The following is a 59,171-nucleotide window of genomic DNA, read 5'->3' on the forward strand; positions in this document are numbered from 1 at the left end:
TCCCAGCTGCCTCCTCATCCTTTAGGTGTGAGGTTCAGCTTTTGGGGTTTTTTATTGTGTGTAACTTTCTTCCAGGAGTTGGACTTTGATCAACCTTATGGGTCCCTTCCAACTCAAGATAGGATTCTATGATTCTTTGTTTTGTAAGGGCACTGAAAGGGCATTTCACTGGCACCTTGCAGGATACGTCAACCGCCTTCTTTGGCACTGTAAACCTATTAATTAGTTTATTCATCAACCCTATAACCTGCAACCACTCAAGGGTGTTGCAGTTCCCAGGAGAGAGGCTGCGCAAGCCTTGCCTGGGATGCAGCAGCCTACGAGAGAGGAGGTTATCTCTAGCATTCCCAGTTGATTTGCAATCCATCTTTAGATCCATTTCCCATTAAAACAAACTTCTGAGGAAAGCTGCCGGTACCATCCTCTACAGGCAGCACCAAACAGGTGGCTGTTAATCAATTCCAGGTAGCTGGAATTTCCCTGTACACCTCAGTTTTTAACCAAGACTCTATCAGAAAAGACGCACTGAATTTAAGATGAACGTCACCAGTTTTCCAATTCCAGCTTTTATTTTTTTTTTTTCTCAAGTAAACAATTTTTTAAACTAAACTGAAATCTAGGGAGAGAGAAGAACAGCAGCTTCTGCCTCATCTACAGAGACACAGCTCAATAAAGAAGGTTTCATCTCTATTTCCAAACCTTTCTGCTTGCAGGTTTCCTTGGAGATCCTAAGTTTTATGCAATCTCTGTCACACATACAGTATTTTTAGGGGCTTTTTTTACTGTTACAGTGAGATCTGGATTTGGCAGTTTGCCCCAAAGCTGAAACCTGTGAACAAGATGAGCTCCACCAAGCACTGCTGACGTAGGTTTTATCCCCTTGGAAGGAGGGGAGCTGTTCCTGTTAGATTTGAAAGAGAGAACAGCTCCTCACGTTTAACCACACTCAGCACACAGGTATTCCTCCAAACAGAGGCAGGATTATTTAATTCTGAATTAATCAAGCTTTTTAGGCAGAGGGATATACTCTGTTCTGCTGACTCCACCGGGGTTAAGGGATAGGGTCACTTCAGACCACAGCAAACACCTGCTCAACACTCTACACTTTCCATCCACTGTGGTCTGAACAGAGTGACCAAAATACCTCAGAACTGGTTCAACTCTTTTACACTGTTCATTGTGGGAAAAAAAAAAGACATGTACAACCACTTTACTTTCTGCATCCACTCAGTGCTGCAGCGAGTCCTGTGACCTCCACTGAGCTCTTAACTCTGCCAGCTCCTTGTCACTAAGAACCAAACTCAACAGCTCAAAGAAACCATGAAGACCTTCTCAAGGCAATTAAGAGCATGGTTCAGACATCACCTACCACCCCTCCAGGGAAGGAGGAATGCGAAGCCAGGTCACTCTGTGACTGGGGAAGGATCCCCATCCCCTGGCAGCACCTCAGGCTGGCACTGAGGACACCACCACGTAAGTCTCTTAAAGCCACCCAGTGGTCCAAAAGTTCCCTTCATCACTGGATGGCCGAGGGGACACTGCTCCCTCTGGTAGATCTGGGGGTGCAGCCCTTGGCCACGGAGCTTGTGGTGCAGCCAGTCAGAGCTGAACTGAAGGGCACAGTCCAGCAGACGCTCCAGATCCGAGGGAGCCAAGAGAGAGCCTTGTGTTAGCGGGTGGATCTTGGCCAGGTACAAAATCTCATTCTTAATGATGTTCCCTGGAAAGGGACACAAACAAGGGGACAATAAGGGTCTTTCTAATCAAGATAATGCAGACTTCTGGCTCCAATCTGTGATTTCTCCCTCAAGGATCACAGCCAACAATGTCATTCCCTGTATCAGAGGGGGCATGCCAAGAGTAGGCTTAGAGCTGGGATTGGACTGGACAGGGTTCTCTTCCTGCTACCCTTGAAGCAGAACTCTAAGATGACCATGTACCCTCAGCTGGATGAACCAGGAACCACCAGGCGAAGGAGTAAAACTCTCAGACATGCAGCACTGAATCCACAGACATCCCACCCACCTTCCTCCATTTCTTGCTCTGCCAAGTATTCAATAGAACTCACCCAGCCCTGAAAAGTATCTTTGGTCTAAGAGGGTGTAGCAGATGGGATTGGGTCCACAGAGGGCGTCCAGTGCCCGGCCACGGTGGAACTCCATGGAAAGGATGTCAGAAGCAGGATCAGCCACTGGAGAGGAGCACCAGTGCATTCTGCAGTTGTAGAAAGTGAGGAAGCCTCCACTCTCGAAGTGGAGAATCAGTCTGGGAGAAGCAGAAAAGCAGAAGTCTCCCATCAGAAACATCCCTGAACCATTTGTCCTGTTCTGCACCAGGCCACTGTCTCAAGATAAGGTGGCCTCTTCAATGATTTTAGCCACAAAACCTGGTGGTGAACAACTCTCCACAGGTTGTGTGGATTCATTCTCCTGCCCTGTGCTCCCTGGATAACCAAGGCTCCAGCAGTAGGGTCCACAGATCAGGGAAACCAATGACAAAAGTAGCACAGAAAATTGTGTCTAAAAATACTTGCACAAAAATGAAGTAATCCTTAAAAAAACTCCAGGATGGGGTGCATGGAGTGTGTCCCTAACAAGTACAGTGATTCCAGCCGCCCTAGACGTTTGCCATTCGTCAAAGGCTTTTTTTCAACACTTAACTGGGAGAAACTGGTATTTCCAGGGCATGATTCAGCCTGGCATCCTAAAACTTCTCTAAGATAAAAATGTTAACAGAGCTGGTACTATGATCCCCAAGCTGGCAGGCAACATGCATCCCACAATTCCACTGCAGACTGAACACACCCCACACCCACTCACACCATCTCTCGTGCCTCCTTATCTCAGGAATTATCAGGGGAAAATCAAGGCTAAGAGCATCCCCACAAAAATTTAGTTTGGATAGAAGAATGCCTCTCCAGCATGAGAGGTAGAGAGGGGGAGATCCACAAAATACCTGGGTACAGGGTCCTTCCAGTCCCCCCTTCTATTGGCTCTGTTTGCTCTGGAGAACTCGTTTGCCCGGACGCTGCCGAACAAACCAAAGTGGAAGCGCAGCCATTTGCCTGGACCTTCTGACCTCGAGTGCTGGAGTTCCTGCAGCTCCTCATCCTGGGGATGGGGATGTGGAGCACACACCTGTTCTTGCCCTCCCTGGACAGGAGCAGCCTCTTTCGGCAGCACCGTCTCTTCTGCAGTTGGTCCTGAGGGACCTTCAGCTGCCACAAATGCCAGGTACAAGTTCTTCCCATGAACCTGAGGGAAGAGGTGGGTGCTACCAAGGATCCACATGGGATCACAGAATCACAGGCTGCTTTGGGTTGGAAGGGACCTTAAAGATAATCTCATTCCAACTCCCTGCCATGGGCAGGGACATCTTCCACTAGACCAGGTTGTTCAGGCCTCATCCAACCTGACTTTGAAAACTTCCAGGGATACACTGGGGATATAGAGAGGAACACTTTCTCTGGCTGTTTCCATACAAGTGACTATTTTCTGCAGCCTCTTTTAGATAGAGGGCACATCACCCCACCCTGAACATAGAATTCATCAGCATACAAGCTATTCCCATCAGGGCTGCCAGGCATCCTCTCAGCATTCTTTAGGAAGCCCAAGGTATTCAGATGCCACTCCAATGTAAACCTCTCCCTGAGGCTTCTGTCAGGCCAAAGAGATACACCAGGACAGACACTCAAGGTTCTGTCATCATTGTTTCTGATTCACCTCACCACTTTTTGCTGAGGGCACTTCATGCTTCTCATTTTGCTCCCCACTTTTAATCCGAGCTGGGGCTGCACCAGCATTTGGCCAGTCAGGTCCAAATCATCATCTGGGGGATGTCAGGCAAGTGAAGCCTCCAGCAGGACCAACCCAGTGTGACCATCCCACATGTGTGTCCACAGCACAGACATCTCAGCTTAGCCAGGGGAAACCCTGAGGGAAACACTCCCAGGTTCTGCACCTTCTGTGACCCAGATGCAGGACAAGGGTGGTTTCCCTCAGAATCGTCATGGATCAGTGAGCTCATCCTTTGGCACAGTTCACCTGGGAGTCCTGGAGCCTCAGGGCATTCAGGTCATTCACGCTGATCTTCCGGCTGCTTCCCCCCACCTTGGCCACCACTTGTCCCACAAAAGGGGAGGTCAGCATCTGGAACGTCCTCACTGATGGGCCCTCAGGCATCTCCAGCAGCTGTTGAGGGATTAACAGGTTTTTCTCACACTCTTCCCTAAAATTGAAGAGAAGTTGCCACTCAGAAATACACAAAACCAGGCAGAGACAGAGTTCACCACTGTCTCATCACCCCCATCTTCTTCCTTAAGTTTCTTTCAGGACCTGGGAGGTGAAGGGGTTTTTATCCCTGGGAATATATGTAATTTAATCAAACACAGTTCTGATCAACTTGCTTTAATGGCAGTTTTCACCCCACAAACGGGAATTTGGCTTGGGCATCTCCAGAAGTCCTTTTTCCTGGTCTAGTGGAAGCTGTCCCTGCCCATAGCATGGGGTGGGATCTAGATGATCTTTAGGGTCCCTTCAAGCCAAATCATTCTGTGATTTTATGATTAATGACCCAGAATCAGCACAGGCCAATGACCCATCTTTTTCCTGATATGTCATGTCATTGGAAAGTCCTGCTCTGGAATTAGCACATCTCCACCCCTTGCTTTTCCCACTGACTGCAGTGACACAGAACCAGTTAGGGAGCATTCCTACACTCTACTAACAGCATCTGGGAAAAGAAGACTCTGGATGAGGGGGAGATGAAGCAGCACCATCCTACAGCATCCTGTGGCTCCCTCCAGGAAGTCACATCAGTATATAAGGAGTTATTTCTGGCATGAAATCCCAGTCACTTGTGAGGATTTCTGCCAGGACTGGGTGTACAGGAAAGCAGGCTCCAGGATCAGGAAAGTTCAGTCTGGCTTTCAGCCCATGGTGCCAGTTCTCCCAGAGACCAGCACTGACCAGAGGCTCAGTAGAAGGCTCTGAGGTGCAGTTCTGAAACAGCTCAATGTGAAAAATCAACAGCAATCCTGCACATGGTTCCCCACCAGAAGAGCCATTCCCACCTCATTCCAGGATCTCAGCTTCTTCTGCTGCTTGGGTTAGCTCAGAGACAACAGCCCATGGTTGCAGCAGCTCAGACTGACTAAAACCAAAGCTTCCAGTGCCATGTGCTCCTGCCATAGTGAAGGGACAATATCTAGCACGGCTGTGAGGAGCAGCAAGGTGTGGGAGTACCTTCAACAGGAGCAGGCAAGGCCTGTAAAAGCCTTCCTGTGCTGCAGCACAAACCAAATCCCTCTGGGAAGGGCTTGAAAGGAAAACACGTCAGGGAACATTAATTTAATGTCTTAGATCCAGGTAGATATTAAGTGGTCACACAATCCAGCTTTACCAGGGTAAAAGACTGAGCTTTAGTCCTCTCTCTCCAAGGACATGGGATAATTGTTCACAGGCCTGCTCTGGTTTCACCCCCAAAAATCTGCATATTGTGATGATCAAGAGGCAGATTAAGAGACAGCTGAAGAGACACTTGTGCTGCCAAAGGCACCAGAAGGAGTTTGGATCCCTGGAGCAGCATTTGGCTGTTGGACACAGGTCATCCCTGATTATCCAGCACTGGCTTCATGTCAGGCAGCTGCTGATTCAGTTCTTAACAGGCTCATTGTGAGAGACTGGAAGTGCTGGGCACTCTGTAATGTGTTAATGCCCACACTCCGCCAGTTGTAGCCCTTCTGACAGCAGAGAAATGCTCCTTTTCAAGAGGAGAGACTGCCTGTTCCCCAGGACCTCAGAAGAACCAGCATCTGCTGTCTCTGATCCCCTTCTCTCCACAGATCTCCCTACTTCACCTGCTTCCTCTAGATCTACTTCAGCCTCTTCCAAAATGCTCCCCACTCCAAGGAGGAAGAGGAGGGTGACCACCCCCAGCCCTCTGCGGGGCATGACACCCATCTCCCCAGGATCATGATCACCTGAACTGGTACCTCTACAGGTCTGAGGCAGGGAGCCAGGCTTCCAGGAGAAATCCTCCCACTGTATGTGCTCATTTCCAGTCCTTGTGCTCAGACAGAAGCCAAGAACCCACAGCAGAACAGAGCAAGGTCAAGGCTGCCCAGGTTCCTCCAGGTTCCTCCTCCTCCCCAACCAGCTCTGGCAGCTCACCTGCACCCAGGGATGGCAGGAAATCCCACTGTGACCTTACACCCCTGTACAAAGCTCTTGCAGGGATTTCAAGGCACAGCTCTGACTCTCCACGTGCAATCCGAGGGGTGCAGAACTTCCCGTCTTCTCACGCTCAGCCAAGCACCAATTTGCAGCTCTCCAAAACAACCAAGCCCTGAATTCCATCCCCATTCTCACCCACACCTCCCCAGGGCAGTGGAGGCACCCACTGCACTCCCCAAGAGCCCCACATTACAACGTCCAGCTTTTAAGACGCGGCTCTCCCCAGGGCAACCCTGTGCCTCCATTTGGGGAGGAGGGTGAGCAGCCTCCCCCCGTCCCTCCTGCTCCTCCAGGCTCATAATCCTTCCTCTGCCTCCAGTTCCTCTTCCTCTGCCCCAACCCCTCCCACAGCATTCTCGCTCTCTCCTCTACCTACCCTCAACAAACCCTTCTGCAACCCAACCCCTTCCACCCACCTAGTTTTATGGGGAGGAGGACTCCCCCTAAATATCAGGAGAGCTCCCCAGTTGGCTGGTAGGGGAGGAATAGGTGAGGTTTAGGTGCTGACGTCGCTCACCCCCCAGTTTTATCGGTCTCGAGGATCCGGTGGGACTGGGAGGGAAGCTGGGCAGCCTGGGAAGGAGGGTGGGTGCCTGTGCGGGAGGCTGTGCTCCTGCGGAGGGCGGGGGTGGCTGAGCACAGCGCTTATGAAACGTGATTTTGGCTTGAGGGTGTTGCCTCTGAGATCAGGTGAAAGGATTTAGGCCGAACAACAGCTTACTAATTGAAAAAAAATGTTAGTGAGAAGACCAAAACGATAAATCACAGTGTTATTAAGAGTGCCTTGAGGGGCTTTTCCCCTCTGTGTTGTTAGGGGTGTTCCCAGTTGCATGGAAAACACACTGGGTGCTTTTCCTCATTTGCATTAAAATCACAGTCACAGAATGATTTGGGTTGGAAGGGACCTGAAAGGTCATCTCATTCCAACCCCCTGCCATGGGCAGGGACACCTTCCAACATCCCAGGTTGCTCCAAGCCCAGTCTGACCTGGTCTTGAACACTTCCAGGATGGGGCAGTTGCAGCCCAGGACATTTCTGGTCTATCCTGGATGTGAGTTGCTCTGTTGCTGGGTCTGTCACTTCTGGAGTTTGTCACCCTGCATTGGCCATCCCAACTTCCACAGAAGGGGCTCTGTGTGACTCCAGGGCTTGGAGACAACATTCAGTCTCCTGCAATGACTCATTGCTTGCCTGAGCAATTAATTTACTGAGGATTTTAGCTCTCATTATAATCAAACATTTTTGTGGCTGCACATTTAAAGGGGGAACAGGTATTAGGAATAAATTCTTTACTGAGAGGATGGTGAGGCCCTAGCACAGATTGCCCAGAGAAGCTGTGGCTGCCCCATCCCTGGAATTGTTCAAGGCCAGCCTGGACAGGGCTTGGAACAACCTGGGATAGTGGAAGGTGTCTCTGCCCACGGCAGGGGCTTGGAACTGGATGGTCTTTAAGGTTCCTTCCAATCCCTTAACATTCTATGCTTCTATGATTCTGTGGTTTGGAAAAACATTTCCTCCATGAGAGTTGATCAGACACTGGAACAGGAACCCAGAGAGGTGGTAGGATTTCCATCTTTGGGAATATTCAAAACTTGACTGAACAGGGCTTTGAAAAACCTGATCTTTTCCCCTTCTGACTTAAAATCACTCTGTAATTGCAACATTATGAGCTCCCTCGGACATGACCCACTGCACCATTTCTCCTCCAGGTGCACTTAGTATCTTATCATTTACCCCTACCCCTCTCCAAGAAGCCCATGAGGGCAGACAGAGTCAAGCAGAAACCCTCTGGTTTTATTATCATCGTTTTATTTCCATTAGTTCTAAAGGTGTAGAAGTTACGTGGATTGGTAGCCATACTACTTCATAATAGATATTTTTTTACATCTTTAAATAATTACAGCTTGTTCAGTTGGTTGGTTTCCCTCTCCCCCTTCCAAAGAAGTGTCTGTTTCCATGAGACTTTCCCAGACAACCTGGGAAGCTTCAAACTTTATACATAGGGAGAAAAAAAAAAAGGCAAAACAAAACACCACCCGTGACATAGTCACAGCTTCAATGTTACCTTGAGTTGTTGATTGGTTTCAAAGCTCCCTTGCAATATTCCTGAGCTCCTCCTGATTGCACCCTCTCCATCCAAGCCCATAAGATTGCAAGTGATCCAAGGATCTCTTCTGATCAGTTTACAAAGAACAGCTGAAGTGAATCAAGATATTGCACTTCCACAAGGAGCAAAGGCATTTGGAAATGGTTAAGTGACCTTTCTACCCCCCTGTCTCCCCATCCTGGTTTTCATCTGCTCATCTCACTTTGGTGGCCACTGAGCCACCACACAACCCAACCTTGTGCTGCAAAACCTTTCAGCATCAACATTTTCATGATTAGTGATGACCTCCTAGTCCCACAAATGCATTTAAATACATGCTGATGTGTTTTGCAGGAGTGGGCTCTTTCCTCTCATGCCTCAGGGCGGGGATAGCTCTCAGGCCTGCATTTGTGGAGGACATGGCCTGCAATGGTCCTCATGAGGTTCTCCAGAAATAATAGCAATAATAATAGAAATAATTACCTTGTCTGGGTCTCTAATAATTGTATCTAATTTCATTACCAAAGCAGGCTTGAAATGCTCCTGCCATCATGGGCAGGAAAGCAGAGCTCAGGTGGAACCTGGAATTTTGTGAGTTTCACCCCTCCTGCTAGAAGGAGCTGAGTGTCCTGAAAGTGGTGGCACTTTTATCCTCTTGTCTTTTGAGTATCCCTTCATCTGTCACTTCCAGAGTTTGTCCTCCTGCTTTGGCCATCCCAGCTCCCACCTATGAGAAGGGGCTTTCTGTGATTCCTGGGCTTTGAGACAACGTTTTCAGCCTCCCACAATGACTTGTTGCTTGGGAATCCCCAAGCCTGAGCAATTAATTTACCAACAATTCTGCCTCTTATTATAATCTAACATTTATTTGGAAAAAACATTTCCACCATGAGGGTGGTCAAAAACTGGAACAGGAACCCAGAGAGGTGGCAGGGTTTCCATCCTTGGGAATATTGGGAATAAAAGTTGCCTGAGCAGAGCCCTGAGAAATCTGGTCTCATCCCTTGTGGTTTAAATTACTCTGTAATTTGATCATTACAAGCTCTGAAGAAAAGGACCTTATGTCACTTATGGTGAGTTTGTACACCATCTGAAATGATGGTGCTGCATTTGAAGTCAGTCTCTAAGCGCCTTGATATCAGTGTTGGCCAGAATAAATGTTCCTGGATCAAAAATAGCTTTGCAACAGGTTTTGGGTGATGGAAAAGAACTGCAGAACCAGGTGCAGCCAAACCTGTACTGCTTCTGGTGCAAACAGGGGGACAAAAGAGCTGAATTCTACCTCTAAAGAGTTGTCCTCTAAGCCTAAAGTTGTTCATACAGCCCCCAGAGCTTCACCTTTTGAAAGCAGGCATCTTGTTCTGCCATTGGGGTCTTGTAAATGCTCCTCACTGCGTTTCAAGAATTATTTTTAAGGCTTTGAGAAAGGCTAAAAACCAGCTAATAAATCTCTGCTGTGGTCATTTAAATAACCTGAGGGAGCATAACCACACTTAGCGTTCTGTAGGGATTTTCCCCTCTGGTATTGCAAGCAGAGTCCTTTATGACACCTTGGAGTGTGTTTTAAGGGCAGGAGAAAAATTCCACCCTGGATTTTTGGCTTTGAGGGGAGGAGGAGGAGCACAGCAATAAGGCAGGGTGAGCAGAACCCATGGGAGCATCAGTATGGAAAGAGAAATGGGGGGTGTGGTTGGTCTGGGCTTCAGCTCCTCTCCAGGAGGCCACCTGCTCCCCTTCCTCTCAGGTTATCTGGGGTAGTTCTGGGTATCTCCAATGTGTGCATGAGCCAAGTGGTTCATGCATTTTGTGGTGCAGGCTGTTCTGTTATGGCCAGCAACTCACAGCCAGCTCCCAAGTGAGTTCAAGTGTCATTTACAAAGGAATTTAGTTCAAGGAGGAGGCTGGTTAAAAATCTTCATGCCAATGGAGAAACACCTTTGTGTTTTCACCCCAAATTCATATTTTTAGGTGCTATTTCTCCTCCTCTCTGCAGCCTGCCAGGCCTGAGCAGAATCACAGAATCTCATTTATTTTTATTCACGTTTCACAAATGTCTTTTCCTCGTCTGTAATTAGCACTAATGAGGCTAAACACTGCATTAGCCCAGCAAGGCAGGGTGGAAACTGTGGTGCAAACATCATCCAGCCGTTCCCATGGCACCATTGCCATGGTGTTTTTCTCTAGGGATTGCAGAGGCTCTGTCACCCCTCCAAATCCCTGCTAATCTGAATTACAGAGAGCACAGGGAATGTGGAAGGGTCCAGGTCTCTGCTGTGACTCCAGTCCCAGTCTTTCTCATGACCAGTCCAGTTGAATCCTTCTCCTTAGAGAAGCTAAGGAGGAAAACGGTGAGTTCAGACAAAGACAACACAATGCCCTTCTTTTGCTTCAAACCTGTACGTGGCTTTCCTCTTCACCAAGCCAGCTGTTTGGGTGGAAACACTCCCTGTGGGAACGTTAAACAGTGGGAGACAGAGGATGGCACATTTGGGAGGGATGCACAATCCCTCTTAGAAATTTTCACTTGGTAGTTCCATACTTGAGTTCTGGATGCAGGGAGGAAAAGAGAGGAGCTGGGAAGGCAAGAAGGGGAACAGAGTTTGGGAGTGGACAGAAACAAGGGTGGAGAATCTTGCAGGATAAGGCCTCCCAAAAATTCTCTGCCTAGACAGGCAAAGCTGTCTCTCCTTGGAAATACTGATGAAAACACCATGGCAAGCATCTGGTGAAGCACTTGGACTGCACAGGGGAGCTGTGGCATCTGCAGTGCTGGAGTTTGTTAAGCACGTGCTAAAGACAGAGCAGGCAGGGCTGGGTTAGGCAGAATTGATCCCTTTGGGGAAAGGGAATGAGTCAGTGAGCTCTCAGCATCTCTTCCAGCTCCATTTGCTCTGATTCCCTGGTTCCTGAGAGCCTTATGGGCAAGAAAATAGGCAAGTCTTGTTTAGTACTCATGCAGGAATGGAGTTATGCTTCTCTTGCAGGCAAGCAAGTCTGTGCACATGTTTGGTAAAGAAAATGGCCCCTGCCACCTCCATTTAGAGGCTGGAGCCTTTGCTTGTTGCCAAAGGTGAAATCCTAAAGGATTAGATGTGGGAAATGGTCATGAGCCAGCTGTTAGGGGGGAAAGTGGGCACTCACAGTACAGCCAAAAAGAAGTGACAGTCAGATTTCATCAATGACATCCAAACCAACATAAAAGTAGGCAAAATAATTAAATTATCTGTCTCAAAAGCAATGGCACAGCAGTGTTAGAAGAGCATCTTTCACTTGCTGTGCACTTGAATCATCTCTAAGCCTGGCTTGTTACTATCCATAAGGGAAGAGCCCAGCCATTTCCTCCAGGATTTGATGACCAACGTGGGTCTCCTCTACCTGCTTCCAGCAGGTTTCTTCTTCCAAAATCCCGCTTTGACTTTGGACAGACCTTCTCCAGGCTGAGCCAACAACCTCTTGGAAACACAGTCCCATGATTTCATAAAGATAAATAGGAAAGGAGTTACTATTAAATACAGACATTCATCAGCTTTCCAGACCATCTAGGAAAATAAAGACAATGCTCTACGTGTGAGCTGAGGAGGGGGAGTTGTCTCTTTTTTTCTCTGCCCTAGATCATATCAAATCCACTAAAGCTGCTAAAGAATCTCTAGTGAGGTCTGTTCAGCAAACTGTTCTGGAACTGGCTCCATTTGGTGGAAGATCACAGAATTTGGGTAATGAGAAGACAGTGGCATTTTCTTCTGGTCAGGGAAAGAATGGATGGTGACAGAAGAAAAGAAGTGTCTCTGTTCCACCATTGTCTGAGTCTCAAATGCCAGATCATTTTAAATAAAACTTAAGAACTGGGTCCATCTCTATGTTTCTGTTTCATAGAAGGTGGTGACAATCAAATAGAGAGGCTCATTTAAAGTGGGGAAAAATGCTTCATATCCAGTAGTTGCTTTGAGATTTTAGTCTTCTCTGCTTCATGAGAGCTCTCCTGGACCTCAGATCAGTCCTCTTGACCTCTGTGCTGGAACATCTCACAGAGGAGAGAGAAGGCAGGAGAGCAGGGGAGGTGGGAAACAGCACTGACTTGATGATTACGTGGCATCTTCTTCATCTCTCGAGCGGATCAGCCTGAAGTTGGTGGGTGGGAGCCCAGGTTATGCAGTTATGATGTCCCCGTGGTTCTCAGCTAACACCAGGCTGTTCCAGGAGTCCTGTTTGGAGCTGGTTTGGGGAGACTGGCTGATGGCTGACTGGTAACCCTGCGGGGAAAGCTTCAGAGCTGAGATCACAGGGTGAATGGAGGATCCATGGCCGGACATGGCAGAGACTGAGAATGCCTGTGGGAAAAGGAGAATCCTGTGAACAAAGGTTCTAACCACAGAGGACCATGTGAATCCCCTTAGTGTAGGCTGGTGCTATTGTAATAATGTCTCTGGATTTGCTGCAGATTGCAGCTTATGTGTGATACCTTGGGCAGTCTCTTACCTTCCTTTTCTAGAATCATGGAATCACAGAATGGTTTGGGTTGGAAGGGACTTTAAAGACCATCTTGTTCCAACCCCTCTGCCGTGGGCAGGGACACCTTCCACTAGCCCAGGTTGCTCAAAGCCCTGTCCAACCTGGCTTTGAACACTTTCAAGGAAAGACTCTGTTCTTTCCTACTGCTGCACACAGGCCATGTGGTTCTCTTCTAAATGTCAGAAATTATCATTTTGCTTCCCAAGGCTTGAAATTTCGTTGGCTTTAGGCTCTCCTGGCTCTCAAATGAAAACATCTTGTGTGAATCCACATTGTCTGCTGGTCTGCAGACATCTAGTGGTGGCTGTGGTACAGATCACACCATTTTACCCTGCAGCTCTCTGCCCTCCTGCTCATGTCACCCAACACTCAAACAACCAGTGCAGAGAACGTAGAGAAATATTGCCAGGGTTTCCCTTGCTCAAGACAGATCAAATCATAAAGGTAATGGGCATTTTTCTGCCATGGAACATGTAGACCTGCCCAACTAGAAGGAATTTAATGCTTTTAAAAAAAGCTACTACTTCCCGTTGTCTGTTCAGAACAGGCACACATCATTAAAAAGCCTAATGGACAAAAATCTGGGCTTTTACCCCATCCCAAAGGATAAATCTCTCACTGTGAACTCCTAGACCCCTGAGGTGAAAAGAAGCAGCCTTTTCCCACAGAGATTCATAGACTCATGGAATGGTTTGGGTTGGAAAGGACCTTAAAAATCATCTCATTCCAAACCCCTGCCATGGGCAGAGACACCTTCCACTATCCGAGATTGCTCCAAATCCTGTCCAACACAACCTTGAACACTTCCAGGGATGGAGCAGCCACAGCTTCTCTGGGCAAACTTTGCCAGGGCCTCACCATCCTCACAGGGAAGGATTTCTATCTAATATCCAATCTAAGCCTACTCTCACCTTGAAGCCATTCCCCATTCTTCTGTTGCTCCAAGCCCTTGTAAAAAGTCTCTCTCCATCTTTCTTGTAAGCTCCTTTCAGGTACTTACATCCGAGTACCTAAGTAACATTTTGGGGATGTTCTTCTCCCCAGGTCTACTGCCCTAATTCCCATCTTTTTCCCACTGCCATCTCCTCCCTTCTGTACCTGAGAAACCGGGCTGGGGTGCCCGTAGTGAGATGAGAGCCCGGGCTCGGTTTTTATGGGCCGCATTTCCTCGGTGGTCGTGGCGCTGCTGCTGCTGCTGGTGGAGCTGGTGGTCGGGGTAAGACTCTCGCTGCTGGATGGGCCTGGGAGAAAGCAGGTGGAAAACCAGGCTCTTTCTAGAGACCTTTCAGTGCAGAGCTGTACCCACCCACCCATCAAGAAGTTAGTGTGGTAAAAATAGATCAAGAAGTAGCGGGAAGGGCTTTGTTGCTGCTGAAAGGCATTCAGACATCCCCCTTTTTTTTGGAGAATCATCCTCTTTTGTGGTTGGATCTGTGACTCACAGGACAATGTGGTCAGAAACACAAATGCAAACATGTGTACACATATCATAAACTCCTCCTGTTCAACACTCACCTGCTGGTGTCTTTGTTTTGTTAAGGTTCTTTGGCTTGCGCTTCCTCGTCTGAATGCCCTCTTTTCTCATGGCTAAAGGCCTGGGAACCTGTGGATCCAAATACAAAAGCCCATTGGTTTCTGAACGTCCTTAAGGTCATCTAGGAGGATGTGATTCCAGTCTGCCTCCTGGGCTCCATGAAAACCAGGTGATTTAACTGAAAACAGCAACAAAATGGAGCCCAGATTCCCTGGTCTCTTCTGTGTGAAGAGAGATGTCAAGGCTCCAAGATGTGCATCCAAGTGGGAATAGGTAGGTAGTTCACACCTTGAGTACTGAGTGTTTTAAGGCCAGAAGGAACAACAACTCATCTGATTGAATTTCTTGTTTAACTCAGAACAAAAACATTCTTTCCGGCTAATACCTGCTCTTGGGAAAGGTACCAAGCCTGTGTGGGGTGACTCCCCTTAGGAGCTGATCCCACTGACCTGGGATAGTCAGAAACATGCTGGCATTTCTAGGAATAATTGGGTTAGGTAAGGCTTCCCACTTATCTTCCAGCTTTGACCTGTCTCCCATGAATCCATCTACTCTGAGTCACTGAACATCACTGGGAGCAAATTCAGTCAGGTACTAACTGTTCAAGCAATAAATACAGAAAAATAAAGCAATTATTTATTGCTTTATATGATTTTTATTGTATTTAAAGGTGTATAAAAATGCTGGGAGCAACAGTCGTAGAGTCCTGGAATGATTTGGGTTGGAAGGGATCTTAAAGACCATCTTGTTCCAACCGCTCTGCCATGGGCAGAGATGTCAATACAAGAAGCAGAACTGGGGTTGGCCACTAAACAACCACCAGGGTGTTGAAGGCCTCTTAATCTGCCATGGTTGTGGTCCTACTGTCACTGACTGATGGGAGAAGGGCTGGAGATTTGCATCTTGAAGTCCTGCTATGCCTTGACCTCCGGCAAGACTCTTCTGGATATATCATGACATCAATATGACATCATGACATCAATACATGAAGCCCCCACTGACAGGAAGAGACTGTTGGGACTTTGCTGTAGGAAGTCACCTATCAGTCCCTGAGGAGCCTACAGCCAAGTTGTAGCTGGGATCTGACACCCTAGCTGTCCCACCCAGTGGACGAACTGTGTGGGAAGAATCTGGGAATGAATTTAGGAGGGAAGAATCTGGACCTGGTTTTATTAGGTTTTAAGACTTTGTTGCAAAGGGGACTTAATGAATATGTGAGAAATGCCCTGCATGCATCCCTTCCAGTATAACCAGGATGTTGAGGGCCACCAAAACCCAAAGGGACAGCAGGAAAAACAGCTCCAAGAGAGCACAGAGTTGTGCGAAGAACCCCATCCCCGGCTTGATGCCACGGATACCCTCCCACAGAGAGCAGAGATCACTGTGTTGTTCCACGTGTTACCCCATGGAGCTTCATGTAGAGTCCACAGGCGTTGCAGACGGGCTCTCCCTCGGCGTTCCTGCGCCACAGCGTGGTTGTGGTCGTGTGGCAGTTGGCACAGGAGAGGCCGACACGGCGAGATGCCGACTGCGGGGAGATGCAGAGAGAGAAAACACATCAGCCCTCCCCTGCTGCCACCAGCAGCCTCCCACATCCCAGTGAGCTCACACCAGTATGCCCCAGGTTTTCCTCTCCTCTTGCCTCTCTTATTTCTCTGGTTTTAACTCTTTCTTGCCTTTTGCAGTGGGTGACGCAGCTGCCTTGTGCTCCCCCTCTTGTCTTTCGACTTCTGCTCCACTGCCTTTCCATTGCCTCCTGCCTGCCAGGATGTCTCAGCCATCCTGGCACATCTCAGATGGTGCCAGAGACATAAAATAGAATCATTTAGGTTGGAAAAGACCTTCAAGATCATCGAGTCCAACCTTTGATCCTCACCTTGTCAACCAGACTAGAGCACTGAGTGTCATGTCCAGTAGTTTCTTGAACACCTCCAGGGATGGTGACTCCACCACCTCCCTGGGCAGCCCCTTCCAATGCTTAACCATCCTTTCAGTGAAGAAATTCTTCATGATGTCCAGCCTGAACCTCTCCTGGCACAGCTTGAGGCCTTTTCCTCTTCTCCTGTCCCTTGGGAGCAGAGCCAGACTCCCACCTGGCTCCACCCTCCTGTCAGGGAGTTGCAGAGAACCAGAAGGTCCCCCTGAGCCTCCTTTTTTCCATCACCTGAACAGAGGCCCAGACCTTCAGCAGGTCTAGTAGCAGCTTAGAGACCCTCCACACCTGTACACACCTACACTAAGGTGTCTGGATCTCAGACTGTCCCACCCTTTCAGGCTTCCAGGCATCATGGCTATCTCAAGAAGATGTTTTCAATGCCATGAACGTTAAATTCTCCTTTCTGGCTTTGTGTGATGTGGCTCATGTGGCTTGAAGGGAAGACAAGAAAAAGAGAGCTTCCAGCAGCACTGTCTTCCTGACATTCAGTGGGATAATTGATAGGAATCCCACTAACATGCAGGGAACAGGCCTTCTGAAGTTCCCTTTCTGGGTGAAGTGCTTTACCTCAAACTGCCACAGGAGAAAGCAGTGGGCTTGAAAACATAAAAAAATACAAGTTCTGAGCTTGGAAGCAGAGTGGGAGGTGGAACAAGAAAAAACCACGTGCTCCACATCTGCCTGACTCTTCCCAGCATCCTTCAAAACTCAGGTCTTAGAGGCTGAGGATAAAGTCTTGATGGGCAGGAGTCAAATTCCTTCTTTGCTTGCTGATAAATTTGGGACTGAATAGAAGGATGAGAGCTGTGTGATAATGTCTGTTCTCGTGATAAGGAGCCTACAGGGAGGAAAACTGGTGGTCTTGGACCTCCAACCAGCTCTGCAGCCCTGCACAGCACAGATGGCAGCTGTGTAATGGGGTGAAAGCCTGGGAGGTGAGGAGCTGGCAGCTACCAGGAATTTCCTCTGTGATCTTTGCCACAGCTTTCTCTCCGTGTCTTCTCCCACATTATTAAACAGGATCAGCTAATCTACAGCTGTAGCACAACAAAAAATTGAAATTCAAAGTACTTCTTAAGACTTTGAAAGCTGGAAACCCCTTTGGTGCAAAGAAACCAAACTATAGTTGTAATCTCCTCATGTTTTAGCTTTGATTATAAGTGTAGTGAGTGAGAGCCTAAGAGAAAGCTTGCAGCAAAGGCAAAGATCTCCCCTTGCAGGGCTCTCTGGAAATTTCAGTCTCAAAAAAAGAAATTGGATTACACAGTCACAGATTAAACCAAAACACTTGCACTGAATATATTTATTTAGGCAGATCAGTTGGCATTACTTTCACCACATCCCTATGTTGCATCCTGAGATGTGTCCTCCTTTTGTTCATGGAAATTCTATTCTAGAGGAAAAAGCAGGAATTTGACCACTTTTGCAAGATTTCCAGATTGCCAACTGCCCAGCCAAATGACAAAAGTGCACATAAGGATCTGCACAACTCATGGTTTCATATTTCTTAAGGAGTTTTCCCAGCCTTATCCCGAGGCTGTGCAGAGATCCATCGCTGTAAAGGACCAACCCTGGTACCCAATGTGCCATTCCTGACTGCACAGGTAATCTGTAGGCCAGGAAATGAGAGAGGGAAGGTCCTGCGTGCCAGGGTGAAATCCTGCCTGGATCGGTCGGCGCAGAGTCTGGAAGGGTTTTCACAAGAGGGCGCTGGGTGTCTGTGGTTGGTGGCAGCGCTCGAGGTGCCGGTGGCATTTTTGACGCTTGCAAGGGGACGGCTGGGTTTGAGCACAGACGGGTCTGAGTGACCCAAAGGGCGGGGCAGGTTGGGGATGGAGCCTCGTGGAAGACAAGGATTGGGAAAACGGGCTCTCAGGGGTGCCTTGGTGGCTCCTTTCTGCCTGAGGATTGTGATGGACTCGTGTCCCTGAGGACACAGAGACCTTCCCCAAAGCCCCTCACCAAAACAGGCAGGGGCAGACAAGATATCAATGCCAAGCTCATAAAATCCCAGAATGGCTTGAGTTGGAAAGGCCCTTAAAGATCATCTTGTTCCAACTCCCTGCCATGGGCAGGGGCACCTTTCATTATCCCAGGTTGCTCCAAGCTCCATCCAACCTGTCTTTGAATGTTTCCAGGGATGGGGCAGCCACAGCTTCTCTGGGTAACCTGTGCCAGGGCCTCACCACCCTCACAGCCAAGAACTTCTCCCTAATATCTAATCTAAATCTCCTCTCTGTCAGTGTGAAGCCATTCCCCCTTGTCCTGTCACTCCATGACTTTGTAAAAAGTCTCTCTCCATCTTTCTTGTAGGCTCTCTTCAGGTACTGGAAGGCCACAATTAGGTTATCCCAAAGCCTTTTCTTCTCCAGGATGAAACTTTCTATCCCCTAGGTTCCCTCGTGCATACTCCACCCTGACTCCACAGGTTTTGGGATGCCCTGACCTGCCCCTCAAGCTCTGTTTCAGCTCAACCAATGGAGCCAGGAGCAGGGTATCCAGAAAAGGTGTCCAGTGATCAGGAAGTGAGAGGGGTCATCCAGCAGTGCCCAGGGAAAAAGGATCCTGAGGGTAAGAGGGATACTAAAGCAAAGAGTGGCTGTTGCTAAATCAACACCAAAGTACTGCCCTTTGTCCTACAGCCCCTTCCACTGCCTGGCCTGAGTGCCTGGAGAACTGGTCTGGACAGCACGAGGCCTTGGAGTGTCACAAGCACGAGAAAATTCTGACTTATATTGGAAATCCGGACCGAAACCACCTAAGCTGGGCAGATGGGGACCCAAGGAGTTGAAACATCCCCGTCACCTCCAGCTAGCCCAGGTCTGTGCCTCACCCTCACCCCACACGCGCTGTGTGATCGTGACTTACCAGCCTCCTCTGGGGTTTGAACAGGGGCCGGTTGATGCCGTTCATCTTGTGGTAGAGCCCGCAGGCGTTGCAGAGGTAGTGCCCCGTGCCATCCCTCCTCCAGAGCGGGGTGGACATGGCCCCACAGTTGACACATTCTCGCCCCTCGGAATAATCGTCAAAGAATTCTGCTGCCATGGCAGGAGAGAAGGGAAAACACTCAGTTAATTAGGTGGCCATACATTTAATTGCTGCTCTGGTTCTCAGCTTAGCCCAGAAGGGACATTTCAAGAAATCACAAAACATTCAGATTTTATAGGTTGCAAGAAACAGCTCTTCCTTTCCCAAGGAAGCCCCCAGGGTTGTTGGGAAGAGGGACTCCTTTCCCTGCCATACAGTGTTGGCTGCAGGACTTCAGTGGCAGCAGGGATGTGCTGGGACACGGATACCGGGAGACAGAAATAGAAACCTTCCCTTCTGCTCTGACGTTATCCAATTTTCAGGACTGGACATAGCCAGGGCAAACAGATTGGGACAGGCAAACAGCCGTGTTTACAATCCAGACAAATTCCTGTGACCATGGATAAACACAGGCCCGGACCCAGAGAGCAGAACTGCTCTGACATCAAAGAGCTGCCAGAGCATCTCAGTGGGGCAGGAAAGCTGTGCCGTGTGCTCTGCTCCCCCATGGAAATGCTCCTCACCCAGCCCATCCCAACTCCCTCCCCACCCTTCTGCCAAGGGGAAGGGCTGCAGAGAGACAAGGGAGGAGATGTTCATGTGCCTCCTCCCTGTTCCTTGCAAGAGAAGCATCTCCCGAGCTACAAGAATCCACATGTGCAACATGAAGGTTCCCTGCTCGTGGCAGGGGTTTGAAACAAGATGATCTTTAAGGTCCCTTCCAACCAAAAATATTCCATGGTTCTGTGATTCTAATCCCAGCTCAGGCTGACAGATAACAGGCATCATTTGGCACTAATATGTGTCAGAGGCTCAGCTTTTGATGGAAATCTCCATCATGCTTGATGTCACTATCCAGGGCTTGGTGCACTCACCCACCACCTTCCTGGTTTGTCCTGCACCAGGTTCAGCTGCAGATGTGACCTGAGAGCGAGGACAGCTGTGCCTGGAGTGACAGGACAAGGGGTAATGCCTTCACACTGACAGAAAGCAGGGCTGGATTGGATGTTAAGAAAAAATTCTTCCCTGTGAGGGTGGTGAGGCCCTGGCACAGGTTGCCCAGAGAAGCTGTGGCTGCCCCTGGATCCCTGGAAGTGTTCAAGGCCAGGTTGGATGGGGCTTGGAACAACCTGGGATAGTGGAAAGTGTCCCTGCCCATGGCAGAGGGTTTGGAACTGAGATGATCTTTAAGTTCCCTTCCATCCCAAACCACTCTGGGATTCTATGAACTGCCCTGGGCTGGGCCAGTCCAATCCCGCTGGCTGTGGCAGGTCCAGATCATCTGCAAGGCAGTGCAGAGGTCAACACAACACACCTCGACTGCACCATCATTTGGGAAGACACAAATCAGCTCACCCTTCCCCACAAAGCCTTCAAGAAGCCAAGAACTTCACTGTATTTTGTGCTTGTCCACCTGCTTGTTACATGAGTATCTCAGCTTCCGCTGGAAGACAATAGTTCCCTAAGGAGCAAACCAACAGAATTTGGCTTCTTGCCAAGCTGCGTCTCAATCCCAAGTGGATTCTCTGATATTCTAACAGGGGTTATGTTCAGACATCAGCCTTATTTTCTCTTTTCCCCAGACTATTTCTGGAAAATCTGCAGGAAACTGCATAACCGTGGAGGAGCCAAAGGATTAAAAAAATTAATGAAGTGGCGCCAGTAAACAGAGACACAGAGGAAAAGATTTACAGGAGCCTGATTCTCCCTAGAAAACCAGGCTAAAAATTCCAAGAGGTTACACCATGTGCCCGAGAGGAAATGGTAGAAAGCAGTACATGAGTTATCCAAGGGACTCTGGAGCCAGAAAAGCAGGAATCCAATATCTTCTCAGCAGCTTAGGAAAATTACCCTTGAGCAATTCTGGTGGCTTCAAAGAGATGGGAGTCCCTCCAGGTGATTTTTGTCCACATGGATTCAGTGATAACACAACCATAATGCCTCACTTTCCCCTTTAAAATGGCAATTGAGTCACAGCCAAAATCTAGATCAAATAAATTCCCTTCGAAAAGAGAAGGGATTGGAACAGCTGGTTGGGAAAGAACTCATTTCCTTGAAAAGCTCAAGAAAGGAAAATATTTCACTATTTTTATTTTTTCATCTTGGACGTTGTTGAGGTTTTTGATTATCATTTTCCAAAGAAAAAGACAAATTATTTTCACAGTAGTTTTGGTCCTGTGAGAAAAATCCCTTCTTCTTTGAAAATAATTCAGTACAGAGCTGTGGACATAATCCAGGGAGAATTTAACAGAGCAGAGGTAATTAAAAGGTAACAGTTGAAACTTGAATGATTTACATCTGTGACTAAATACAAAATACAATCTTTCCTGGAGATTTCTCCACCAGAAAAACAAAATATGAAATTTTTTCATCAAATAAAAAGGAGGAAATTCCTAGTTCCTCTCAGAAATGCTAAGAATTGGACTAACTCTTGAATAAGAAGGTCTCTGAAAATGAATATGATATAAAGAAGTATGGGCATATTTCTGGTTTTAGGAAAAAAAAAAAAGAAGAGGATGTGGAGCTGAAACCAGGCAAAGTGTAAGTCTCCTGTTTTCTGACAATAACCAAATTTGCTGCTGAGTGTTATTTCCCAAGAGTTTGTGTGGCACCCAGCTAATTTGCCCATAATATTTTCACTGGTGGTTGCCATCAGACATCCAAACCACCAGTACGAACCAGTCTTGAGACCTGCTCTCCTCTCCCATCTGTATTTGTCTGAGCTATATTCCTCCCTGTTTCTTTGGTGGGTTTGGTTTTGGTTTGGTTTGGGTTTTTTTCAGTTTACATGGAATTTGAACTGGAGCTTCTCTCCTGAGGGACTTTCATAGAATCATAGGAGCACAGAACCACAGAAAGTTTTGGTTTGGAAGAGACCTTAAATATCATCTCCTTCCAACTCCCTGCCATGGGCAGGGAACCTTCCACTAGACCAGATTACTCAGATTCCCATCCAAACTTTCGCTTTTAATTTTCCAGAAGTCATCATCTTCTTCTGTAGCAGTAATAATAATAATAATATTTTTTACGATTTTCCCTCTGAGCTGCAGACAAAGGTGATTCTTGGGAATGTTCATAAACAGGAATCAGATGGGGAAGGCACAGACTTTGTTCCCAGGGCACATGGAGGCTCCACACGATGGGTGGCTCTCCCTAATCACAGCCCTCACGGGGCCATATCAGGTGGGTGCGTCCTCGACGTGCACCACCCTGTGCTGAGTCAGAAGATGACATCCACAGAGTGCAACCTCATTAAAAACATTCCTGGAGCCCTCTCAGAGCTCCTTGACCTCCAGAGGTACCACCTGGAGGAAAAATATCTTCACCTGCTCCAAAGTGAGCTTGAGGATGGCAAAGGAAGTGTCTTGGACACTGCTGGATATTGGCTTAGAGAAGATGGCCTGGGGGCTTAGTGCATGTCCTTTAATTAATAATGGGTGTTTGGGCCCCAAAGAAGGAAGACAAGGGACTGGATTTCTTTCCCAAAGGAATTATATATATATATCATTTCATTACATCACTAAATTTGGGGATGAAGTTGTCAAGAGGAGCTTTCTGAGCTGTCCTTCTGGCCACACCTGCTCTCAAGAATCTGAGGGTCTCCAAAATAATGAGAAGATATCACCTGAAGACCCACAGCCCACGTGGTTTGATGTGGGTGGGTGTCCAAGACCTAGGAAACCCAAATGTTCCCAGGGCTCCAAGCCCACAGGAACCAGGATGAGCTATATTGGGCACAGAGGTCACTGGGCTTCAAGTGCACTAATTGTTTAATTTGTCACTGTTATTAATAACGGGGATTAAGGAGACTCCCCAGGAAAAAAAGCAACAAAGTGTTTTCTTGGCTTCTGTCTCGGGGCTGGAGCTCTAAATCCTGGCATTATGAGATCCCCTGACACTTATTCCTTGTACTTAGCAGCCTGGAAAGGAAACGTTTATTCAGGCAGCAAATTGCCCGAGCGGCTCCCGGAGGGCCCTGAACAATGAGGGGGGAAGGAAAGGCTCCCCCAGTCACACTCAGGGCAATAATTTCCGTCCCGTGGCACAGGAGCCGCTGCCTGATAATGGAGATTTATGGGTCCATCCGGTGACCTCTGTAACAGCCTTTCTGCTGGAAAGATTTACTCCCTCTCCCAAAGCCAGGTATGGCCAGCACTGGGACAGGGTTGAGGGAAGGATAAGGTTTGCTGATCAGGCTGAGAAGGACGCCAGCCCATGGCTGGAGTAGCCTTGTGTTTGCTGAGTGGCCTCATCTTCCTCTTTGAACTCCTCCACGTGCCTTTGCTGAGCCCTTATCTTTGTATAATATCAGTCTTTGGATCATTTTATGGGCTGGGCTCCTGGTGTTGACTAATGCTGATGGCCCTTTACTTAATTCTTCATAAAACCCTTCCTTTAGTCAATGAAGGAGCTCCTCACGTGAAAGCAGATCACAGAATGACCAGTGGAGAGGATGGATTGTGTCCCATCCCTATCCTGGTCATCATCTTGCTATGTCAAAGGAGGCTTTTTTTCCCCCTCACACCTACAGTTTATGGGCACTGCAAGGTCCCCAGGGCAGGAAATGTCACTTGTGTGTTGCACAACAGCCTCCTAATCTTGGGTGAGGCCTTGAGCAGGCTCATGTCAGAAATACTTTCCACAATGGGACATTCAGTCCCCAGGGAACCAGGAGCAACTCCTAAGTGGGGCACTGGGGTCTCACAGGGAAAAAGAATTCTTGGATATGGCCCCTTCATGACTCTTAGTCATTGGGAGTGGTCCTTCAAATCCACCTCCAGGTCTGCAGGGATCAAGCCTTTACAGACAATGCTGGGATCAACAACACAGCAGATCTGAGCAGGACCAGCCCACCCCTACAGGCACTTTTCCCAGCATAGGAAGGTGGTGACAGCATCTCTGACTGAGGACATGGCCCATCCAAAGCCTGAGGACTTTTGCATTCCCAGTCAGGAGAACCAGATGCCCTCTTGCAACAAGTCAGCTGGGAATCAGAGAGAGCTTGCCCAGAGCTTGAGTCTAAAGAGAGACTTGAAGCACCTTCTCTGGGCCTTTCCACCATCTCTGCAAACCCCAACTCTGACAGCCTGACACTGTCCACTCCTAGGTCAAAATCTTCGGGTTTTTCTTAAGCAATCCACCTCTAAAAGTGTTTAAGACCGGGTTGGATGGTGCTTGGAGTAACCTGGTCTAGTGGAAGGTATCCCTGCCCATGGCACAGGGGGTTGGAACAAGTTCATCTTCAAGATCCCTTCCAACCCAAACCATTCTGGGATTCCATGACTCTACAGATAAATCTGTTAGCAATGAAGAGATCATCTTGAACACATAAAACCAATGGATCAGGACCCAAAGGAATAAAAACAGAAAAAGCAAGGACTGTAAATTCTTCAGTTCAGAGCATCCAGTTTATAAGTTTCTATTCCCAAACCAGTCTCTGGAAGGGAACAAAGAGCCCTCCCTGCACTGATTTGGGTCAGATCCTCCTGCATGAGAAACAATGAGTTTGTCTACCTTCTACTTCCCTACAACCCCCTCCTGCCTTCACCCCCTCTGGGTGAAGAGGAATGGAAAGAGACTTCCATTAATACAGCACTGGAGTTTTGTTTACAGCTGGAGAGATATTTGATATCAACATTTCCCCTTGCAGAAGTGTCTTCTCAACCCAATGAAGCAACTCGACAAAGGAGAAGCTGTCCTTCAAACACAGCCAGGCCACTTACAGGCTCTAAACAGACCCTGAGAGCAGTTTTCCCGGCAGAGAAGCAGTTTCCTAAAACAATTTGTTATGATAAGAGGTGAGAGCCACGATCCTGTGTATACACAAATCCCAAATGGACTCTCACCCAAGACACCCTCACCTTCTGCTTCAGGGGACAACCACACAGCCACAACAGCATGGCAAGGGGGAAAAGGATTCACCATTTCAAACTGCTTTGTCCCAAATCCCAGGATTGTTTCCATTAAAAAGTGACAGCGTGGAAACCATTCCTACACTCCAAGCCTTTCAGTCTCCTTTTAATCAGTGTTTTGCTGCAGGTAGTGGAGCTCAAATTCACATCTTCTATTTCTTTGAAAGGGGTTGAGATGTTTCCATAAACTGCACGATTTCAGAAACTGAAATTTCAAGGAGGAAAAAAACCCACCAAAATGTTTCTGGTCAGATCACAGCACTTAAAAGTGCTGCTTGGTCCAAGACCATGGCGGAGAAGGGCTAGAACTGGAAAGGAAGGTGGCAGCAAGACAAGGAGAAAGAAAAGTAGAAGGGCAGGGAGTGACTGTAAATTAAAAACCCAAATGTGTGTATGTGGCAGCCAAAGGAAAGCTGTCCTTTATCCATGGGGACATCATCAGCTCAGCACACAGGCTTGGGATCAGAAAGCTGAGAATGGAGCTAATGGAGTCGAGCGTGTTTCTGTAAAAACAGGTTCTGCCCATTGCATTTTTTGCCCCCCTCCCTCTTCTCTATCTGTTTCCCCTCTGACAGAATTTGGGAGAAATTCATCCAGGGCCCTACTGCTTTAGAGAGTAGCAGACCCTGGCATAGGGACAGCAGGACAGTGCCTGTCTGAGTAGTGCCCATGACTGGGCTGGGTGCTGGTGGGAATGTGACTTCTTGCTCTCCCCTGCTCTGGATTAACAGAAGGCATCACTTATGTGATTGATGATCTGCAGGAAGTGGAGAAACAGGTAAATTCCCCACTCTTAGCCAGAAATACGGTTTCAAGCAAAAAGCACCATTGTGCAGCTGCACAGAAATGGCTTGGTGCTGTCCCAGAAAGATTTAGGGTTCATCTGACACGTCTAGGGTGGAGAAAATGGTTGTGTACTCAGTTGGCTGCCTGGACCCAACAGTTTTCCCTCTGAAAACATAAAGACCCTACTGATTGCTGATGAAACATTCAACTTCAAGTCTGGCTTTCTAAAAGGCAAAGAAAGCTGGTTTTCCCTCGCCTCGTGAAACACCACGGAGAGACTGTTCCTGTGCAACCCTTCCCAGGCCAAATGTTTCCCGTCAAGGCAAAGGGAACATTGTGTCCCTCCCCTGCAACGTTCCCTCCTCTGCCTGAGGCAAGCCAAGGTCTGTGGCACACAACATTGCCAGCAGGCAGGAATACTCCTTTCCTTCATGGATATGTTTTCCCCAGTTTGAAGGACAGTGGAGGTAGAAGCAGCCAAAGGACCAGCTGAGATCGTGTGCAAGAGGGACACAGTTGGTCAAATTCTGGGCCTGGCTTTGAGCTCAGTCTTGGCTCTGCAATAAGATCTCCTTGAATTAAGGCTTTTCATCTCCTTGTGACGATGTTCTTCCCTGTGAGAAGGAGCAAAACTGGAGGGGGGCAAGAGGACAACTTTCAAAGGCCATAACCGTAAGTGTGGAGGCAAGAAACGGATGGAAGAAGGGTGGGTGGAAACAACCTGGATGCCTCTAAATCATATCTAAACAAACAGTTTGTGGGAAGGGGCAGGAGATGGTCTTTGAGGACTGAGCAACCTGGTTGCTTGGAAAAGCACTCACAGCTCTCCAGCACACCAGGAGATCCATCAATCCCGATGGTTGTAGCAGTGAGGAGAGGAGGGACAGTCGACCTCCACACCGAAGTACCATGTTCCACATCCCAAAGGTGCACAGACTGCTCTATAGCAGACAGGAATGCAGACATCCCCAAGGATGTAGGGTCTTTTGGTTGGAACATGGCCACCCCTTTGATAGCAACCTGGTGTCCAATAGTAACTTCTGCTGACTGTCAGGCTGTGCCTGAGTGAACTCCAAGGTCTGTTTCTTTCTGCTGGGATACAGGCCTGATCCCACCCACCAAGGCGACCTCCCCTTCCTTACTCCTAAATTACAATTCTTACACTTGTAAATATCTGGGGCTATTGTGTTAAACAGGAGATTCCTCTGCTTATCAACTGTCCAAATATTTTCTAACAAATCTCAGATTAGCATGGAGAGCCCTGGGAATGGGCAGGATGGGGCCATCCACAGCCTGGGGTCTGCTTGGCAGGAGGCATCTGGAAATGGTCTTTCTCTCTTTCGACTAAGGAAAAACAGCCTCAGTGTTATCCTCCTTGAAATATGGCCCATCTCCAAATGACCTTGTCCAACAAGAGACCTCAGAGAAGGGACAGTGAGGAAAAAATGTAGAAGATCAGAAAAGCTTGGGATCTGCAACGCCACGATCCCACCTGGGCAGCTGTTCCTGAGCCGGGCACATGTAAAGGGTCATGTCTGATGTGCAGCTGTACGTGGTGAACCCACAGGGGACCACAAGCAGGTGTGCTGTGAAGTCGTGCCAAGCTGCTGCTCTGTGGCTGAGCCATGGGAATTGGCCTTATGGCTACAGGGTAATTGATGAACTGGGACCAATTACTGGGTAACCAGTGAACCCTCGCCCGAAGCCCAGCCAACAGAGTCTGACCATGTTCAGGTGTTCTGAGACCCCAATCTGCAGTGGTCACATCCAAACTGCTCCCCAGGAGCTGCCTCAGGAGATGCTGGGGTCAGGCTGAGGTGGTCTGTGCTTGGACTGTGTCAGGGGCCCTGATATTACTGCAGAATCACAAAACATCCTGAGTTGGAAGGGACCCACAAGGATCATCAAGTCCAACTCCTGGCCCTGCACGGGACAACTCCAAAAAACATCAGTGATTGAAGAGCATGGTCTGTTTGGTTTTCATTAGGAGCTGGGGCAACATCCATCCCTGGGCATTCCCAGGCCTCATCCACATGAAGTCACCACTGCCCTCAGCCACTGCTGGTGATTGTTCTGCTTCAAACAGGAGACTGGACTAGAGATCTTCCAACCCACATTTCTACAATCCTGCAACTCTGTAAACTCAAAGGTTGGGGTGGCTGTTTTCCCAGAGTGATGCAGATCAGAAGAAAAGACATTTATGCAAGTCAAATGGGCAAGATCCTTCTTGTAGGAATACAGTCAATTGTATTATTATTATTAGTATTATTAGTAGTAGTATTATTATTATTATTATTATATTTGTGTATATATGAATACATGCCATGCCATAGAGTCACAGAATGGTTTGGTTTGGAAGGGACTTTAAAGATCACTTTGTTCCAACCCTCCCTTCCAAGGGCCAGGATGCCAGGGATGTCCTAAAGAATGCCATTGTAAAAAGCTAGGAATCATCTCCAGTCAATTCTCTCTGGTTTTGCTATTAAAATCAATATTATTGTTATATTACAATATAGAACATGCAGAGTCATGTGTGCATTTATATCTATACATATGTGCACAAATATAACCCACACAGACACACGCATATTTTTAAAAACTCACTTTGTGTATGTAAAACATATATGATGTATTAGAATCACCCACTTTATAAATATAAAACATGTATATACCATGTGTAGGAAAATATGAAATACGTTGGGCTGGCTCCACTGACTGAGCACAATGGCACTGACCAACATTGACACATCCAAACCCCTGTCCCGGTTTTCTTCTAATTCCACTAATTTACTCACTGGCTCTGCCTCCAATCTGTAGGTGTTACACTGATAAATCCCACTCAGAGGAGCTACGCCATAAGCCAGGCCAGATTTTGGCTTCCCTGCGGGACGCCGGCCAGGGACAAACAAAAAAGGTGTTTACTACAGCTCATCCCATTAGAGGGGACAGTGAGTTTGTCTAACCTCTGACCCTTCTCTTTTCCTCTTTTATTAGTTATTCTGGATGTTAAGTCAACTCAGCCCCTGAACAGGGTGGGAGGATGGGATGATAAAGCATCTACAGAGGTCAGTTCACAGCCCAGGCCAATAAAACGGCAGGTACCGAACTTATCAGGGCAACATATAACTTGCAGTTTTTCTAACTCAATTGATTGGACTTTTTATCTAAAATAACAGGCATTATAAGATAGGTGAAAGTCGAGATAAGGAGGAAAATTGAGCAGGTCTCAAATCAAGATCAGCCTGGGGACAGGTTCAAACTCCCACACCTGCCCCGGAGGAATCAATGAAAGTTTCTTGGCGTCGTCCGCTCGTTTTCGAAACGCTGCTGGAGTTGAGTGAACTTTGAGACTGCGGCGTTTATTCTGTGATTATAATTAACCTGCTCACCCGTTGTTATTGATCTCGTGTGGAGGGAGGTGGCAGAGTCTGACTGGGATGTGGGTTTAGGAATAGAAGTGGATGGGGAGGGCAGGCAGTGGGGCAGGCAGTTCACTCTGATGCAGTGAGACCCTTCCCTGGCTGGAGGCAAAGGGGAGGGGTTACGAGGGGGATTTCATCCTCCTGCTTGTGGTCCTACTTGTTTTGGAAAGTGGAAAGACCCTCCAGGACAGATCTTCACATCCAGAGGGCCAGGATACAGTACCACTGATTTGTCATGTTGAAGTAGTGAAGGACTGAGCATGGGAAACCCCTGCATAAAAACCTCAGTCATGCCTGGGATCCAGAGCATCCTCACAGCCCAGGGGAGCATGAGGGTGAGACATCCCCACAAACCAGCTTCCCCTCTCATGCTCCACGCCACCAAGGCATGTCCCAACTTCCCAGCAGCCAGTCCCCAGAGCAGCCAGCCCCTGGGGCCAGCACTCCCTTCCTGAAATAATCTCAGACATCTGGGGCCAAACGTCATTCAGAGGAGTCCTGATGTCTGGGGCTCACAGCCTCACTGATTTTTTTACAGCTCCAGCACTGCAAGTCCTGAATATTGAATAATGTTGGCTCCCTGAATATTGAATAATGGTGGCTACCTGAGTATTGAATAATGGTGGCTCCCTGAGTATTGAATAATGGTGGCTCCCTGAATACTGAATAATGGTGGCTCCCTGACTTGCAGACCCAAGAACCTGTCTTGGAAACTCACAGGAATTGAACTAATAAATATTAGGCTATTTTTTTTTTTGCCTCTTATAGAATTTCAGCATGAAGGAATCAGAGTTTTCCAACCTCTCCTTTGTTCAGATAAGTTGCTCCTTCCCTTTCTGCAAAAGCAGAGCCTGACATATGATAACAGGGGTCTGGAACCTGGAACTTGAAGGAAAACTGAGGTGCTCCAAAGCACAGGCAGCTGACAATCCAGCAAGAGGGGGATGCCTCCTGAACTGTCTGGAGGTGTTTGCAGAGCCAAAGGAGAAGACACGAACCCCTGGCCCTCGAGGTCAGAGGATAACCTGGAATTTGCTTAAATATTTGAGAGCTCTGTGCAAGCAGGGGGGAAAAACCAGGAAGAATTGGCAAAATCCTGCTCTGATGGACTGGCCTGGTATCCTTCTCCCCCTTTACTCCATCTCTGCCCCCAACCTTGAGTTTTAACCTTTTAGAAGAGCCTGGAGGCAACAGACTCCCAGCCCTATCCCAGCACCCTGTAATTCCACCCCGCTGTTGCTGGAAGCACCGACCAGCGGAAAAGGGCTGAGCTCTGGGAGGAAGAGCAAGGGCAGGTCCCCCACCACGGGACCTCTCCTGAAATGCTCCCCCAGCAGACACCAACTTAATTCCCAGGGATTAGGAGGAAACATTTCCAGGCAGTGATCCCGAATTCAGAAGCGTCCAGTACCAGTCCCTGGTGGAGATGGGAGATCGGCCCGGCTGTGTCCCTCATTCAGCTGCCCTCACGCCACCTCTGGTGAAAACTTATTTTTCCTTGACTTTCCCTGATTTTTTGTTTTCCTCTTTCCCAAACAAAATTAATTTCCGAGTCTCTCCCAAGGCTGGTGTGAGAGGTCCAAGCCCAGCTGGCTCTGATAAGAAGCTCACCAGCTTTACAGGTCTCTAAAAATAATTAAAAAAAAAAAATCACAAATCCCTTTGTGCTGCAAAATGTAAATCAAGTGGCCACTCTTCAGAAGAAAAAAACCTCCCACTGGATTTTGGGCCTTCACCTTCCTTCACCTTCCAAACGTGTAAATTCCCATGTACTTTGCAGTGGGCTGCATTTCTTCCCTGTGGAATCTTCTTCCATGGGCCTGATCCTACACCAGCTCCCGGTGAACCTCCCTGTGCTTTAAAACAGGGATGGTTTCACCTCTAAGCATCAGTGTGGGTATTTTTGAAGTTGAAGGTTTTGTGTCCATACAGAATCTGGTTTTTGGGAGAGGGCTGGTCCTGCAACCTGAGCGAAACAGCCCAGGTTTGGCCTTAGAAAGACAGAGAAAACAGCAAAAAGACGTGGGAATGACTCTACTTTGTTTCCCCCAGGCAAAGGGTTCATCCTACATTTAGGTATCCACATAATTAAGGAAAAAAAAAAAACCTCTGTGCCAGTAAATAATTGAGGAAAAAAAATTAATCACTGGACATTTCTTGGAAAGGAAAATAATATCTTTGCTTCCCGTTGACACTGCCCCAAACTTGGCTTTAAAACCCAGCCCTTGCCAAAACCCGAAAGCTGAAACATTTCAGCACTGATGGCGGGGTGAGATCTGCATCCAACTTGGAAAATCTCTGCCCAGCTCTTCTTTGAAAGCAAACCCAGTCTGTGCTTTTTTTGGGGGATGAGAAAATCCAGCTCAGACTTATCATATTGAAAAAGAAATCACCACCGAGTGCCCCGAGTGTTTGAAAGGGCGCAACAGTGCGGGGAACGCTGCAAGCTCAACATACCCTGCAGCAAGGAACTCCTGGAAAAGTGTGAGGGAAAAAATCCAACATTTTTGGAGCAGGAGCACGGCATCCCTCAGCATGGCAGGAACTCAGGGCTTTTCAGAAGACCCTTTAATTTAATACCACTCGTGGCACAGCCAACGGTGATGGAATTATTCTTAAGCGCTGTCACGCACCCGTGTGCAGAAAGACCTCACTGCTCAGGCATGGCAGATAATTGGGTTTAATTTGTCATTACAGATGTATTTACAGCTTGGGTCACCGTGACCAGTGGTGTGGGGAAGACTTGGAAAGGCCAGAGAGGTTTTAATGTTTCGTAAGGCTGGACGTTAGCATACACACGCTGCAAAGGGTTTTGTCCCACAAAGGGGACCCACCTCTTTTTTCTTACCCCCTAGATTAAAGAAAACCTCAATCCAACCTTACAATGAAATTTTCTTCTATAATTAGGGTAAATTTGAGAGGTAAGAGCATATTCTCACCTATTTCCCTGGTTATTTAAGCAGCATTTCACACTCGCCTGCCAAAGGCTTATTTACGCCTTCCTGCCAGACGGCACCGCAAATTCAGACCCATCGACAGGGTGAATGTTTGGCATTTCCAAATATTCCAATCTCCCTTTTTTTTTTTTTTTTTTGCAGTTCTACAGGCATAATCACACACATTCCTCCCTCCAAGTCAAGTTGTGCCTGTGACAACCCCACCTCGCTGTTACAACCAAGAGGTTTTGGAAGTGTAATCACCTTATTCGGGGATCGTACATGCCTGGAATGTGGGGCCAGCACGGTTGTCCCAGCAAAAAATCTGCATTTCTGCCTCTTCCCTCCCAGCGTGAGCGAAACTGGCTGCTTTAAGCCCATGGACTGAGCTCTCCAGGTAGGTTTCCACCTGGTTTCACAGGCAACGATGAGCCCCAAATGCGAAGCAGAAGCTTCACTAAGTCTTGTTATAATTAGGTTGCAATAGCCTGGAAGGACCCAAGACACTGAGTTGGATCCCCCACCTTCCTCTGCCCTGTGTACCCCCAGGAACATCACCAAGGTGAGATCCCCAAATATCCCATTTCTCCATCTCTTTTTTTCCTGTGCTCGCAGCGCTCTGCAGGGCTCAAGGAGCAAAATTTTCAATGCAGAGCCCTGTGCCGATGAGAAACAAGGTCTCTGTGGGTTTTGGGACAACACTATCAATTTTTTTAAATAAGATTTTCCTTCAAATTGCTCTTTCCCACATTGTTTTAGCAGCCCCTCCACATATCCTCCCCCGGCAGCAACAGGCTCCTGACCTTCAGGCACAAAAACTCACTGTGCTGCCACTTTTTCACCCAGTTTGGGATTTTATTTGCTGTTTGGTGCTTTGTTGGTGGTGGTTTTCTTTTTTTTTTTTTTTTTTCTAATTTACACTTAAATTTTCAGAGTGAGAGCATTTGCACATTCAAAGTACCCCTCTGCATTTGGGATAACCGGTTTCGGGAAGCTCCTCTCTGCCTCAAAGCCAAGATTTTCCCATCATGAAAAGAACATAGAGGCATCAGGATTGGGTTGGTTTCCTTTGGGAAACACTGCCTGATAAATACTCATCTGTTTCCAAGGATTTTGCCTCTTTCCTCCAAAATTGGTGGCAGAAAAATATGGAGAGAGCAAAATACAGGTTGTCCCTTGAGAAAAAATATTGCCGTTCTTGTTGCAGGGATAAAGAAATGCATATGAGGGAGTATGTGGAGGAGAAAAATAATTAATCCTGGCTTAATAAAGGCTTAGATTAAGCACCACTATCCACTGCCTTAAGTTTTATTACTCTACAAAAATTCATGACCATTTATAATATATTCCATACTACACCATATGTTCTGTGCAACATATAATGCACTTGTGTATGGGAATAAAGGGCAATTTTTAATTAAGGAATTGAGTTATTAATAAGGATGACAGAGTGCCCATGATGGTAATATTTTTATTATTATTGCTGCTTTATTTGCAATTTAAAATCTACTGTTTGGGGATTTGGGGGGGTGCGGGAGGGGGGAATAAGCATTTGCCTGTTTAAACTTGGTCTTGCTCAAAGATTAGAAACCCTAATTCTGTGTGTTTCATCCCAAATCCCAGACTGACGAGTGACAATTAAATTAGGCGGGAGAGCAGGAGGTGGCTTGAAACCCGCAGAGGGGAACAAAGCCCTGGGCAAACCTCCCCCGAGGTGAGAAATGCAACCGATTGCGAAACAGGGGATGTAGGATCCCGGGTGAAATGCAGACACGTCCTACGGTCCCATCCCGCTGTCCCACAGCCCCATCCCGCCATCCTCCAGCCATTCCCGCCATCCTCCAGCCCCATCTCTCCGTCCTGTGGCCCCGTCCTTCCATCCTACAGTCCCATCCCACCACCACACGGTCTCAACCCTCCATCCGAAAGCTCCATCCTTCCATCCTACGGTCCCATCCCTCTGGGAGCAGGGACGGGAGAGGTTCTGGGCCCCCTCATCGCCTGCCACCCCACAGGGACAAACCACGGTGTCCTTCGGTGCGCGGGGAAGGTCAGGGGCTGCTCGTAGGGCTGAGGGTTGTAACAAATGCCGGTGAATCACTGGGAATGCCGGCTCCGGGATGCGACGGGACAAATCTCTTAGCATCCCTATGGCAAAGCTTAAGATCTGTTGCCCAATATCTCCCCCACCACCAGCATTTTCCAGCCCAGCGTCTGCTCCGGGCTTTGATCTTCCCAGATGCTGTTACTGTGCTCCAGCGGTGCCTGTTTGAGGAGCCCTGACTTCGACTTAGCCAAAACCCCCACAAAACTAAAAGCACCCACCAGGAATGCCCACAGCCTCCCGCCCCGATTTATTCCCAACCTCCTGAGCCCACAGCAAAATTAAAATCTCCGCTGCAAGGCAAAATTAAAGGGAGTGGGGATGGCAAACTGGAATCTGACCCTCTATTCCCAGCCTGGAAACATCCAGGAGGCAGCAAATCACTGTGGGCTGGATGCGCTCAGACTCCCGTGCCGCCCTCCATCCCTGCTTCCCTCTGCCTGGAGAAAGGGGAAGAGGCAAACTGCCCACCCAGGCTAATTTTGGGAGAGATTTCGAGAGGTTTTTGGTACTGGCAAGGAAGTCTTTTGAAATGGGACTTTGCAGCGAGTCCTTTTCATGCCTCATTAAGTCGGGAATTCACTGTAACTCCATCCCAGGCAATGCCTGGAGCAAGTTCACTGCCTCGACCGCATGGTCTGATCCTGCTTTGCAGGGTAATGAAATCAGTCACCAAACTTACGCTGAAAAGTCCAAATTTGGCATTTTGAACTCACACCAGGGGAAGTTTTTCAAGTGGGCCCTTGTAGTTTACCCACCCAACCTTCCCAGAGCTCTGTGACACATTTTAAACCAAGCCAAAATTCCTTTTTTTTTAGGGGAAAAAAAATAAATTTGTATTTCTTTTAGTGTTAATTTCTCCGAATACATTTTCACTAAACTTCTTTCTCCTGCGTGTTTCTTTAGTGTTACAGGAGCATATATAACAGGGAAAAAATGTCATGCCCAATTGCATAGACTGTGAATCTGTGTCTGCATATTCGGCTGTACCTGCCTAGACTTGATCTTTATTATTGTTTAAAAATGATAATAATTAAAATTTCAGTGGCCCCAGGGGTGCCCTGCATTTAGCACTATCCAGAAGTGGTGGTTCTATGGGAAAAGAAAACGAGAACACTGCAAATACTGCTTGATCTAACAGAGCCTTGAGAGAAAGATTCCATTTCCACCTTGAGATTCCTCATTGTGCAGAGAATAAAAACATCTTTAGTCCTAAGGAAAGGCAGAGAAGGAGTCGATTCCACACGCGGGGACTGCTCAGGTGCTGAACCAGGCTCGGATGTGGTGTTAAAATGGGTCTGTGATGGGTGCAATCCACAACGGTGTTTCCACACACCCCCCCCCACCCATCACTACATCTTTCAGTGCCTTCAGGGTTTTTTACTCTTGAAATCATTAAAATAAAACCCTTCTCCAAACTCAGAACCCCCAACCAACCTTTACACGCTTCACACAACCCCCTCGATACCCACAGCCTGCGCAAAGCATCGCCCCGCCGTCGAGGAGGGACCCGGCAGCGATCGCGTCCCGACTCCGGGAGAAGAGGGAAAGCGGCAAGTCCTGCTCCCCGGAGGAACTGCCGTCCAAAAATCCATCTTAATCCCGGACTTGAAACTTCCCAGCTTTCAGGAAGCATCTATTTATTATTTTTTTAAAATCAAAACCCAAGCACTTTTGATTTAAAATCCAAGGGCTTTTCCATCGTCAAGGCAGAGGCGTAATCGGACCCGTGCTAATGAATCCCGCGGATTCTGCCGCGCTGCCCGCGGCGATCCCGTGAATCCCGCACCCGAATCAGGACCTGGCCATGGAGGGGAGTCCCTTCTCCTTCCTCTTTCATTAACAACCCTTTTCTGGACCGGTTTAACTCATCCCCTCTTCCCAGTACTATTTAAAAGCCCGGATAAAAGCCTACTTTTTGCCACCAAAATGAAGACCTGCAACGCAAACCACAGGGTTCCAAACCTCACAGTCAGTCTCTGGAACTTTAAAATCTGCCGGGTATTTTTCAAATGCAATTCTTCATTAACATTATTTCGGGTTTAATTTATTTTTTTATTAAGAGTCTTTTGAGACCACCGCAAAAAAAGTGAATTTTTTTTTTTCCAAGGAACAGATGGCACCACAGTCAGATGCAAATATTCATATGTCCTCACTGGTATTCAATTAATATTTGATTATTTAATTCATCCTGCTTTTTTCCTCTGCTTTCCATCACTTTCTCATGGCTTCCCGAAAACATTACCGCCTGGCTAAAATTTTATCCTTAATCTGTTCCCCATCTTAACCAATTTTTTAGCACCCAAAGAAAAGCAAAAGACATTGGCAAGGCCAAGCCTTCACCGACGCCCAACTTTCCATCTTTTAGCATCTTAAAATAATGCTAAAGATAAAGCAAATCCTGCTAGATACGATGAAAAAGTCACCCTCCAAAATTCAGGCTTAAGAACACAATCTTAAAAAATATCTGCAGACAAATTTGAGGCATTTTCTTTGTTAACCCCGACGCCGAAGCTGACAGAAACACCTTCACTGAGAGAAAGCGGGAAGGAAAAAAGGTTTTATGAAGCTTCAATGCGAATTTGTGCCCCGCATTTCTCTGTCCATTTATCCCCCTTCCACCCTAGGAAAAAATAAAAGCAATATTTTAAGCCATTCGGACCAATTTTTGGTAGTAGGAACCAGAGGCATAATGAAATGAAAGGCTCCAATACTGGGAACAGCACAAGAGATCAGGGTTGAGATTTTTAGACCAAAGAGTCGCTGAAATACAGGGCTGTGTTGTTCCAATGTGCCTGAGTTCCCCAAAAAGCAGGATAATAAATGTGGATGCATTTCTTTTTCTCCTTGTCCATCGTCTCTCCCACCTCAGCTCTAAATTTCCTTTCAATCTCCCTTTCTCCAGCCTCACCAAACTCCCCAAAAATAATTTCAAAAAGGCCGGAACGTAAAATAGCCCAAAGGGAAGATCTGGGATTCTCAGACCAAACTTTGATTTCTGGATTTTCCAAACAAATTTTTCCCGTTTTACACCTAAGTCCTGCTCAGGAAGGGGCTGCCTGGAGACCACGACCATCCCCATCGCAGCCCCCAAATCTCCTCGGAGCTATTTGTGGAGCCAGCAGGGCCTTGGCGCCAGAGCTCGTCACATCATTCCTTGCTGCCCCGTGCCTACCCTAAATTTTATTTCATCTTTATCAATTTTTGGGGCAGCTCTATTCTTTGAGGATATTTGGAAATGTTTTTTTCAGAGTAAATGTGTGTGCAGGGGGGCAACCACAGCACAGAGGAGTTGAAGCCGGAGAGGCGGCTCCAACAGCGACATCTCGAATACCCCGAATTTCTCCCTCCTGCCCTTCGCGCATCCTGAATCTACACACGGAGGGGTGCGTGCACCAAAATCTAGGGGGGGTGTGACGGGTTGAAAGCCTCCCTCCCCTGTGCCAGTCCCGGCTGTGCTCACCGATGTTGGCGTGCCGGGCGGCCGCGGGCGTCCCTCGGCTCTGCAGGTTGTGCAGCATCGGGCTGTCGAAGGGCGAGGAAGTCCAGGTCGTGGCCATTTCGGGGCTCATATAGGCCGGGTAGGGGCTGGAGTAGGAGCTGCCGAAGCCCCTGCTGTACTGCTCCCTCCCGTTAGCAGAAAGGTTCAAGGAGCCGCTGTAAGCCGCCGCCGCTTCCCGGGAAGAAGTGGCAGGGATGGGGGTGCTGGTGGAGAAGGAGAACCGAGGTGACACGGGAGGGTGAGAAGATCCAGGATTGTAAGCGGCGCTTTCGGCTCCGGGTTGAGTCCAGATGGAGTGGCTGGAGACGGGGCTGCCTTGCTGGGAAGAGCCGCTGCTCTGGAGGTAGGGCAGGCTGGGAAGCATGGAGGTGACCCTCGTGGTGGGCACATAGACGGGGGACGCTGCGGCCGCGCTGTGCATGAAGCCACCTGCCCCCTCGTACGCCGGAGGGCCGGGGTTCGCTGCCATGGCTAAACTCTGGTACATGTCGCGACGGGCCTCCCCAAACCCCAGCCGGGTCCCCGGCCGCGATCCAGAGCGATAGGGAGCGGGCGGAAAACCCCCGGCTCCACTTTCCCCCGAGGTGAGCAGTGGCCGGAGCGGTCTCGCGTGGGCACAGCCTTCCAGCCAAAACCAAAACACCACCAGCGATGCAATTTTCCTCCACCACCACCCTTTCCCCACCGCCCACCTTCCCCACCTTCAGCAGGTCCCCGCCGAGTCTTCCAGACCCCAAGCAAGAAGTCCAGGTCCCTCCGGAGGGGAGATTTAGCTCCCGCCTGGATTTAGCTGCTCCCACCGGTCTCCATCCATCACCTCCCGCCCCCGCCGCCCTCCACCATGGGGCTGGGCTGTTTAAAACCCTCGGTCAGTCTCCTCCCTCCCCCCCCGCCCCGTCCAACACCCCCCGGGGGAGCAGGGGAAGATGCTGCCGGGATGAGGGATGCGGCGGCGGCCGGGCCGGGACCCCCCCGGGGCGGGGAGATAAGGAGGTTAGAGAAGAGGGGGGAGGTGAAAGGAGGGGGTTCACAACCGGGAAGGTGAGAGACAGCGATGCTCTCTCCTGTGGCCTGGAGCAAAAACCTTTGTCCCGCAGGTACGATCGGTGCTTTAAGTTGTTAATGGCCCCCGGGGCCGGCGTTTGATGTGGGCGGCGGGAGGCGGCTGAGGAGGGCTGGGGGGGAGTTAAATTAGGGAAAAAGGGGGGAAAAAGGAGGGGGAGGAGGAGGAGGAGGAAGGCCGGCTTGACCCTCCCACTCCGTGCCTGCCCCACGCGTGTGCGCACCCCCCAAAGCCCGACCATGCGTGAACGAGGGGGGCTTAAAGGAGAGGGGGGCATTACCCGATGCACCCCATCAGTGTTGCCCAAAGTGGGGAGGAGACCCCAAGCAGCACCCTCAAAACTCTCCCTTCCGTGTGTTTTTTGTCTCTCACCCCCATTTTTTCAGTTTGGGGAGCTGGGAGAAGCTGGGAGCACAGGAAGGTGACCCACTGGGGACCAGGAATGCCGTGGGTCTGGAGGGGGAGGTACCTCCAGGAGCCGTGGGACATGGGGAGGGTGAGGGTTGCTTTGTCTCATATTGAATTGGTTTCTGATTTGTGCTCCTCCGGGGGAATTTGAGGTGGGTTTGGGCTGTGGGATGTCATCGGGGCCTTATGGGTAGCTCACAACGGCAAGACCCCAGAAAACACTTATGGAAGGGAGTCAGGGGGAAACGTCCCTCCCAAGGAGGGTCTGGGAAGGGCGTAAGACAATTTGAGATGCTGTTTTCTCTGGAGGTCATGCAGGGATCCTGTTGGATGGGGTTTGGAGCCACCTGGTCTAGTGGAAGGCGCCCCTGCCCATGGTAGGGGGTTGGAAGTGGACGATCTTTAAGGTCCCTTCCAACCCAAACCATTCTGGAGTTCTAGGATTCTCTGGAAATCGTTTCACACCGGGAGAAGGCCTGGTTTGAGGGTGGGGGGAAATTATGGCCGGAGAAATAACTCCTGGGACTGCTTTAGGTTTAACTAACAGATTCCCCCGGCTGAACCCCTGGGCCGGGCCGAATTTAGCAGCAGAAGAGATAACCGGGAGATAAGGGCTGATACCCTGGGAGGACAGCGGGAGACGGGCAGGCGGCCGAGGAAAGGGAGAGAAGCCGGAGGCAGCGTTGGGAAGGGGTAAGGATGGAAGCGAGCCGGGAAGAAGGGGGTTTAAGGGAGTTCCGTGTCCCCCTGAAACTCAGGGGGTGGTTGGTGTGTAACCCGGCCTAGAACGGAGCTTTTCCACAGGACTCTCCACAGGACGGGAAAAAGGAGCGAGCTCCCCTCCTGCTTTACAAACAGGAATGGTAACAATAATAATAATAAAAATCAACCAAAAACCCACCAAAATCGAGTTCGTTTTCAAGCCCGAGGAGACAATAGGAGGAAGCTTTCGGGGAGGCCTGTAGGAAGGGGCTCGCTGAGGTCCCGGCGTGACAGCGAGGAAGAGGAGCGAGGGGACAGGGAAGCGCTACCCACCTTCAGTGCTGGGGGGAAAAGGGGGTGGAGGGGGGCGAGGCCGCGGGGCAGGACACCCCCTCGCTGCGGGGAAGGCACAGGGCTAAGACATGCCTGGCTCCTGCTTCTTGGGGGGGCTTAGGGGCAGCGGGGCTCTGTCTCCCCCCTCCTTGGCTCCCCAGTACGCCCAGGCTCCCCAGTCCCACTCTCTGACTGGTTTGCCCACGTCACGTGGAAATGGGCGGCGATGGGAGGAAAGGCGGGGGTGAGGGGGGTGGTTGGTATCTGTTGCACCATCAGCCGGGCGCCAGGTTTCATTGCTGGGAAGGAAGGGGGAGAAAAAAAAAAAAAAAAAAAAAAAGGGAATAAAATAATAAAATCAAAGTAGCGCCACGGGCCGGCCCCACGGGCGGCCCACGCTGCAGGCAAAGTCCAGCCGGGCAGCGTCGTATCCCCTGTGAACCCAAGAGACAGCCGTGCCCAGCCCCCTGAAACAATCAGGGGTGTTTCCTGAGGGGTACGGACACCACCTCCCCTCCACCCCAGCTTCCCAATCCCTTTGGAGACAACCCCTTTCCTTGGGGGACATCGCGCAGGGGGGATTTCTCCAAAGCTCCTGCCTCAAATCTTGGCCCCAAATCGTGGAATGGGGAGGCGGCAGCTGCTCTGCCCGTCATCGCAGCATGTTTGGGGGTGCCCTCCTCAAACTGGGCACCCATCTCTTGCCCCCCCCATGTGCTGCAGGGGCTCGAAAGGTGAATGGGGCAATTTGGGGTCCCATGGGCACAGAACCCACGGCGGGGGCTCAGTCCCCTTTCCACTGTCCCCCTTCTCCCGGGGGCTCCTTTCACTCCTGGGATGGCAGTTTCCCACTGCCCCGTTCCCCGGGAATAACCCTCATTCCCTAAATATTTCCTACACTCCGGGGTTTCCCGTGGAAAAATCTGGGCGTCCCGCGTGGGGAGGGCGGGAGGCTGGAAGCACCTTTTTTGGGCTTGGAAAGAAAATAATTAAATTAGAATTTAAAATTTCGGTACGAAAGAGTCAAACGGGGTGGGGAGGGAAGAGGGGGTGGGGAAAACGATTTATGGAAGAGGGATGGAAAGAGAAGGGAGTACTTGGGGAGTGCTCCAGGGTCGGGAATGGGTCCCCGGGGACGTGGGATCCCCCCATCCTCTGCCGGGAGCCACCCGCAGTCTCCTTATTACTCCGGAGAATCCAGAAGGGGCACAAGGACTCCCCCAAACCCCAAAAGGGGGATACGGGTGTGCATTGACAGAGGCTAAAAACGCGGCAGGAGAGAATTCCTGCTGAAACGCAAATATCGGGATGAAAATAATTATGGACATGTATAGAAATAAAATTATAGACGCAGAAATACATAGCAAGTAAACGTCAGCATTGGTGTCACTGTGGATATTTATACTTTAAGCACCCTGGGGAAACTAAGTATTTAATGAGTATTTAATAAAAATATAAATATGTGTAAATACAAAAATATTAGTGTGTAATTATATACATATCGATAAAAAAATTGAGTACAGATGGGACTTAATGTATATTTTAATTTAAAGGAGTGTGTTTTACATATAAACATGTAATAATTTATAATTTATAACATGCTATGATATAATTTTTATATATATAATATATATAAACTATTAAATATATATAAATATGCTTTAAATATACAAATTAATGAATATAAATGTATATAACGTATGTAAAATTAATATATAATATCCAAATATATAAATACAGGTTATTAGTATATATAAAAATATTTGTATACATGAAATACACATATGAACATCGGGCAATCGGCACGCAGGGAAAGAAAGGAGAATTAAATATATGTCGGTGTCTCTTTTTATATCCCTTCTCCGAAGCAGCTGCCTATCCAGATGTGCCGGGTTTTGGAGACGCATCTTTCCCTCCTTTGCAAAATCCCTGACGATTTTCTCTCCCAAAGCAGCGATTTGCTGAAGATTCGTTGAATTTCTACAGGATAGCAGCGCTTTCCTTAAAAAAAAACAAACCAAAACAAAAAAACCCCAAACAACAACAACAAAAAAACAACCAAACAAAAACCAATTAAAACTGATTAAACTCACCCGAGCAGCAACACGGGGAGCAGAGTGAACTTCAGGGACCTGCCCTGGCTTTGCGACTTCCAGGAAAAAAGATGCAAAAGCAATTCCCTTTGATTGTTTTGCGTGTGCGTGGCCGGATCCAGCCTTTTTCCGCCGGGAAATAATCGATCTGGGCAGCGAATCGCGGGGATGCTCATCCCAAAAATCCAAGAGGTGAGAAACAGAGCCGAACCCAGACTGGTGTAACTCGGGAGGCACAGGATGGATTTCGGACACTTTTTCTCCCGGAAAAAAAAAAGCAGAGGATGGGACACAGCAAAACGCAGCGACAAGAAAAAAAGCTCTGCTCCGCACTCGGGAGTGTTTTTTTTTCTCGCGATTAACGAAATCCGGCTGAAAATAACCCAGAAGCACAAAACTCGACTTTGCCCCTCTCCTTTCCAGTCTCCCCTTCTTCTCCAGACAGGAAAAATATCGATACTACGGGTACTTTTTGTTTTAAAGGTTTTTTTTTTTTTTTTTTTTTTTAATTTATTTTTCCGTATCGAAATTAATTCCGCGGCGGTTTTAGAGTTAAAACTTCGGTTGTTGATGGATACAAAAAAACCCCCAAAAAACACAACAAAACAAAAAAGGCAAACAAAGAGAAAAAGCAAAGAAGAAAACACATTAGCAACTGGGGGAGGGGGGTGGTGGAGGGACCATGGGAGGAAAGCTGACTCAAAATTTTCTCTGAAAATCGAATTTTTTAAAAAAATAATGAGGAAAATCGGTTAAAAATTAGGAAAAACCAATGAGGAAATCTGGTTCTAGCAGAGAAAAAGGGATAAATGCGGCCGGCGGCTGTTGGGTCAAGCACACACCAGTATTATGGGTTTTTATTATGATGTTTTTAATTATTTTATTTACTCCATGCCTTGGCTGCGGCCGGGAAGGGATCTGGAGGAGGGGGCTTGGGGGGCGTTAAGGGCTGCGGGAAAGGACCGGCCACCCCGGGGTAGCCGGGAAGGGGAGAAACCGATCTCCAATGTATCGATGCCCTCGCGGGCGGTATAGATCATCTCTAGGTATCTATCTCTAGGTATCTATCTCTAGGTATCTCTAGGTACGCGGGATATGGAGCTGCAGCCGGCCCCGTCTTGTATCAGAGCAGCCGGTGCAACTGGGCATGGGAAGGGGGGTCCCAAGCCGGGGCGGGGGGACGACGAGGCGGTACCCCTGAGTTTTTGGGGCAGCGCGGCAGGATCGGGCCGGCCTGGGAGCAGGGGGTGGCCTGGGTTGGGGGATGAGGCTCCCTGCTATCCCGGAGACGTCTCGGGACGGCATCGCCTCCTCCCTCCTCCTTCCCACCCGTCACGGGGGTCTAGGGATGGACAAGGGGGAGCTGCCCCCATCCCTGCTTGCTCCAGCCCTCCCCTGGTCCAACAAAGGGGGGATCCCCCAGCGTCACCCCCCGATGGAGCCCTGCTGGGGGAGGGATGGACCTGACCGCCCTCCTGGGGGATAGATCCTGAACCCTTCTCCCCGATGAGCCTTGGACTTCCTAATCTGGGACTCCCTTGCGCCTTCCTACACCCCTGTCCACGGACCCCCTTGCACCCCCTTAATTCCTGCCCACGGACCGACCTGCAACCCCCTGAACTCCTGCTCATGGACTTCCTTGAACCTCCTGCCCATGGATCCCTGCGTTCCCCTTATCCCTGCTCGTGGATGCCCTTGGAATCCCCTGCATCCCTGCCTACGGAACCCATTTCATTCCCCTGCGCCCCTTTCATCCCTGTCCAGGGACTCCCTGCACTCCTTTCATCCCTGTCCAGGGACCCCCTGCACCCTGGTCCACAGAAACATTCCAGCCCGAGGAAGCCCCACGAGTGACTGTGGACAACTTTCCCCACGGCTGTAGGGGACCAGTGGGACAATGGGACAACCCCCTCGCCTTGTGTGGGCAGGAGGGGACCCTGCTGTGGCTGCCACCCCTGCCCCGGCTCACGAAAGTCTCTTGTCACACCTTCAGAGACACTTCCCTAAACAAACGTCACATCTGTTTACAGGACGGCAGTGATCCTAAAATGCCACCAACCACCCCCCGCCTACACTTCCCACCTCCCAAAGGCCAGGTACTACCCGCGGGAGAAGGATGTCCAAGGAGCGTCACAGCTCAGCGATGCTTCAGGGACATTTCTAAATCCTTTCTGACCACCCCCTATGCCCCCAGATATCATATTATTATGTTTTCCTCTTTTTTTTTTTTTTTCCTTTTCTTTTTTACCTCCAGTGGAAATAAATACGAACGACTTCCTCAGGGACAAAGCCGTGGGATGCAGAGGTGTGTGGAGCAGCGATCCGTGCTCTGATGCAGCAGGAGCGAAGAGAGGCTGAACTATGAGGGTCAGTGCCAGGGCAATTTGGGGAGAGTCAGGAACCAAAACCCACCTCAAACTTGGATCTTTAGGAAAGGGGGGCCGCAGGAGTTGTGATACCACCCGTGTCTGTGGCACTGCTTGTGCGTGGAGGATCCCTGCTGCAGGGGACAGAGGTGCCCCAGAGGACACTGAAAACACAGCGTGGATCAGTGTGCTGCGTTCCTGTTCGGTTTTGCCGCCAAAATCAAGCGAATTGAGCCTAAAATGCTGCGGCTCTGCATTCCCTGATGCAGAATCCTTTAAATTGGTGGGGAGACGTGAAAGCCCATCACAGAGGGAGCTCCCCCCGGGGGAGAGGGGCTTCGCCGCCGTGGCGTGAATGGCTGCGTGGGATCCTCTGAGCACGTCACTCGTGGACAGGGGGATTCCTCGGGGCCACCAGCACAGGGAGGAGTGGGCGAGCATCCCCCGTGGTGGAGGGGGAACCCGCTGGGGGTGATTAGAGGTGCGTCACCGCCGGGGTTCCTGTTGCCTACTCTCACCTCCCACCACACGTGTGGTTTTATTGTCATTGTTGTCATGGCCCTTTGACGCAGCGACAATAAAACCGCACATGTGGAGCACACCGGCAGTGAAATCGCCCTCCTGGCCGGTGGGTGCTGACTGGCCCCGACAGAGCCCCTCGTGTCTGGTAGCAACAGCAGAAGTGATGGAAAGCCCCTTCCCATTCTCGGAGAGGCTGGAAAAGCCTCCTGCGTCAGGCAAAAAGCTGAGCTGCCTGGGAATGCGCGGGCTGGAGCCCTGGCAGTGCAGAACCTCAGTCAGTATCACTGCCCATCTCTCCGTCTTCTATCCATGTAACCATCTATCTGTCAGCTATCCCTATATCCACCTATCCATCATCTATCCATATATCCTTCCAGCCATATATCCCTGCATCCATACACCTATTGTCACTTTCTAGGCATTACTGTGTCTATTTACCTATTTGTGCCTACCTACTTGCCAAAATACCTATTCTTTTTTCATCTATAGATAACTATCCATGTGTTTATACCTGTCTCACTTACATGTTTATCTGCTGTCTTTATGCTCCATATATCCTTACCTGTCCCTGTGGGGTCCCCTACATCCCTGACAAGCTATGTTACCTGTATCCCCCCCGATCCGTGGCTGTCCCGCTACATCCCGGCTGGATGGGGCTGCCCCCAAACCCATCTTAGGGGTCTCCCTGCTGACTCCGGGCCGTGCCAAGCCGTGCCGTGCCGTCGGCGGTGCCGTCGGGGCGGCGGGGCCGGGGCTGTCAGCCCCTATTGATGAGGTGTGGGCTGACGGCGGGGAGCGGCGGCCGCCGGCTCCGCTCCAGACTCCCCGGCGCTGGGGTCAGTGCCCCGACCAGCCCCGCCGCCGCCGGGAAGGGAAGGGCTGGACCCGGAGGCGATGCCCCTGCTGTCCCTCCGAGCATCTTGCACCGGGCACCGGTGGGAGCTGCAGCGCTGAGGTTGGATGTGATGAAAAAGGTTCCGATCCCAACCCAAATCCTCCACCCCCGGGGTCAGGATGGAGGTTTCAGCATCGGTTTCCTTCTGGGCTTAAAAAAAAAAAAAAAAAAGGGCATTTCCCTCTCTGTGCTGATGTTGAATGAATCCACCTATTCTGGAGAGGAATTAAAAAAATAACACAGATATGAAAGTGAAATGACAACGCCAAAGTAGTTTTTTCATGCGCTGGAAAACTCCCAGCACTGAACTTCCAAGACAAAATCCATGTGAAATGGTCTCACACGAGGAAAGGGCAAACAGGGCTGCATGTGCAGGCAAGTGCTGCAAGGCTGAGCGGTAATGCAGGAGGATGGTTTGGTGAGACAGGACAAACCCCACAAAATATGGACAATTTTAAGAGGAAAACTTAAAAAAAAAAAAAAAAAAAAAAAAGAAGTCAAAAAAGTCTAGTCTTTTCCAACAAGGAAAAAACTCCCTCTGTCACAAGGTGTGTGATCTGAGGTTGACAGTGTCCTCCAGCAAGGGACACTGGGGGAAGTTGGTGATTTCTGAGAATCTTCCTCTCTTCGCCTGGATCTGTCACAGATGGATTTCTTGAGATTGGGACACTGGGTTGGGACCCAGCACATGGTCACTCAGCCTCTCCCAAATTCCCCAGCCTCAGCTTTGCAAATGAAAGGAGTGCCCAAAGGGTTGCCCAGTCCTGGCAGGTGGAGTCCTCATTCCTGGAGGAATTTAAAAGATGTGTGGATGTGGCACTTGGGGACATGCTTTAGTGGTGACATTGGCTGGGGGAATGGTTGGACTCAATCTCAGAGGGCTTTTCCAACCCTAAATGATTCCATGGTTTCATGAAGTGCTGCCACGGCTCCTTTGGATTATATCTAATTTCCACGTGATCTACACAGCAATTTCTGGAGTTGAGGCAACATCGTGGGAATTTTTTTATTTCCTAATTAATTTCCACCCAACTTTCCAGAAATATCCCACCAAAACTCCCCTTGCTCTGCTGTTTTCCAGCCAAGCAAACATTGCTACCTTCCCTCAGAGCAGCAGGAATTCAGACTATGCCACTGAGATTCCTATGATTTCACAAATAAAGATCACATTTTCCCTTTACCATTGGGAAGAGTCTTCTCCTTCTTGCTGCTTCTCCTCTTTTGGGTTTGTACTGCAAAGACAAATATGGCTGGTGTGATATTTTTGATGCATCAGAGAGCATCAGAGCTGATGGCCCCTTAAATCTGATGAAATCCAGTCAGGCTTTGGCTTTGGGACTCATCCTGCAGCTTCACACCCACCTAGGAACACTGCCCAGGATGCAAAACCTTGGGTGAAGGTGGCATTTTGTCATCCATGGGGAAAAGCAAGAAAATGCGCAACAGGCTGTAATTGTAAAAGGCACCATAACGTGAAAGTTTGTTTTATCATGAAGTGATATTCTTATCGTCAGGCAAAGCTCCAGTGCAGCACGTGGGGAAGGAACATTCAGGTGTGTTGCCAAATATATATCTAATTAGCCCTTGTTCTCAGATCATTAGAGCAGTGCTGATATTGTTAATAAACAGTTATAGCTGTTGGGTAACGCACTTGGGAACAGATGCACCTCTGGGTTTTCATTGCACGAGTCAGGAATGACACCCCGGGGCTGGTGGTGTAGGAAAGGGATGGGTGGAATCCTGGACATCTCCCACTATCCCAGGTTGCTCCAAGCTCTGTCCAACCTGCCCTGGAACACTTCAAGAGATGGGACAGCCACAGCTTCTCTGGGCAACCTGTGCCAGGGCCACGCCCCCCTCACATGGAAGAATTCCTTCCCAATATCCCATCTAACCCTGCTCTCTGGTGGTGGGAAGCCATTCCCCCTTGTCCTGTCCTTCTAGACCCTTGTCTCAAGTCCCTCTCTAGCTCTCTTGGAGCCCCTTTAGGCACTGGAAGGTGCTCAGAGGTCTCCTTGGAGCATTCCCTTCTCCAGAACATGACTCTTGGCTTGCAGAATAGAGCAGCTCGGGCTCAGCTCCAAATTGTCCTACCCTGGCCAGGTACCAGGAACTGGAGGGATGAGGATATGTCCCCTTCCATAAGGAAGTGGGACATACTCCCTCATCTACTGGAATTAAGGAAAATGAAGGCTCTGCTTCAGATGGACAGTGTGAACTGCATCCTCCACCTGCTCTTGGGCTCTTGTCCCATAATCAACCCGAGATTTCTTGCTTAACATTCCTGCTGGTGAGATAAAAACCAGCAGTGGAGGAGGAACAGGAGGGCAGGAGAGGGTGTAGCTTTAGTTAAACCACTTGACAACTCTGGTGAAAAAAAGAGGGCATGGGAGCCCTCACATTTTTTAGGGTTCCCTGACCTTCCAGAGGTCTTGGGTGGAGGGAGAGTTCTTCCTTTGCCCTCCCATTCGTGTGGCCACCACCTTCATGGTTGACTCTAAGGGAACGCTGCACTGGTGAAAAGCTGCAGTAACAGCATTTCAAGGAAAAGGGACAAGGCAGGCTTTGATTTAGCACATAAAGCAAAGACATCTCGAAGGGACAGGTCTTACCATGGGCTGGAAAAATGCGTCACTGCAGCATCACCCTTGCTGGCACCCAAGAGCCTAAATAAAGGATGGCTGCTGCAATGACACCTCTGAGATAGAGACACGAGCTTGGTCTTGCTTTTGTCATAGAATCACAGAATGGTTTGGGTTGAAAGGGAACTTAAAGATCACCTGCAGCTCCCTGTGAGTCGCTCCTTGGCCACATAAGACCACAGTCAGGTTGGATCCTATATTTTTCTTTTTTTTTTCCTTCCTTTGCTTTCCTCTTTTACAAAAGATCCCTGAGCACTTCACAAAGATTACCACGTTAAGCCTCACAGCAACACTGCAGGGGAGGTAGATCTTATTATCTGGGAAGACAAGGGAAAGGAGGATTAAAAGCCTTATGGGGGACAGCAGATCCAGGACACGAGTTGTCTCTCCCAGACCACTTAGTCCCGTGCCTTAACAATGGATTATGGAATTTTGGCAGAGCAGCTGTGAAGTCTCACTGTAATGCCAGCGGGACATTGGAGGCATTGAAGCATATTCCAGTTTTTAACACCCAAAGGTATGTAAACCACCACAGAGAAATGGTTTCAGGCACCCAGAGAGGGCTCCTCCTCGAAATACATACTTTTGATTTGCTGTCTTCTCCTGACAGTGAAAAAAAAGGAGCGTTTTTATCACATTCCTACACAGACTGTGGTAAAAAAGTACCTCTAATGTTCACTCCAGAAAAGCACACAGGGCAGAAGTAGAACTCATTGGGAAACACATTTTTTGGTTCAGTGGAAAATCCTCCCAAAATCAAAAAAAAAGTCATTTTTTGTTGCATCTGGAAGAGGCAGCAATACAAAATTAGCAAACTGGAAAGTTCAATATTTGTTGATTCTGACTGGAGAAAGCTCCAAAGTTAAATAGTTTTGTTCAATTTTTTTGTAAATGTAGTTGAATTTTACTTTTACTTTGGTGGATTTGCTTGTTTTAAGAAAATTTGAAGATGTTTCTGGATCAATTGCTGTTTAAATTCAACGAAAAGAAAGTCTAGGCTCGAACTGCTTTAAGCAATAAGTTTAAACATTTCTAATCATTTTCAACTCTGTTTAGGATTCTGGTTTTGCCTTTGAAAATACAATGTAATGTGAGCATGAATTCAGATGGGATTTACTAATTATAGCTGAAAAAAATTGAATTATTTTTCTTAGATTGCATTAAAATTTATTCTTTTTTTTTTGGGGGGGGGAGAGGGTGGTTCATATAGAGAATAAAGAACATTTTCAGAATTCAGTCTTCTTATTGCAGTAAAAAAAACCTTGACTGTTAACAGCAGGCAGTGGGAAAACCAAAGCAGGGCAAAAGATGTTACATTTTAAATTGTTGCAAGCAAAAACCAAACACACAAAGGCAAAAAAGGCCAAAAAACAAAGGGCCACTGTTGTTTCACCCTTTATTCCTGGTTTTTATTCTTACATAGGAAATGTTATTAAAAATATGAGAGCCACAAGACTCCACTGCAAATACCAGGATAACTAAGAAGTCTCCAGTGGTTTTTTTGTCTCTCAGTTGCATCAGGTTCATGTTTCTGTCATCTCCCCTTGCAGATGTTCCTCTGGGATGTTCCTCATCTGTTCTTTGAGCAAATCTCAGCATCTCAGCTGGGTCACATCATCCCTGTCCTTGAGGTGAGAAACACTTAGAGACGGATTTTGCTCCCTGGAAGTGTTCAATGCCAGGCTGGACAGGGCTTGGAGCAACCTGGGATGGTGGGAGGTGTCCCTGCCCATGGCAGGGGATTGGAATGAGGTGGTTTTTAAGGTCCCTTCCAACCCAAACCATTTTATGATTCTATGATCCTTTGTTCTTCACATTTCACATCCCATTTGTAATAAAGCAGAAGGGATTTTTTGAAGACCCTCCAAAATCTTCCATTTTCCAGTGGCTAGTTGTGTGAAGAGCATCTCTGAGCCTTATCAGTGCCTCCCTCGTTCCTTGCCTTTTGTCTGTCCTTGGGATTTCAGCCCCAAATCTGAGGTGATGTGAGTTAAGACGCCACGCAGAGCTGTTCACAACACAGGGTCATGGATTCGTTTAGGCTGGAAAAGACCTCCAGGATCATTCAGTCCAACCTGTGCCCGATCCCCACCTTGTCACCCAGCCCAGAGCACTGAGTGACACATCCAGTCACTCCTTGAGCGCCTCCAGGGATGGGGACTCCACCACCTGCCTGGGCAGCCCCTTCCAATACCTGACAGCCCTTTCCTCTCCTCCACCATCTGGTGGATCCCAGGTGCCTTGGCTATGGGGGAGATGCCTGGAAAATTGCCCTCAACATCTCTACTTTCTTCAGACAGTCAAGGCTGTCAGCAAAGACACAGAACCACAGAACAGTTTGGGTTGGAAGACACCTTAAAAATCATCTTTTTCCAGCTCCCTGCCGTGGGTAGTGACACCTTCCACTAGACCAGGTTGCTCCAAGCCTTGCCCAGCCTGGCCCTGAGCAATTCCAGGGGTGGGGCATCCACCCAAGCAGACATATCCCAAACACTTTGTGGGAACATGCCAAGACCATTCCCATGAAGTGGTTTGGCTGTTGCCTATCTGAGCTGGAGTGCACCAGGATGGATGTGGCCCCCTGGCCAAAATCCAGGCCTGCTCTGCTATATTTTATTTGGTGTTTCTGAAGATGCTGTGGCCAGTTCCCACTGCACTTCACTGCAGGCTGCCCAGGAACCTCTGGGCTAATCTTAGGCTTAATGTCCCTCTGCAGTCACTGCAGAGAGATGGGTCCTTCTCAGGTGTAGGAACTGTCCCTCTCCATCAGTTACTGACAATAATTTAGACACTAATGGGAGGCATCTGAAGCAGATCCAGCTGGGCTTCCAGGTCAGATCCTTCCATGAAATGCTCTTTGTTTCTTTCCTGTATAATGTTGGCCACCAATGTTAACCATGTGGTGGAGGGTTTGGGCATCTTCTGTTGATGATGGATTTTGCTATTTTATTTTTTTTTAAATTTTATTTTTTTCCAGATTTTTGGCCAATTTCACATTTTTCATGTTTGGAAAAAAGAAAAAAAAAGAAAAGGAAAATGTATAGATCTTTTTCCTTTTTTATCCATTTTTTCTGGTTTCTTTTTTCCCCTCACCCATTTTTTTCTTCCTCTCTGCTGCTGGTGGAGCACAAATGCCTTATATGGACATTTTGGAGAACAATAAAAGAGAAGTATTTAGGGGAGAGGTCTTCCCTTTAGGTTTGGCCTCTTTTGGAGCCTGGATCATCAATGAGCTCCTAATTTTACTTTTACTTTTTTTTCTTTCTTCTTCCCCACCCTCCTCTTGTCCTGTCAGACCAGTCCTGATCTCATCAAGATCTCTACATGTGCTTATCTCCTCTCCACTGACTTCGAGAGGGTTGCTCAGTAAATAAAGCTCAGCAAATGATCATGTCTTCAAAAGATATCAGGAATTTGGATGGAAAAGCGTGTCTAGCCAAGGCTTCTGTGTTGGGCTGTCAGCACAATGACACCCTGACTCGGCTGATCCTTTACAGTGCTGTTGGAGGAGACAGATATCTTTAAGGCTTGGGAAACCCCAGCCCAGGACAGTCTCAACTGTCCTGAGATTTTGGAGAGGCCACTGCACCTCTCTTGGGACTTCAGCTGTCCATCTGCTGGAATAAAGGTGATGGGGTGCAATTGGTGAGACTTTGACTGCGACGTGCTTTCCGCACAGTCGGGATCTGAGGTGGCACGAGCTGACGGGACATTCATCCCGACAACCAGCTCGGAGACAAGGGAGGGAGGGATTCCACCGTGCAAACAAGAGATTAAGGCATTGATCAAAACACTCCTGAGTGGCCTTATGGATAAGTCTATCAGCGGGCAGGGCTTGATGTCCTCCCTGCAAGACGTGGAGGGCTGATGCTGCTGTGGTGATAAAGTTGATAGTGTTGACCAGAGGCATTATCAGGGTTGGGGACAATGCAGGACATGAGCAAACACTGGGCAGTGGCATCTCAGGAAAGGCTTTGGGGGTCACTGGGGTGATGCTATCTCACAAGGCAAGCCCTGGGAGCCGCTTTCCCTACATGGAGGCGTTGGGAGGGGATTGGTGACTGTGGCAACCTTGGGACATGAAAGATCGAGGGTACAACGTGATGGGGTTTGGGCGACAGCACCGAAAAATCGTCGTGCAAAGCAGATGTCTTGGACTCTCACAAAGTGCACTGAAATCATCAGTTCTCAGGCCAACTTTCACAGAATCACAGAATTGAATACAACACAGTTTGGGTTGGAAGGCACCTCTGGAGATCATCCAGTTCAACCTCTCTGCTAAAGCAGGGTCGCCCAGAGCAGATGACACAGGAAAGCGTCCAGGAGGGTTTGGAATGTCTCCAGAGATGGAGGCTCCATGACCTCCCTGGGCAGCTGTTCCAGTGCTCTGCCACCCTCAATGGAAGGGAGTTCTTCTTCATCTTGAGGTGGAACTTCTCATGCTTTAGTTTATGGTCACTTCTCCTTGTAAACTTGTGCAAGCTAGGGCTGGAGAAGGCTGTTGGAAAACAGTCTTGGTGTTATCTCTGGGTCTGGAGCTTCCTTTTTCATCAAAAGGAGGTTGTGTGGGTGTGCTGGCTGCATGTAACATTTGCAGTGACTAATTAGTTCAAGCCAGGTTTGGCAGAGGGGTGGAGACCTGTAGGTCAGAGTAGGAACAGGTATGAGGATCGAGAGTCTGGCTGGAAGCAATGCTGAGCCAGGAGCTGTTTGCATGTCCAAGCCATGGACAGATTGCATGACTGGCTGAAGGTAAAGCAGATGTTCTAATCTACAGAAAAGTGCAGCATTTTATTCCCTCTTTTCCAAAATGAAACATTTCTAGCTTTTCCATGAAGACAAAAATGCTCTCACAAGGTACTGTTTCCAGATGACCAATTTGCACCCGTTTCCACCAAGCCTATAATTAAAATGAGATCCCAGAGCCCTCAGCCAGCCCCTGCAAAGTTCACACATTTAAATGTTCCCATCAAAGCAAAACCAGCAGTCCAGAGACTTGGCAGTAATTGGATCACGAAGTGCAGGCTCCCATGATTACATCAGGAGAGCTCTGCCAGGGCTTTACTAAATCAAAAGAAATAATCAGAGGGCTGGAAAAGGGAGGAGCTCTTCATTTAAATGTCATTAATTTCCTGTCCACTTGGCAGGCCCAGAAATGATGCACTTAAAGATACAGAAGTGGCTTCTGGTGAGCACAAGCTGCTGTTGCTACTGCAGCAAGAAAAAACCTTCAAAATCCACATAATGGGAAGAAGCAAAGTCCAGGCTCCAATTGCCTGGAATGTGCAAAGAAAATATGTAGCTGGCTGCTGTATTTTTTCATTCAGGCTATAAAGTTTCTGCTCTGCTTTGCAACTCTCTTGGATCAGCTGAAGTCCTTCACTTCTGGGCCAAGCAGTGCCATCCCACAAGGATGAGAGGAAGGAGATAAAGGCACTGATCATGGAATCACTGGACCATAGAATGACCTGAGTTAGAAGGGACCTTAAAAATAATCTAGTTCTAACCCCCATGCCATGGGCAGGGACACCTTCCACTAGACCAGGTTGTTCTAAGCAATGTGGGGCTCATGCACACTTGGGTGGAATTGGCCATGGTGTCCAACATCTGATTCACCTTTACCTTTAAAGAGGTCCAAGCCTGGTTACTTCACTGTGGGATGTAGGTGCAGGGATGCTGACCTGATCATCAGGAACCCTAAAACTGTCCTTACCACAGCCCAAATTTGTGTGGACATCTGAAGGACTGGGTATCTAAACCTGTTGGAGCAGGATAGACCAGGAATGTCCTGAGCTGCAACTGCCCCATCCCTGGAAGTGTCCAAGGCCAGGTTGGATGGGGCTTGGAGCAACCTGGGCTAGTGGAAGGTGTTCCTGCCCATGGCAGGGGTTGGAACTGGAGGATCTTTAAGGTCCCTTCCAACACGAACTGTTCTATAACTCTACTCCACGTGGTGTAACTTTCCCAGAAGGATATTGTGGTTTCCAGAGCTTTTCATGGCCACAGCTGAACACACTTTCTACTATGAGGAAGGTGGGGTTTTTCCATCAGAAAATCCCCTAAAATCCCGTCAATTTTGGTTTGAAAGCAAAAAGTAAGGGAGTAGATGTCGGCAGAAGGTTCATTCATCTTAGAAAGAAATTCCAGTCAAATTAAATAATAGAGGTGATAAAAGCCACCTGCTTTTTAACTCCAGGTTTCTGTTTCTCTTTAAATCAGATCAGTGCATTAAAAATATTCAGTCCTGGGTTTTTTTGTGGAATTTTTGGGCCAGATCTGTGTCTGCTTCTTATGGGAAGAGGGATGTCAATCAATCACTGTCATTTCGTGATGCTGGACATCCTTTTTCACTATCCAGTCTCAGAGGAAGCAGATTTCCCTTGGGTTTTGAAGGAGGGAAAACAAAAGCAGGAGACTTTCTTGAAGTCCCCAGGAGATGAAGGAGAGGGCTGGGAGGATAAGTAGAATATCCCATCTATCTCTGGCAGTGGGAGGCCATTCCCTCTTGTCCTGTCCCTCCTGGTTCTTGTCCAAAGTCGCTCTCCTGGAGCCCTTTTACGCACTGGAAGGGGCTCTCAGGTCTCCCTGGAGCCTTCTCTTCTTGAGATTGCTGCAATTCCCAGCTGACCAAGGAGCAGGGCTCTTCTTGGAAGGATGTCCAGGTCCAGCAAGGAAGGACCTATTTTGGTGGTGATTTATTATGATGCTGCCAGAGACAGCAGGATGCTGCAAGGACTTGGGCTGCAAGACCCCTGAATTAAGGATAAATATAAAAAAAAATACACGTGGGCAAAATGGACAGTGGCTAATTTGGTTTCAAGAGCTCCAAACACCTCCATGCCCAGCGGTGAGTTCGGAATTTCGGGAACAGACACGTCACACGGTGGAAATGCAGGGCTGATAAAGCTGGGTGAGTGAGAAGTGCAGCTCTTGGCAGAGCCAACTGCATTGCAAAGCCTGGGACACACAAACAAGGAGCGTGGAAGAGGTTTATGAAACCTTGAGGCAAGGGAGGACTTGGAGAAAACCTGGGTATAACCCTGGGATGAGACACTAATGAAAAATTCCAGGGTAAAAGAGGTTATTTAAGGACTACCCTAATTAAACATGAGCACTGATCTCACCATGGCAGGAAAAGGATCAGATGGAAGGAAGTAAGAGCTGAGGAGATGTTTGCTGCTGGTTCAACATCTCCTGCTTCCCCCAAAATTGACAGCCCCTATAACCAAGACAGAGACTTTGCTGAAGGGCAAGAAAGAGGTGAAACCTCTAAAAAGTCCCTTCCAAGTCAAACTGTTTCATGATTTTATGAAAATAAGTGGAGGGGCTTGTCCAGGGCTAAGCAGTGAGTCAGTGGTGGAGTCAAGGAGGGGGGCTCAAGTTTCTTGGCTCCTGCTGGTTGTCCTGACCTGGCATAGGACCCAGAGAGAAGTAGTGACAGTAAATAACAAATGGAGTTGGTGGTTTTTATTCCTTCCCTTTCATGACACCCTTGAGGACTCAAACATGCGAATGGACCTGGATCTTTTGACTGAAAGGTTGGTCCCTGCTCCAGAGATACCCCTTCACTGAGGTTTGTAGGAGATTTTGGGAGATCCTCCCTAAAAACAAAATCAAGACATCCAGGAAACGTGCCTATTTTGTGGCTTTCCCATTGCTGTTCCCATTGTATGGTTGTTGTGTGGAGAGTGACAGGCTGTTTTTAACAAATCTTCCTGGTGTTTGATGCAAGCCCAGGGGAACAGTAAAATGGCAAGCCCTGGCTGTCTCTGCTCCCAGCCTTTCCTTGGAGTTAGATAAGAGCAGCAGCAGATAAGAGGAAAAGTGGTTCTTTAATTCGGTCAGAATCTCACTTAGTGTGAAGGAAAATGTCTAGTGAGAGAATTAGACTAAGCCAGGAAATTGCCCCTTAAATGTGTGCTAAAAGTATGTTCAGCAGTTTATATAAGCACGTATCTACATACCTGTCTTCTCCTACACCACCATAAAATCCTGGCCTTCTAACGGTGTGGTGGCCAAGAAATTCTTTAAAAATCGTAAAAACAAGCCAATGCAACCTGTACAACTGGACATTTTTACAGGTCCCTCCCAGTGTCAAATATTCCCAGCCTCTGAGGACACCTGAGGGCAACAGGGTCACCATCTCCACGTACCAAGAGATGCCCACCCAACACGTAGTGAACTCCATAGAGAGGGGGTTTGGCCAAGCATTGGGTGGCCCATGACCTGCTGGAGCCCAACACTTGGGTGAGAGGGGTTCAACCAAGGCTTTGCATTGAGCACAAATATTTTGGGAGGCTGAGGAGGGATCAGACTCGGAGTCTTACTCTTGCTGAAGACCTGGATGCCACTTCAGGGAGGAAGGCTCTATCTACCTTGCTAGTCCTCTTATTTTTCCATCCCTGGGCGTTTGCTGGCAGGAAGAAATGTTCTTCCCATCTGGGCAGTAGGATCAGCACATGGGATATCCTTGTGGTTTGGGAAGATCTGTCATGAGAAGCCTTCTCATGGCAAGGTGTTGCTGTACCTTCCCTGCAGTCAGGTGGATTCACAGCAAAAGGGTAATTTGGTTTAATAAAAGACCTTTGGGTGTTCCTGTATCATCCCAGCTGGGACCTGGCAAATCATTTGCTGTTCTGAGAGGGAGATACAGTCAGACATCTCTTCACAGCCTTTGTGGGGATTTTCCCAGTCTGCATCTCACTGATGGGTGGTCTCCTGGCCCTGCTACCAGCATCTCCTGAGGAATCCCTGAGGCTTTGTGCCTCTTAGGCCAAGGAAATCAGAAATGTAGCAGGCTGGTATTAAAACCTGGCCAACTTCCATGCTGTTTCTCCACTTCTGAGCTCAGCTTTAGGATCTTTAGGATAAAGATCCCAGAAGAAAGAAAACACTGGGCAGCCTCTGGGGCATTCCTTATCCAAAATGAGTGGGTTTGGTTAGTGATTTACATTTAATTTCTTCAATCCTCTGGCCCTCAGATGCTTCCAGGTGGAAGATTCAGGGTGTTTGTGGTCTTGCCTTCTTTTTTTTTTTTTATTTCTAGTTACACTTGTTCTGGATGTCCAGGTGCTCTTGTTTTCATCGGAACTAAAGCAGTTGTTTCCAGGGACACTGGCATCTAATTAAAGGTGGCACAGCCCAAGGCAGGAGCTATGGGCTCTCTTCTGAGAAGTCCCAGTTCATGGCAGTCATGAAATCCTTTACTGGGCTCACATCAGGACTCTTTATTTAATATTATAAACATGAAATTGTTGCTCCCTGAGATAAATAATTATGTCAGAAAAATAAGAATATGGTAGAATATCTTTGGCAGATCACACAGTCTGTGGCCAAGGATTATGCTGAACCTCAAGTGGGGATTTTGGTTTCTTTTTTATTCTGCAATTTTTTGCCATCACTTGTTTGGACTTTTACCCTGTGTCCTGTGGACACCTCCAGTAGACTGAAAAGATGCTTCCAGGCAGCTTGTTGCAAGCCCTGGGGCCAGTGTAAAACCAGGGGACATTCTCCCTGCACCAAGCAAGGAAAGGTGAAGTGGAGCTTGCTGTGAGCTGATGCTGAGATAGCAGTGCAGTATCTGAACAGGTAACACCCAATTACAACAGAACTGTGTTGACTTACACTTTCCCTTATCAGCAGAATCAGGTATTCATGTAAATCACAAAAGGGTTTGATGGATGCCAGTTCACTTGGAGCCCCACACCAAGGAACAAGAGCCTAGTTAAACAAAATGTATGTTGCCCTTATCTTTAAGCTGTGACTATTGCCATGAAATAAAAAAAACTATAAAAGAAACTGCCTTATCATGGGGGTTATAATTCTTTAATGTTCTCCAGGGGCCGTTCCTGTGCTGGAATCAGACCCTTGGGACCACTTGCTGAGTCCCACAGAAGTAATTTTCTCTCAGACAGATGATCTTCCCTTATCACGTGTTGCCTTGGCAATAAAAACAGGCTCTTTCTTGAGATGCATGTTTAGACTGAGCTGGGCAGGGAAAAAAAGAAAAAGGGGGCAGCTAAATTTGTCTTAATTCTGATGCTTCCCTAAAAGTAAACAATGAGGTCGAGGGACAATCTTCATTAGCCCCTCCTGGGCCTGGAAGTGTGGCATGGAAAGCACATGTGGAAAGGAGCCCTCAGACAGCTGTGCTGGAGCCT

The 59,171-nt window shown here is 48.4% G+C and overlaps 2 protein-coding genes and 1 long non-coding RNA gene across 4 annotated transcripts; 1 reads left to right on the plus strand and 2 right to left on the minus strand.

Moving 5' to 3' along the window:
* Positions 1 to 1,358: 1,358 nt before the first annotated feature.
* NEIL2 (nei like DNA glycosylase 2) lies at positions 1,359 to 6,681 on the minus strand. The gene is made up of 5 exons (XM_050314803.1): positions 6,650 to 6,681; positions 4,044 to 4,227; positions 2,956 to 3,254; positions 2,069 to 2,265; positions 1,359 to 1,720 (listed from the first exon to the last, which is right to left on the minus strand). The coding sequence occupies exons 2-5, from the start codon at positions 4,179 to 4,181 to the stop codon at positions 1,404 to 1,406; spliced, it is 951 nt and encodes a 316-aa protein (XP_050170760.1). The 5' UTR covers positions 4,182 to 4,227; positions 6,650 to 6,681; the 3' UTR covers positions 1,359 to 1,403.
* A 1,362-nt stretch (positions 6,682 to 8,043) lies between these two features.
* On the minus strand, positions 8,044 to 38,650 carry GATA4 (GATA binding protein 4). Of its 2 annotated transcripts, none has more exons than XM_050314791.1 (6): positions 37,949 to 38,650; positions 19,167 to 19,333; positions 15,765 to 15,890; positions 14,344 to 14,431; positions 13,927 to 14,069; positions 8,044 to 12,647 (listed from the first exon to the last, which is right to left on the minus strand). In XM_050314791.1, exons 1-6 carry the CDS (start codon positions 38,472 to 38,474, stop codon positions 12,465 to 12,467), a joined length of 1,233 nt encoding a protein of 410 aa, XP_050170748.1. In that variant the 5' UTR covers positions 38,475 to 38,650; the 3' UTR covers positions 8,044 to 12,464. The 2 variants fall into 2 exon arrangements, with proteins under 2 accessions (XP_050170748.1, XP_050170747.1); XM_050314790.1 differs by having other exon boundaries at positions 19,167 to 19,336.
* Positions 38,651 to 39,020: 370 nt separating this feature from the next.
* Positions 39,021 to 42,500, plus strand: LOC126639708 (uncharacterized). The gene is made up of 3 exons (XR_007628871.1): positions 39,021 to 39,084; positions 39,993 to 40,151; positions 42,365 to 42,500. It is a non-coding gene; the product is annotated as an uncharacterized LOC126639708 (long non-coding RNA).
* The last annotated feature ends 16,671 nt before the right edge of the window (positions 42,501 to 59,171 follow it).

This window comes from Myiozetetes cayanensis, unplaced genomic scaffold (genome assembly GCF_022539395.1).
Source record: "Myiozetetes cayanensis isolate MyiCay16 unplaced genomic scaffold, myiCay2020 scf2-11, whole genome shotgun sequence".
NCBI classification, from domain to species: Eukaryota; Metazoa; Chordata; class Aves; order Passeriformes; family Tyrannidae; genus Myiozetetes; species Myiozetetes cayanensis.

Bases quoted from the DNA above. Each gene is read 5' to 3' on its own strand.
- NEIL2 (XM_050314803.1), bottom strand. From the start codon at position 4,181: ATGCCTGAGGGCCCATCAGTGAGGACGTTCCAGATGCTGACCTCCCCT. The intron at 3,255-4,043 runs GTGAACTGTGCC...CTCTTCCCTCAG, and splicing joins TGAGGCTCCAGGACTCCCAG to GTTCATGGGAAGAACTTGTA. The intron at 2,266-2,955 runs GTATTTTGTGGA...TGCTTCTCCCAG, and splicing joins TGGAAGGACCCTGTACCCAG to ACTGATTCTCCACTTCGAGA.
- GATA4 (XM_050314790.1), bottom strand. From the start codon at position 38,474: ATGTACCAGAGTTTAGCCATGGCAGCGAACCCCGGCCCTCCGGCGTAC. The intron at 14,432-15,764 runs GTAACACGTGGA...TTGGATCCACAG, and splicing joins TCTACATGAAGCTCCATGGG to GTTCCCAGGCCTTTAGCCAT. The intron at 12,648-13,926 runs GTACAGAAGGGA...CTTTTCCCACAG, and splicing joins ACCCCAGCCCGGTTTCTCAG to GCATTCTCAGTCTCTGCCAT.